Raw genomic sequence first — 72,089 nt, forward strand, 5'->3', positions numbered from 1 at the left:
CAGAGTACTTAGCTCTCACAGGTTAGCAAGCTGTGAATCAGGAACTACATTAATTTTGAGGTCCAGCTTTGGTGACCATTAGGTGTTTTTCTGATGCTATTAAATGATGAGAGACTAGTTTAATTCAGGGCAAATGCCACACAATGGATCAAGCCTTGAGTATGAGTCAATGGAGCAGGTTGCCCAGAGAAGTTATGGATGCCCCATCCCTGGAAGCGTTCAAGGCCAGGTTGAACAGATCTTGGAGCAATGTGGTGTAGCAGAAGGCATCCCTGCCCATGGAAGGGCTTTGGAACTGGATGGTTTTTAGGGTCGCTTCCAACCCACAGAATTCTGAGCCTATGCAGGGTTCTACTCAGTTCGTGTTTCTTTGGGCCTCCACCTGCAGTCAGTCAAGGCTTAGGCTGTATCTTCCTTAGCAAGGATCACCTGTACTAGGGGCAGACCTGGAGAGCAAAATGGTTGGTGCTGAGAATCTGACATACTGGAAGGTTTCATTTCAGCCTATATGTAAAGAAACTTTCCTATTCCATCCCCAGCCCTGGTCTGGGTCCAGGTGAATACTCATTAAAGAGAACAATGCCAGTTAAAGGCATTCTAAGAGCTATTTCTTTCTGGAGTTTTGCTGTAAGTGATTCCAGTTTGTGCACAAACAAGCCAGATCTTGGTAAATGCTCTGCTAGTTTGAAAAGCATAGAAGAGCTCTTTGTTAAATATTAAGGTAACAAAACCCCATTTTTTATATAGCTGGTGCAGCGCTCCTGTTGGGTTACATCTCAAAGCATTGATTCACAGAACATTTAGGATCAGTCAGTACATATAGTAACCCTGAAATAATTATTCTAGGTTCTGCCTTCCCCTGTTTCTCAGGTGCAGGAGTCTTCTTGATGTGATATCCAAGAGAGCCATCGCTAAAATTATTATGGTTGCATAGCAACCTCAATGTGATAAATAACTGGCTTAAATCAGTCCTATGCTGTCTATTTCTTTCCCAACAGGACCCAAACAGTTTTTTACCACTGCACCTAATAAAACTCTTGAAGAAAAACATATGCAATTTTTACCACTAAAGAAGTTTCTTTATTCAAATATCTCATTATTTCTAGGCACTATCACCAAATTACTGCACCAAGTTATCTTCAAGTACGCATTATTCCAGCACTGTAACTTCTCTGCAAACACCAAGCCCCATCTTGTCTCCCCTGCTTGGGTCATCAGCTGAAAGAACAACAGAAATAGTCTGAAGGCAGAAATTAACCAATATAATACCTGTAATCCAGCTGTAATTTCCAAAAGCATAAGGTTTTTTATGAAGCCAGATAAGTATTCCCTACAGAAACAAAACTAAACATGGACAAACTCAACATACAACTTATACATTCCCAGTTTGTTTTATTTTCATGGAATGCTAATTTACAATCTGGCAGTTCATAACTACTGAAATGTGACATTAATTCATCTCCAATGCTGTAGAACTGTCTTGATTTATATAGTTTTAAAACAATCTTATTTTACAATAGTTGAGGTCTCTGGTGGTTTTTAAGCTCTGATGCTTAAGCACACAGCAAGCTACAAACCTTAGGTTTTATATTTATACATATATTCTATCTATTCAGACAACTGCTGTAAGTTATCTATAATTTAATATTTATAAAAAGTGCATATACTGGTACGTATGCACGTCTAGAAACACACTTTTACTACTGCCTCCCTTTTTTATAAAAAGCTGCATAACATACAGCCATATTATTCTCACTCACTGCTATTAAAGTCTCTTACTATCTTTGTTACACAATTTTAACTATTCAATTACCTCAAACTGAATGTAGGTATTCCTATGTATATTTTCTCCTAAAGAAAAAAGTTCTCCCTATTCCTTTAAGAAGCTTTAAATCATGCATCCATTTAGTACACAGTCACTTTTAGCATGGATTTTAGAATCCTAGACAGTGTAAAATCTACTTCTGGAAAATGTCTGTATATTTAATTTCTTCTTTTAGTTACAAAAAATATATAGGATTGAAACATATGGAATACATGCATCTCTCAAAGCGGCTATATTCTAGCCTTATAGATAAATTAAAAAAGTACACCCCTGCTAACAGGATGCAAACATGGCCTCAAATAGGCCATTACCTGTATTTAATAGAGCTCATTACATTAAAAAGTTCAAGTCAGCTGTTCTCACAAGATGGTGTCAAAAGACTGAAGAGCATGATATATTTATAGTCAATATACAAAGGTGGGTGTACAGGCCTAGTGCCATTCCATTATTCAATACTTCCAAGGCTTCTAGGCTTTGCCTCTGGTGATACAAGTCCTGAAATGATCTGAATGAAAGCTTAAGTTGAAAACTGCTTTTTTAGTACACCATAAAAGCAAGTTGTGGTTAAAAGAAAAATGTACACTGAACAACCTGAAGTACTCACTGAAACAACTGTACAAAACTATTATAGATACAGAAAGAAATAATGGTGGACTTAACTGCTAACACAAGTAACACTTGTTAACAAATGTAAAAACCTGCTTTGTTTTAATTCTTCTACCAAGTAAGAATTTGCACCTGTTCAGAACAAGTAAAATTCAAACCACCTCACAATGTTTACATTTAAAGTTTTTATACAGTGCAAACGTTTAAGACAGAATAACTTCCCAGTGAAACAGCTGACACTACTTCATGCCAGTCTTTTGAAGATTCTTCTTTCAGCAAGTCTATTTACACATTAAGCTAAAGGTTCACTCTCTATGCTTTGAAGTTTGCTGAATATCAGCAGAAAAATATGTGAACTAGCAGCAGTTGTATTACAAATATGTGATGGTTACTTTAATGAATGCATAAAGTTTTCAAGACTGTATTCAGTGTCGTACTGCTCTTGATCCCATAGTTCTCCAAGGTTTTCGAGTACTGATTTCATTGATGCTTTCCCAGAAGAGGTAGAGGTATCTGCTTTTTCAGTTTTGCCATCCTTCATAAAAGAAAAAAAATCCTGTTAATATACAGAATAATGTTTTCAAGAATCTAACAAATTCTCCAAGTCTGGTAATTCTTCTGGGGAAATATCTCTTCCTCCTGTTGTTCAGAGAGCTGTCAACTATTCATCAGTCCAACTTAAGCATTTGTGTGATTAAATTTTACATTTCCCTAAGCTGACTCTATTTTTGGTAGGTATATGTAAAAGTGGTTCTTTACCTTGTCAAGAGTGAACAGATCAAGAAGCTGCTCTGTTCCCATGCTCTGCAGGCTTGCATTTTCTTGGCTGATCACTGTATTTGCAATATTCATTTTGAACTTTTGAAGACCCATGATCTTCTCTTCCAGAGTTCCCCGGGTGATCAGGCGATACACATTAACAACACGTTTCTGAAAGAAAAAAGCACACTTAGCTAGAAAGTATCATCCTAAGTATTCAGGAAAGCATAACTTTTTAGTGTTTATCATGGACATTCTACAAGCAGTTTGGCTTGGAGTTACCCTTCAGTAACTGTACTCAGTCTGATAGACATCAGATGGAAAGCACAAGACTACGCTGCTGTACAGTCGAGGCACCTTCAGTTGCCTCTGTACTCTGGAAGAATTCACTCATTTTTACAGCTCTAGGGGAAGACTCCCAGCAGTCATTCTTGCCCTGTCCAAGCACCAGAGAAGGACAACCCTGTGGGCTGTCCCTTCAGTTCCTTGTCTCAGTCCTCAGTCATGTCTTCCTCCACTGAAGGGTGATTCTTCTCTGCTCCCCCCCAGCAGCTCAGGGAGTACAGAAGAGAAGATTTACTAAGTTGAGGGCAGAATAAGGAGGTACACACTTCAGCAGCTGGCTTGCTTGCAAGAATAAGTATGAATAGAAGATTAGTAGAAACAGAGATGTCACTTTGTTACACATTACTAACTCTCCCAAGCAAGTTCAGCAAGAGAAAAGCCACCTTCTTATGGAACAAAGAGGTTTTCACCTGCCCAATGCGATGTGCTCGATCCATGGCTTGCAGGTCTCTCATTGGGTTCCAGTCATGTTCCACAAATACAACTGTGTCAGCTCCTGTCAAGTTAAGTCCCAGCCCACCAACATGAGTGGTGAGCAGAAGAACATCTATAGACGGGTCATTATTAAACCTGCATACAAGAAGATAAGTATGGTAAGTTTCATTTAAATAAAGAATTTATGAACCTCATCTGCTTTGAGGAAGACAAAAAGCCCAATTTTGCACCATATAAATAATACAGTTCATTAAAGTTTGCCTCATAGTTATGAGGGGTTAAGGCATACCGGGAAACAATGGAATGTCTCTGCCCAGCAGGAATGCTGCCATCGAGTCGTAAGTAAGTAACTGAAGGCAACTGAGGTCTGAGAAGGTCGTGCTCCACTATATCCAGCATACTCTTCAGCTGACAGAAGATAAGTACTCTGTGCTGGGCCACAACAGCTTCTGTACCACTTTCTGAAGATCCACCATTCCCCAAACCACAGTCTAGCAGCAGCTTTACATAAAAGAAGATTAAAGTGTCCCATTAAAATGACTGTAGATATCATGTAAACATTGACATCCATTGATTATCAAAAGTATAAATGAGAGAAACACACTGCAGAAGAAAATATCTAAATGACAGTCACTTAAATGACAAGAAGGCAAAGTCTGGCTTCCCTGTCAAACTATGAAAAATTTAAGAGTCATTAAAAAAACAAAACCCCACATTTTCTTCACTTACTTAAACTCTATTGTAAGTAAAGCTATGCAATGCAATCTAGCTTTATCAAGGAAGTAGTCTCCTGTGTAATAAAAATGTAAAAAAAATATCTGCAACAAGAGGGACAAGAATAAAACAGAAGTAAGCTTTTTCATATGTCAGCAAGTTATATAAACATCATCACCATGAAGATTGTTTCCCCTTGCCTCTTGAATTATCGGGGAAAGTAGGGCATATCCCTGAAACACCCTTGGCATTCTTTTTCATTTGCTACTTAATTTTATTAAGAAGAGTTTTCATATTGATGAAATCTTAAATATAACATCCTAAACTGTAACAGCAGTAGAGACATTTGGGGAATTTAAGGCACAACACATGTCCACTTACTTGTTTTAAAGCAGACAGCTTAGGTGCATGTTGGATATCCCGAAGGGATGAATTCTGAGCTGCAAGTTGCTCTGTAATTCTCTTGTATTCTGGATGTTGCGTTGTGAGCACTAAAGCTGGATGGTTGCAGAGCTTCCGTAAGTACTGCAATGCCTTTGATTGTTTAAGAAATGGAAGTTCAAAGAAATGATTAGCAAGAACAGTTACAGAAAAAGGATTAACAGAATCTATTCTGAGTACAGGGGTCACTCGGCCACATTCCACAATCTGGACTTTATGGTGTATTTTCATCAAAGTTGTACATTTAAAATCCGCATTTCAAATTGTGTCCAAATACTGTTACGCTCATTGTGATCTTGGTCCTTTCTCTCAGGAAAAAATGCAAGGATTACCATTTCTCATACTTTCATCTGAGTCTGCAATAGAGGAAATAGGCTTGGGAGCAGTTTGAGAATAATTATTTCAAATTAACCAAGAGTTAATCTGCAATTCTATAAGACCATGAACCTTCATAAATTCACATCTACCCTTAAGGAAACATTTTCTCCATGTTTTAGAATCTTAATATTGAAGTGTAGCAGCTGATGCAACCAGAATTACTTTCCTCATTCTGAGGTTTTGCTCTCTCAGTACTCAGTTTTTATAAGATCCGCAAAACAGCTCTACACCAACTGAGCAGATCACATTAAAAATATGAGGCAGTGTAATGCTTCATAAGACATAAACCTGTACTTTAAACATTATAACTATACATCACATTCCAGCCATAAATACTCTACTTAGATCATATGACCACATCTAAGTTTACCTTTCTGATTTTCATTTTTTACTAAATCTATAAATACCAGTTACCAAAAACATACACACTAGGTAATTAAAATTGCTGAAAAAATGTGTACCTGAAATACATGACCTGTAGATTTAAGCTTTGGTTTTTCAGTTTCTTCATTCAGTGAAATTGAAGAAACTGTTTCATCAATATCACATTTGGCACGAGACTTGGCAAAATCTTCATAAAGCTGAACCTGTAGACCAGACAAAAGAATTGAGTGTGTTTTTCCTGACAGAAGATAGACAGTCGTATTCAGAGTTTAGTTTCAAGTTCAAATTCTGATTTATCATGCATCAAGAAAGCTATTTCATATGTAAAACAAGGAAAACATTAACAACAGAATCTCCTGCCATTTATTTTCTTTCAGCTTGAAAAGTGTTATTGAAAAACAATCTGCAGATATCTACATGCTATTCCTGAACAATGTCTGAAATTAAGCTCAAGAAATGCTCTATTCCTATGGGACTGGAATTAGTGCTTTAAACACCTACTACAAAAATCTTTTAGTATCTCCAGAGAATGTCAGAGCTGGTATCAAACTGACACAGGAATACAGAATTCATGCCTTTGTGGTCTTAACTGTGCTGAAGAAGAAACTTTCAGCCACTTTTTAAGCATACCTGTAGAGGACTGAGAATACAGTAATAATCTTGAATAATTTTCGGTGGAAGATCTTGCAGCACATCCTCTTTCATTCTCCTCAGCAGGAACGGCAGGACTTGGCGGTGCAGAGCTTCCATTGCGAGTACCCCTAGTGAGGGGAACAGCACCAGCTTTAGAAGAAAATAATTTTCTTCAAAACATCCAGCTCCCCCTCAATCTCTGGTGTTAGAACTAACCACACTTTTTCTTTGCATTTGCAGTTCTCATTTAAAAGGCTAACACAAAAACCCCAGAGATTAAACATTTGATCCTCACCAGCCTCTTGTTCTCGACTGGAGCTTCGGGCATCTCTGCTAGCCAGGATTGGTTTGCCGTAACGAGCTGCAAACTGGCGTTCAGTGCCCAAGAATCCTGGCATTAGGAAGTCAAACAATGACCACAGCTCTAAGACGTTGTTCTGAACATAAAAGAAACATTTGAGAAATTATTTTCAGAAGTAGTAAGTTGCAAGGTATCAGAAAAAAACCTCTCATACATATTTAAAGCCCTACAAACCTCACACTACAACCCAATCCCAAGTTTCTGGAGCCTGGGAGCTCTTTGGTCCATCTGAGTTGCAGAAATACCTCTGCATGCACTTGACTGTATACATGCACCTCCCACTGTGTCCAGTGCCTTAAGCCACACCTAGAGTTGTTCTGGTTAACAAAACCCAGGACACACCAGTGGTCTTAGTCCTGGGTGAGACAGATATTGCACAGGCAAGTCATTAGGACAAAACTCCAAATGTGGAGATCTCAGAATTGAGTTCCCTGCTAATTTTACTTGAGGCACAAGGAAATGGTCTCCTTCCTGCCTGACACTTAAAGAGGAAGCGGTAGAGAAAGTCTTGCTGCCAACTTTTGAACGCCATTAATACCACAAAACCTGCATTCACTCCCCTATATACAAGAAAGGGAAAAGATGTCATTTTGCACATTTAGAAGTGAAAAGCTGTTTTACAATGTATACTTTGAATAAGGTGATTGTTAAAACCTACAATAAAACTGAGTACAAGATAGACCTATCTTGTTTGTTTTCTACTTTTCATCCAAAATGGAAAATCAGTTACCTGGATTGGTGTCCCAGAAAGAATGATCCTGTAATTAGCAGTCAGTTGTTTTACTGCTTTTGACAGCTTTGTTTTTCCATTTTTTATTACATGGCCTTCATCAAGAATGCAGTAATTAAACTTAATATTTCTAGAAAAGAAGAACACAGACTTAGGTAGCATTTAAAATGCTAAGCTACTAAAAACCTCAGAAAAGAAACCAATTCTTACCTGAAGAAGTCAATGTCATTTCTTACGACATCATATGAAGCCACTATGAGGTTATGTCTTTTCACCTGGTGTTGCAATCTTAAGGAAAAAAATGAGGAGTTAATTGAAGTGTTCTTTACACGTTATAATTTCAGCCTTTAAAGATACCATCACACATGTCCCCATGCCCACAAACTGTGCTTTAGTAGTAAAATGAAAAATTCCATGTAGGATATTTTACTCTAAACCAGTTATAAATGCAAGATGGGTTACCTTGCTCTCTCAGTAGGAGGTCCTGTATAGTGCAAGGGATTAAGATATTCTTTCGAGCAAAATTTGCCCACTTCATCCACCCAGTGTCCTGTGAGTGTAGGAGGACACACCACCAAGGAGGGAAGAGGAACACTGTCCACCAGTTTTGTTCTTGCATATTCCTGAGCCCTTTAAGAGTATAAAATATAGGTTTTAAAAAAAATGGTTTTTCACAGAAGAGTTGAGGTGGGAAAGGACCTGTGGAGGCCACCTGGTGCAAACCCCCTATCCAAGCACAGCCACAATTGCCCAGAACTATGTCCAGATTTATTACCACATATAAGACTGACCATTAAAGTCTAAGACAGAATGTTATTTGTTTAAGCTTACCTGAGGCAATGATCACCCGCAAGAATGCAAATGGATTGTAAAGTTTTTCCTAAGCCCATGTCATCACAAAGAATTCCATGAAGTTTGTATTTATTGAGAAATGCAAGCCAGTTCACTCCATCCTGAAATCAGAAAAGGAGGAGAGTGATGCAAGGACAAACTGGTTTTTTTGCTAGCAGAGGTTCAGTTCAAACATCCATATGTTCAATGACCCAGCACTGCCGAAACAGGTGCTGGCTCCCAAGCCCAAGTGCACCCACGACAGCCCATTCGCTACAAGTGGGAGGAATAAAGGGAGAAACAAACACCCAAATGTTACAGTGGGGCCTGGCTTTGCAGTGGTGGGCTGCCACAGCCAGTGTTAGCAAGGCACAGCCCACTGGCCATTCCCAGACAAAAGGCAAAATCCAGAAAGGGGAAAAACTATCATTAGAACAGTATAAGAAGCATGAATTACTTTATTAGTTCTTCCTTATCTAGAGTCCAAGATAAATACTGCACAACAAAACCCAAAACACTCAAAAAACACACAAGAAAAATGGCAGTACCTGAACAACTCCTACTATTCCATGAAATCATATTAGACTGAAACTTTCATTTTAAAAGTATAAGCTGTTACCTGTTGGTATTTTCTCAGCTCTGCTTTGATTGGTACTGGAATTTCATAGTTTTCCAGTTTTTTCCCATCCAGTAATTGTTCCAGAAAGTGACGTTCTTTAGCCTTCATTCTGATTAATTCTTCAGACATGTTTGGTGGGTCTGGTATACCAGCCTAAGGTAACATTTTTAATGCAGTCATGTAAAAGCAACAGGACTTAAATGCCGCACAGAGGAGAAGAATAAATTAAACCTCATAGTCACTCAGATATTTTAAACATACAGTGAAAATCTGCAATCTCCTCAACTGTATGAATCTAACCTCAGGATTTAAATACTATATTAAGCTACATTTGTTTGATTACTTGGAGGCCAAAATATGCAGGGTTGTACAGTGCAAAAGACAAATCTTGCCCCAAAAGGACACATTGAAAAGACTGATAGAAAATTCTGGTCATGCTGCTGAGATTCTTCAAAGACTGAGCTATTCTACCTCTAATCAGAGAGTTTATCTGGCTGGCTTGAGAATCCTCTGACACCCACTCCTCTTAAGCCACAAGCTATCATCCAAAGTTTGATGGATTTTTTTCCTACTTAGTAGGGTTAGATCTAAAGTGATACTGAAATCCATAGGATGAATTCAAGCAGTTTGAAACTGCTGGGGGAGAAAAAAAAACCTGAACCCCTCTGTTTGTAGCAGTAGACCTCTATTTCCTAGGTACTCTCCAAACCAGACCAGAAGCCCAAAGACATTTGGGAGCCAAATATGCTCCTTTTTGCTTGCTAACAACATACAGGAGCAGCAGAGGCACTGCTATTTCCCCACCGTCAAATCTGTCATCCCATTTTTCTGGGCCTTCTCCATCTTTAGTCAGCTTTACTTCAAAACCCAACTTAGTAATCCCTTACAGAGGGCTCTTGGCTAAAAAAAAAAAAAAAAAAAAAAAAAAAAAAAAAAAAATCAAATAATTCCACCACGTATGTGGTTAGTAAGGAAGGGGAATGTTGGCAGTGCCCCATACGATATTTAAGTACATACATACACAGAGACAGCAGCCTCCTTGTTCAATGCTCTGCCTACTCTCCCTTTTAGAAGAACTAGGCCAGGTAATTTGGTTCAAGTAGATTGTCAACTTGCAGCAGGATTGCTTATTAATACAAGTTTGATCAAGTTGAACCACTTATCTTACAATCTTTCTTTCAGTCATACTTTCATTTTTATGGTTGCACGAATAATCAGTTTGAGCATAAAGATGCAGGAAACAATAGTTAAGTTGCCCCAACTCACTTAATGCTTTTATTATTTATTGTTAAATAAAATACTGTTCCATGACAATACAAGTATTTTCTCTCATTATTAATCTGCTTCACTTTATCCTTACATATTTAATATAATTCAATATCTGATACTGAATTTTCTTAACCAGAAAGGGAAATTTTAAGGCAGTTCTTCCTTAACTATGGAAAAGAAATGTGATGTGATCATGCATATACATACAATTAATAAAACAAGTACAGTATGTTAAGAGAGTTTCACTAAATTTTATTAAAATAGCTTTAACCCCCTAAGCTATGTGTATTCCACAGGACTGTGTTTAAGAAGTGGATGAAGAAGGGCCCTGGTACAAATGGCACTGCAATGAACATGCTAGAAATTAAGTTCTTTGCTCACTTTCAACTTGTTCAACATCTCAGTGTAAGCACACAAAGTAAGTGCCCCTGTTAAGGCAGATTGCTAGTTATCAGATTCTAAGGTTCAATTACATAAATTAAAAAGTGAAATAATAAAAACCCATTAAGCTGACAACTGTTTTTAATTTCTGCTGTGGAAATCCTAAACTGTCTTCTATTACCATCTGGTGGTCACGTTAAGTTACTTAGAAGCATTGTAGTCCTTGATGCACAACATCAGAAGTTGTCTGAGGTAAGTAAGTTGTAGCAGGAGTGAAAGACTGAAGCAGATCTGTACTGGTTAGACATTACTGCATCATAATACACAGAGTTTTGCCTAAATATACAGAGCGCTGTTTTTTGATTTTAAAAGCTAGTAATAAGTGATCCTACTTATCCCCAGACTATTTCTATTAGTGTTATTTTTCTTTTAAACCAGTATTGCTTTTGTACATTTCTCTCGACAACATACTCAGCAATACACATATCTAAGTAGAGTACACACAGAACTCCTAAAAGTTTTAAATCCAAACTAAGAAAAGCAGCATTACACAGAAAATTAATAAATCTACCATGCAATTTTGCGTATACAGCTGAAATGAGCTTCTTATAAAAAGAAACTTTAACATTAAATTAGAAAATTGCTAACACAGAGTCCAATTTTGCTCATTTTACGTTTAAAGGGCCTGTCTTGTATTATCTGATATGGACTCAACACCTATGAAACCAGTTACTCATTCAGCATTTAATGAGCCAGAAGCCTGGACTTTGCAGCTGGTGAAAGAGTGGGTACAGGACAGCTGACATACTCCACTGACTTACAGCTCGAGCTTACCTCCAGGGGCATCAGTCTGATCAGCGTGGCAAAGCACTGAGTGGCCATAAAACGTACACTGTTGGTCTGATCACTCATTCTACCCAGAACTGGAACCACTAGAAGAACAATGTATGGAACAATTCCAACATCCAGCTGCTCCATTACACCTGGAGCGGTTATTAAGGAAATAGTTTTTAGCAGTTCAGGTTTGTCTGACAAATCTGATCTACCCAATTACATTTGGCCAGCAAAGTACATGGTTTGAGAGGCTGAATTACCTCCACCAAAACGTCACTTGGTCGATAAAATAAGGACAATGGAAATGAAAGTTTCTTCTGTTTCTTTCCACAGGAGAAAAAACAGCTTAATATTTTATTTCATTCCTCCTCCCATTTTGTCCAGGCAACTGTTTTTGTTCACCCAAAAAAAGCAGCAGCCAAGAAGTTTCTGTATTTTTGAATACACAGTCAAGGATACATGCAAGTGCTTCAATTGCACCCTCTTGTTTGGTGTTGTCATCTATTGCTCCCAGCCAGGGTAGGACTTTCTCTAGGAAGATATTCATTGTTTCCATGGTTGCTATTTTGCTCATAACACCCACACAACGGGAAGCCATGTGTCTCACAGCAGTGCTGGGATGTTGAAGGCACATGTAAAGATGAGGCAAATGCTGTATTAACTGAATAAAAGAAAAAGGTGTGGGGAGTAAAGGTTAATATGAATTATAAACAAATTAGTGATTTTTTGAACTACACTTTTGAAGTGATTTAAGAATGCTTAAAATGGCTCCTTCACAAGATATAATCTCTTAGAACTAAAAAATTATTTCAAAAGAAAAAGGCAATTTGAACATGGAACACATATTACTGCTCAATACAGATAAAATTCAGAGTAAAAAAGTATTTAGCATGTCAGTCAAAATCAAAATTAATAAAGCCCTTAGTTAGGTATGAAATGTTTCACAACAAAAATACAGTATCCAGAACTTCCTATGAAAAAAAAAAAATTCTTTAACACTGTTACACAGATTTAAGGACTCCTTCCAGCTAGCACATTTATCCTAGACTCATTCCCTTTGTGTTTAGGCAGATTAATTACTCATGTTGGGAATCTCAATTATTCTGTGTGACAAGGAGGACACTCTGAAGGAAATCTGCATCTCCCAGCTGGGTACACACATGTGTCTTTGGTGTATGTATGTGTCTTTTTAATCAGTGCAGATACACTTTTGAATCAGATACCTAAACAGACAGTCAGGTTTTCCCCAGTGTGAAAGTCCTTAACTATTAGCTTTGATGAACCAAGTTCAGCCTTTGACTTTCTATGAATTTTTTTTAAACTGCATACAGTATTAGCATGACCAAAATCAATCTACAGAATAACTACGTACCACATTTATGTCTATATATATAAAATGCACATATTAAAAAATCTTTCTGTGGCATACGCTAAATGTACTCAAAATCACTTCAGTATTTTATTAAAATATGTAAGAATATATTCCACATGATTCTTCTCCATCTGCTCAGAATTCTATCGCCCTTCATTACAGCCAGCCTTTCCAGACTTCTGGCCTACTTATTCCTTTCATGGGAGCCTTCTCATATATTTGTCATCCTGTTGCCCTTCTCTGTGTCTCTTCCAAAGCTACTATACCTATTCTGAAATAGAGTACTGCAGATAGGCTAGCCCTGAAAATTGTGTTAGATGCAGGCTTAAGGATGACTTTTGTTCTGTTTCTTCCTTACCATTTTTTTCTTAACTTTACTGATACTTTCACAGTTATCCCAACTCCAGGAGTCTCTCCCAAGCTGAGAGAAAGAAACCATTTTTGAAATGATCAAATCTAGTCTACTTGCAGGTTAACTGAGGTCTCTGTAATTTTGGCAGGCAGGCAGCTGTTCTGACAACCTCCAGCCTGGTACAGAGTAGCAATAAACTGACTTTAGTACTGCCATTTTGCCCCCACTCTGGCCACACAAACTGCATGTCAGTTTGTGCATTTAAGTCAAATCATTTCAGTCAGCCACAGAGTGCTGCATAACCACATCTTAGTCAGCCACACAGCACTGCATAACCACATTTTTATCTGTACTTTCGTAACAAACAGAAGGCATCATATTACCAGTCTGCTCTTCAGGTTTAGGAAATACAGAATTAGAATACAGCAGAGACGCTGATTCCTATGTAACAACAGTATAAATATTATCATAACTCAAATGCTGGACATAATGTTATTTGGGGTCTCATCCAAAAAAGGGTAGGCCTGGGCTAGACTTTTAGGTAGCTGTTTACTTTTGTGGTTTATTCTACAACCTGCATAAATGACAGGATTTAACATCTTACAGAATACAAGGGAAAAAGCAGCTTTAAAACAGGAGATCTTGACTGCTGAAGGCTATGCCTTCAGTTTATCAAGGACAGAGGACTTGGAGAACAGGCAGGCTAGTGAGAGACTAAAACAGCATTTGAGCAAAATCAGAAAAACATCTTAAAAAGTAGAGACTTAAACCACTAGCAATAAAGAAGAGACAGAAGTGTTTCATGGAAAAGCTGATTACCAGAGGATGTAGCTGAGTATCCATCGAAGCTGCTGTTGTTTCAAAAACCTGCAAGGAATTCACCAGCTCCTGAGCTGGAGCATCTCCTTTTTCCAGTAATGACTTTCGGTCTGGCAAAAAAAGAAAAGGTGTTCAGTTTAAGACTGACATATTGGCTCCAGCCTGCCACCCCTCCCAGCTTAAATCAGAAGTGTAATTACCAAAATTATTTATGTGAATGTTGGTCCTTAACGAACCAACCATAGCATCCCAGAGATGTGGCAATCCTGTTGCCATTTCAGCACCAAAATGTTTAGCTATAGTAGATAAGGCAAATTCAGCTCCTCTTCTCTGTACAACGTAAGGTTTCTGAGCCTAGAATTAAACAATTCAACAAAGTAGTAAGATTAGCTATGTTGACTAACAATTATTTTCTAGGGTGACCTATCATTACACAAGCATTCAATTCTGATTGTGTTTATATGTACCTACAACACATTCACCAATAAGTTTTCCCCAAGTTAATTACTTTATTCTTTACACATGTTAAAAAAACAAATCATCTTTTATAGCCTATTATTTAAAGTCTATAAATTCGAGATTTGGCCTTTGCTGATACCGGTCCACCATTTCAACAAGACATTTCCAAGTGGTTCTAGTTCCAGAACCTCAGCTATTGCCAATACAGCAACATCAAGAACAGCACCATAGTAGAAACTTAAAATACTTCATCTGTTATTTACCACCTCTCTTCCTCCCACCTTCTTTACAAGCAGATTTAATAAAAACCACTAATAATTAAGAACAAAATCCACAACACTGTTTAGGAGTTCACAGTCCTCCCTAGAATCTTATTAAAACATGCAGAGGTCTGAAATGAATAAAAGGGAAGAGTTTAGGACATCAGTTGTGGCAGTCACACAGACACGCTGGTTCACACAGCCATATTTCATATTTGGTTTTAATGCTTCAGAGGCATCTAGGAGGAACTGAGATGGACCAACACTAACATGGGCAGGACACAGTTCGTGTCCTCTTGTGTTTGTGCCACACTTATAGAAATCCATCTGCATGAACTTATATTGATATTCATATTCTATAGTAATAACAACATTTCAGGAATTATTAATGTTCTTAATGACAAACACTTAAAACATCAAACGTAAGTTGCTTGCATCACAACACCTCCTGTTTTGCGACGCAAAATCCTTGCCAAGCAATACAATACAATGGTATCACCTCCAGTGAATCAAAGAAATGGAAAGGAGGAGTGGGTGCGAAGCTGCAAATTCAAGCTTTTGAAAAGTACCTCATCGAGTTCTGTAGGAATGCTTCCACTGCTGCCTGTGGGGAGATCTGCAATAGGGGCTTTTGGAGCTTTTGGAGTAGGACCTCGCCGACTTGTGATGGCAAAAGCAGCTTTCTGATGTCTGTACAGTGTAATTATTCCCCTGTGCTTAGTAACTGTGTGCTGCATCCCATCTTTATCAGAGTTGGGCCCTACAGGAAAAGGGAGAACAGATGACAACAATATAAGCTGCAACATAGGAGGAAGCGAGAGCTACCTACAAATCATCTGCTGATTGTGCTGTAAAAAACCCATAGTTTTTTCCACCCTTGAGGACAATAACACTTCAGTACAGAGATGAGTTACTGTGCTAGGGACACTTTACAGACTTGGAACAAAAAGTTAAGTGTGCTAACTGCCAGAAATTGTAGTTCAGCAAGAAGAACAAGTAACACATCAATCAAATATAAAACATCTACACAATTTTGTTTTATAAAAAGCACATTATATTCTGAAGTTTCAACAAATTTATGTTCTGTGTCCTTTAAAACATGTCCTTCTGTCATGATACAATGAAAGATGCTATTACTATCTTCGGATTTGTTGATGTTTCTACTTATACTAAAGAGTTTCATTTTCTATCAGATATGAATGCTATTTTACTCTGAGATAAAAAAGGACACATTCATTTAGAAAGAGTAAAACACACTATAGTGAAACCTTAAAGCAGGTTAGAATCTTTGAGACTATTAATATCTTAATTGGGCTAATCTGGGTTGTTCATTCAAAACATACATTTTCAATAATGGACAGCCATTTTAAGAATCCACGACTCAATACCGTCTGTAAGTGAAATGTGATCATAACTGTATAGTACCTGAACAAGAGTCAATACCTAGAAATTGGAATTAAAGTATTTTATAGATATCTATACAGATATATAGATAGAAACCAATACACAATACTGTCAGTTGCAACACAGTTTAAAATACCTAAATGAAATCATTATTAATAAATACTCAGATGCTGGCATTTTAAAAATCAATGAAAACAAGCCTCATTCAAATACTCATTTCAACAGTTCAGAAATAAGCACAGACATATTAAGAATCCTGGCAGTCTTAGATGTCATACCTTTTGAGTTTTCATGGCTACTCTGAGGCTGTGCAGGACATGCTGCCAGTGGGGTAAGATGTGGATCCACACACAGAGAGTTGCAGAGGTTTTTTATAATCTTCGAGTTGGGACAAGGAGACCTTGTTGTACACTGCTGAAGTAACTTGGCTATACATGAAGCCACATAGTTTTGTACTAGTGTATTCTCTTCTTTTTTGATCGCTTCCATTAAGGGTTTTATAACGGGATTCAGTTTTTCTGGAAGTTGCTGCAAGTTCACCACTGCACAGGCAGCAAAGGTATGGACTCGCAGATGCAACACTTGCCATTCTTGATTTGTTTCTGTAACAGTCATTTGGACTTGTTGCCTTTTACTGTCCAACTGTTGCAGAACCTTAGGATTCAAAGTAAAGGATGATGTCACCTCATTGAAAACAGAAGTAACCTAGGAGAAAGGAAAGAAACAATTACAAATCTGTTTCACTTACTATAAAATGGGATATCCTCATGACAAAACATGAGTCACTTGACCACATATCACCATCCTTATTTTCCCACTGAGTAACAGGAAATGCTCCAAAATGTAATTTCTGGGAATCTTGAACTACAAGATCGATGAGAAAAATCAGGTATATCATAGACATCTAAAGTCTAGATTCCCAAAGATACAGGAGCAGCTTATGTACTCCTGCAAATTTAGACTGCCCCTGTCAGTTCTACCCAGATATTCTGGAAATATATAAGCACGTAACAGATTAGCAAAGCAGAATGTGAGTACAAGAATCCAGGAAGGATGTGCAAAGTCCCATGCATGAACAAGTTGTTTCTCAGCTGATTTCTTTTGAGGAAAGAGACTGGGATAAAAATCTAAGTAAAAAGCACAACAAAGTAGTTGCAGGACCTTCCATACCCTTTCCCACTCACAACTTGTTGACTATTGTTGCTTAAATCTTTCACTGGAAAAAGATTAAAAGCAGATTAAAAGGTCAGGGGCAAGAGGGAGAAGGTCTAGAATTTACATAGTCTATTTACAAGACTTCTGACAATGGTTTTGAAGCCTGCTTTGTCTTCTTGCATGTAGATTTCAATAGTGAATCCACACCTCGGATGAGAACACTCAGTTTTATTCTGCCATTACGTACCTTGCACTGCACTTGATTTTTGTCAGACTGTAAACACACCTCAGGGGAAACAGTAAGAATCTTTACACATGCTTTTTCATGAGATGTGCAAAGGTCACCACATTATTTCTACAAGTTCCTGTCTACGCAGTAATTATGCTGAAGGTGTATCTCAAGACACGAACAGATTGGGAGGAAAGGCAGGCATGCCTCTACTCACCAGCTCATTAGCTTGATCTATTGTAAATACACTGCAGTTTACTCTGTTTCCAACATCAATGTGTGCATCAGCTAGCAATGAGATGAGTTGTTTACACTCATTTTGCATTCGTGTAAAAGGAACGGCAATTTCATCGTAATAGAGATGTTCAGAAAGGACCCCAAGTAAACGAGGTTGAATACAAATAGCCACAGTTGTACACTCCTGTAATAGAAAAACAATTTGCATTTCTGAATAATCACAATTTCTTTTGTTCAGTCTTGGGCAGCTCAACCTAGCTACAAAAATCCAGTTTCCAGAGGGACTATTAACATTCATAACCAAGAATATTAAAGACAAAGGATTAGGAACAAAAATTCTGCCACTAGAAATGATAGTGAGTAGAGAAAAGACAGTGAATTTAAAAGGAATCACTGACCTTAGATAAAAGGCATCTTGGGAATAGATTTATTTGTAGAAAAAATGTGAGCATATTTACTGATTCACAGTTCTGACAGCTGGCATTTATCTACTGAGTCCTGTATTCCTCCACTGTCTAACGATCCACATTTTGGTATTTGGATGTATAAACACCATTTTAGCTTACCTACTGAAATCTTATTTCCAGCTAAGTACCGCACAACAAGCAAGGGATTGAGATAGTAAGTAAAATTTATTTTTGCTGCAGAAACATCCTACCTTTTGCAAGGCTGCCCACTCACAGATTACTAACGCAACACTAATCCTCTGCAAGGCAGATTTAGAATTCAAGTGGAAGAGCAGTAGCTGAGCTAATGATTCAGCTGGCTTTATTTCTTGAGTAACAGTATTTACACCTGGGTCACAAATGCAGCAACAAAGTGCTCCCAGCAACCTGACAAGACGAAAAAAGAACAGTGACTTCTATGTTATAATTAATCTGCAATCAATGATTCAAAATGAAGATGTCAAAACAGTAATTAGATTTTGGCAAACCCACTATATATTATGAAAAAATACATTGCTTTTAAGTATTTTTTTCGTATTTCCCATAAACTGACTTTGCTGCCATCATCCGAGCACGCATGACGACGTAATCCCTGGTTGCTGGATCTTCTGCAATGCTGTCTGCTCCAGCAATGTATTCCTGAATCACCTCCTTATTCTGGGTTTGACCTTGACGCAGTTTAGCGCCTGCTTTTTCCTACGGAATAAAGGAAAGGTTGAAAGCGTGTTTGCAATGAAAAGATGAATTTGTATTCCATAACAATACAAATAATCACTACCCCATGAACAAGCTGGACTAAGAACACTTCTTGGGTAACCGATTTCTTAAAGTAGTCAATACTTGTAAATCACCTCTCCACTGACAGCATTCTGTAGTCCAGTTAATTGTATGTCACATTCCTTCACTATAATATTAAGGTTAATACTCGACATACAGCTGATAAACACAGAGGAAAAAGGAAACGTGTCTCAGCATGTTTTCAGAAATAACACAATGCTTTTGGATTTAACTCAGTCCTGCAAACAGATGGCTTTAGAGCCATGTAAATAAAGACTTTATAAAGTATCCACGTAGAGAACGCTACATAAGCAGAACTTTAATTCTTGTGGATAACCAGACTTGAGGCTTGTAAAACAGTTTATATTTAGAACTGTAGAAAGGCACCACTCCTCCCCTCTAACATCCTTAGAATGTGTTTCATACAGCTAAGCAACTTCCTACTCTTCTCAGAACAGTCAGTGAGACCACGTATCACTTACTTTGGACCTGGTTTTTACTTCTAGCAACATGTTTAAGTCAATGGGCAAGTGAGATGGCTGCATCATTAAGCAGAGCCAGGCTCCCATCCATGGACAAGCAGCTGCAACAACATACTGTACAGATGCCTTGTTTAACAGTTCCAGCCACACCTTGGGAAAGAACAGTAGAAATCATGACAAATATGTACATGGTCTACATAAAACCATACACATGCTGACCAACTGCAGGAACACTCATTTGCTCTACAGTAAAGCATCACACATGGCAATTGCAAAGTATTTAACATGAACACACTTCATCTGCACAAAAGTACAGAGGATTTGAAAGAGCAGGAAACACAGGCACTGTATGTAGGTGGTAAGTCATGTAAATACCTTGTGAATAAGATCCAGAATTTCTTGGTTGCTTTCTAAGATACAAAACTGAAATATGTGCCTCAACATGTCTTGCAGAATTGGAGTCAGCCATGTTGAAGAACTCTGAAACAAAGAAATCATATTACCAAGCACATTCCAATATGCATCACAGTGAGACATTAATAACTCCAATTCTTACCTGGTCTTGGGTAGACAACAGTGTGAATAACGTTTCCAGAGCTGCTTTTCGCACAGATGATATCGTGTGATGCAAGAATGGCCACACACGTGGCACCAAAACTGTCAGGGACTGCTGAATGCTACAGGAAAGGGAGATGTAGAGGCAGTGTCAGGGATAAAAAAAAAAAAACCAAAACAAAAAAACCAAAAAACAACAAACAAACACCCCACAAAGCAAAGTTAATTTAGTTTATTCTCATTTTATCCAAAAGAAAGCTTTAAGAAAGGAAAGTACTGCACATACTTGGTGATTTTAAGTGAACGATCAAGTTACTACAGCTTATACATTTAAAATAGTTTCAGTTGACATCTTTTCAGGAAAACACTGGTTTGGGCTTTTTTAACTGGTATAGAGAACTAGTCAATTTTGGGTATTTTTACCATGTTTTCTTCCCAGATTATACTTTAGGCTTTGTTCAGCTGTTCAGAAAAAAGGAAGGGCTGTTTCTGTTCTGAAGTTGCTATTAGGCAGTTATGACTTTACAAATAATTAAAAACAATCTTGCATCTTTTTTGCATGAACTGGTATACCAACTGATGCAAGTAGTACATGCTGAATTAAAGACCACATTCTTTATTTCAGATTTGGGCAACCACCAGCTTCAGCAGTGCCAATCACACAGGATGAGAAAAATCAAGTGTGTACAACATCTACCTTAAGTACAGATACTGAGAGTTTACCATGTGTATTATGAAAAATTTAACATACCAAGATGCAGTTCCTTTAATCTGTCAGAATCCCAAAGAGATAGCAAGTAGGCAGCATCATCAACCAGTCCCAGAATTACTGGTTATACTATTGACGTGAATTTACGTTTGTAAATTATTTCAGAACTGTTCCAATAGCAAACTTTTACAGGTCCATGAATGTGTATTAATATGCACAGTTTGGTCTCGTTTGGAGTTTGTCTGTTCCTTGTTAACAAGCAAGATGTTTGTGGGCAGGACCACCATGTGAAAAAAAATCCTTTACTAAAACACCCAAGATGAACAGAGAGAGACAGAAGGGGGAAAAACATACAAACCATGTCTAGTACACTTCTTAATTCCTTCATTGCATTTCAATAACATAATGAAAATAGAAGCACTGTCATACCCTTCATTTCATGAAAAAACCAGAGCAGAAATAAAACAGAGTTAAATTAATCATCTCCTTGGAATGTGATTTGAAAGAAACTGGTGATTCCAATTTAACAAGAAGTGGACACTCAGACCTGTAATTCCAAAGCAATACTGATTGAAAAGTTACCTGCATTTGCGGACCTGAGGGTAAGTCAGAAGGGACGAAAGAAGGATCATGATACTGTTTGTGGAAGCTGTCAAGTCATCCAACTCCAGAAGTGCATCCCACAAGGTATTAAGAATAAAAGGCACCTACATAAATAAGCAGAGAAGGTTTATCATTTTTAAAAACCCAACAAAACCAGGGCTTCCTCTAAGTATTATTTTCTTCACTTAGACTAAAACTGAACTTAAAACAGTTCTGTCACCTTCTGAGATTGAAGTTGGACCAGGCTTTCCACTACTGGTACTAAAGATGCTGCAGCAACAGCTCTGACATCATCATCCAGATCTTGCAGACCTTCAATTATTGCAGGCAGCACTTTAGGCAATAAAGTGTTGATCATGTCCTGCCAAAAAGATCAAAAGCATTTTTAAACCAAAACAGCTTATAAAGATACAATAAACTAAGATATACTCTGTGTGTGAATGGACCTGATTGCTTCAAAGGGATGGTACAGGTCCAAGATGGTAATCTAAGTATTTTAAGTTAACATTCATTACATTAGACATAAGTTATAGATTTCATGAACTGTAAGTTACTTGGTTTTGGTATAAACAAAGCTCAGTGTCTGCAGAATACCATCACAGATAGCCTAAACTTCTTGTAACACTCTGCTCTGTTACCTCACGTACAAGAGTACCACCAAGACCAGGCAGGCATATCCTCTGTTTATGTTCTGTGCAAGCCCAGCTTGCTCTATATACTTGCCGCACGGATATAAAAGTACAGTCACACATCTCAACCTACAGGACTGCAGGACAAGCAAGCTTGCTTTATCACACTTATCTACTGTTCAGCCACATCCTCTGCTTTGAGCAGAGGCTTTAGATCCAAAGTTTTCTACAATTTGTCACGAGGGTTATTACCTGACGTACTGCCAAAGCATACTTTATTCCTAGGAGACCACCATGTCTCACTTCCCACTGTTCCTGTGTAAGCAGCTTCAGGAGAACATCCACAGTTTTATGAACACCAGTTTCGTTCATGTGTTTCAATACCACTCCCAAAGTCTGAGCACAGGTCTCACGTACTGGTGCCACTACCTAGGAAAAAGTAAACAATAAAACAGGTACTTCTGTAGGGAATTTAACTTAAAAAGAGTCTGATGACCAAGCTGCTATACAAACAAGGTGAAGTTTATGTATCAGCTACATTAAATAAGCACCTGTGAGCAGGTAACAGGCATATGCAGCAGCACTACACAAGGCACAGACAAGCTGCTGCAGTGTTATCGCCTACAGAAGCCTGATCTGTTCATGTAAAGGTAACAAACTTACTTCATCTGAAACAAAGTCTCCAAATCTGTCCAGTGCAAACACACAAAGAAGTCTAATAACCAAGTCTTCTAGCCACTCCTGATGCTGCTGAATCATCTGTAAGAAGAGAGAAGTTGAACACCTTAACTACATTTATTCGTAAAGCATTTCTGATATGCTTACTTTAGCTGAAGATCTGTAAAAGACACGACAACAAATGTTCACATTGACTCAATCTAGTTCTCTTGCAGAGACAGTCCAGGCCAAGTAGTAAGCACTAATTCAACTCATGCAGATTATTATAAACTTCATAACCTGGTTGTTTGCTTCTCTATAAACTCAGTACCTTTATCAAAAGGCTAGTGTCCTGCTTTCAGCTGGGACAGAGTTAGGTTTTTTTCTCAGTAGCTGGTACAGTGTTGTGTTCTGGAGTCAGTATAAGAATAATGGTGACACTACACTGTTTTGGTTGCTGCTATATCATGCTAGCCCTAAGTCAAAGACTTCTGAATGTCTCATGCTCTGTCAGTGAGGAGGTACACAAAAAGCAGAAAGCAAGCATAGCTGGGAGAGGTGACAAAGGGACATTCCACACCACAGAATGTCATGCCCAGTATATAAACTGAGGGAGGTATCCAGAAGGGGCTGAGTGGTGCTTGGAGCCAGGCTAGGCTTTGATCAGAGGGTGGTAAGCAATTATACTGTGCAGCACTTGTTTTTCTTGGGTTTTAATTCTCTCTCTTTTTCATTACTGTTACTACAATTAGTACTACTATTACAATATTTTACTTTGTTTCAATTATGAAACTGTTGTTTGCTCGACCCATGAATTTTACTTCTTTCCTGATGGCCCCCTAACCCTCCCCATACCGCCAGAGGGGGGAGTGAGAAAGAGGCTGTGTGATGCTTTGTTGCCTGCTGGAGCTGAAACACAACAGCCTGAGAGCATCTTGTAAGGTGGACAATTTATTCCTACACAGCACACAAAGTCAAGTCATTCAGATGATCTATACTGACTAACAGCAACACATCCTAGGCAAGTCAATTAATATGCTGGAAGCATATTTACAAGTAAACAAACCCTAAAGCAGTACCTCACTGTGGGAGACCCAGTGAAAGGAAATTTCTTTTCAGTCCCATCTCCTCCAGATTTATCAAAGCTCATCTTGAAGCTCTGGTCTCTGCTCGAGACCAATAACTAATTTTCTATCTCAGAGCAGAAGCCCCATAAAAACAACTGCTCAGGCATCATCCTTCTCATCTCCACTATGTGCATACTTCAGAACTTCAGAAGTTCCTTTGAGAACTACGCTTTTAATGAACAACACTTAAAACCTATCCTGGATTTCATATTCCCATACATGCCAAAGAATTATACCCAGCATAGGGCATACAAAGCAGACTTTGAAGCTAGCTAGAACACACATTTTCCATAAAGAAATGTTTTCAAGTACTTTATCTTTACAGATTGTGTTACAATTACCCAGCCATCTCCATGGAACAAATACTACTCTACAGGGAAGGCAAGGAGAGAGAGAAGTTTTTGCTTTCCCTATTTACAAAGTATGCTGAGGTAGTACACTGATGTACATCCCATTCTTCAACTCCCTAAGCCACAAGCTCTTCCAGCTGCTTCTACAGCAGGGGAGTCAGCAGGAATCTGGATGAAATTCACTATTAGTAAACAAGTTATTACTGTCAGGATCTTTAAAAAATAGTTTTCCTTTTAAAGACTATTTTAATTCATTTTCTCATAATAAAGAGAGCAGGTTGATAGAGTCCTCTTATTGTTTAAGCAAGCAGATGGTTTAGATGGTTTGAGACACTGCAAGAGTTACATCATCAACTTGTCAATTTTGTTTCAGCACAGCCTTAGCAGGACTTGAAAACAGTACATTCTAATATGGAAGCTAATGTTTAATAACTTTATACACAACCAACATATTAATAGCTAATTAACATATTAATGGCTAATTATACATTAGTATTGGGTTCTGCAAAAGCCTTCTAAACTCAATGTTTTCTCAGTGCATACAGTGATGTCATCCAGATAATTCTGAGCAGAAAAGTTTTTATATTCCTCCACATCACACACCTGTTGCAAAGTATTGCAAGAAGTCTCTTTTCTAAACTTCATTTAAGTAAAATATTAAGTCTACACACTGGAAACTTACCTCCTCTAAAGAGCTATCTCCCATTTTACCACCACTTTTACCATGAGCTTTAAGTATCTCTCTCAGTCCAGTACCTGCACCATGTCGAACCTAGAAAGTGAAATAAAAAGTCAGCTTTAGAACACTAGGGAACAGAAGACAAAACCCATGTTGGAAATTTGAAATAATACTAGTGTATTCTTAACAGAGGTATTTCAAGAGCTGCAGAATTAGCACTACTTAGACCTGTGGGAATTACTAGATCAAATCGCATACTAAAATATACACGTGTCCAAAACCAACCTCCTTTTTCCCAAGTATTTGCCAGCTTATGAACAGAAACAATTAAGAACTGCTTCTATTTTCTAACACATTATGATATTTGCACTAATGCAACCAACATTCATTTACTTTTACCTCACTATGCTATATGGCACTAGTTGTCAAAGAGAAATTTGAAGATATTACTGTTTTTATTAAGTCTATATGATAAAGCAAATTAATATTATAGTTTCAAGCACTTCATGTTTATTATTTTTCTATAACTCCCTGTATTTCTCAAACAGAGTTTGGATCCTCACTGAGTATTCTGGAGTCTGCAAAACAAATTTCTGGGAATTACTGCTCTGCCTAACTTACAAACCTGCCTTTACTTGACTGGATTTTAGAAATAAGCAAACAAGTAGATAGGAGAATCCAAGTTATAGGCACTTGCATGTTCTCACCAAACATGAACAGCTGAACACACTAGGAAGAGTTCTGGAAATAACAAGAGCCCAGTAGAAAGATCTGCTAAAGACACACTTGTTTCTGGTATTTCTGATACCTAACTGGACTAATAACAGGCTTATCAAGGAAAGCTCACTCAACAGATATGCAAAGTTACAAAAGCAGGGTTTTGGACCAGGTTCTCATTGAGAACCCTTACATAAGTTAGAAGATAATTAACTCTTTTGTTGCTAGCAGAAAACTGTTGCACTTAATTTCATGGCAGTAACAACTAGAACTGAGTACTTGGTAGCTCCTCCCTTCATCAGAATATCTTATATGAAACACAAACATACGTGTCCCCTGTGTACAGCTCAGTGGCTACTGCTCAAAGCTGTAAGCAAGCAAATAAAAACCAGCCAGTCTAATTTTAAAATCCTAATTGTTCATACACAACAATTTATTTGGTCTAAGATGGCTGATGAGCTAAGTTTCACAAGTCAAAAGGAGGAGACTTTGCTAGCTAATGTCTCAGCTTCTGCAAACACAAACCAGTGAGACACATATGTATAAAGGAAATACCAGTAGCTGGATTCATCCTGCCTGACTTCAGCTGCCTGTAACCATGGCAAGCGGTCTGAAGTAGGTGACCCAGGTGATCTCTTGACATTGCAAGATACTGCCAGAGAGCCACCTTAAACATACATTTTGAGGCAGGTTAACCAGTTATTCACCCAGAACACACTGTAATAATGATTCTGTATTGATCTACTTCTTTTATTAAGATGTATGTGCCTTATATCAAATGGACTAAGAATGCTGTAAGAATGTTGACATACCAGAAGACAAAGGGACCTGGCCTTCAACTGTAAGCAGCCTGCTTTCAAATAAAGTGAGGCTTTTTAGCTCAGATGCAGCAATGTGCCACACAAATACAATTATTCTTTTTCTGGGCCAAACATAAATCATATGCACCCAGCACAATTATCTCTGTTTCCAAGTTTGAGAGCAAGTTGGCTCTGCCAGCTCTGACATCACCAAGACTGTCCTACAGATACACAAGGATGTCAGAGATGCTGTTAATATTTAACTCTTCAAAAGATCAGCTTAAGAAAATGAAATTAGTTGACAACAGTTCTTTCCACCTTCTGCGCAAGGATATTAGATCATTATCAGCTACTTCATATTTTTTACCTGAAATTTCTACCAGTTTTAAAAATTGTATAAGACCTGAATAAAGAGGTAAGAACCATTTTTAATCTTGAAAAAAAGCAGTCTAAGCAACCAGATAGCTTTTGTAGTTACTAAAGGATTGATTCCCCTTCCTTTTCTACTAACTTTGCATTAGACAAACATGCCACTGTTGACAGCAACAAATTCACATACTATTCCTCAAAAACTTGAAGAATCCAAGCTTGTTTTAATTGCTTAATCTTTTTAACCATAGATTGATGCAATTTCATTTTGCTTGAATTTCAATACTCGCATAATTCTCACTTCTATAATGACTGCTTTTCATATCTTTCCCATTCTCCACAAGTATACATTACCCATCTGTTTTCCATTCCCCTTTAAACAAGTCTTAAAAAACATTTAAGTTGGCTAAAAGAAAATTTATGTAATCTATATGCACAAATGATTTAAGTTTCGATATCCGGCAAAATTCTACATACAGTGTTTGCATTTCTGTTGAAGCCGTTTTTAAAGCCTTATAGTTCCACCTTAAATAGTGCATGTGTCTTACCTCCCATGAAGGGTTAAAGAGATCATTGCACACCTCTTCACAAAAGCTTTCCAGAGGCCATTCATTTGCCTAAATCCATAAAAAAAAATAAGTATCAGATTTAATTAAAAAAAAAAAAAGAATAATGAACACATTTTATCTTGTTGTCTTTGCGTACTTAAATGGCATACAAAAAACTCTAAAGGCTTAAGTACTTTTCTTCATTACTGGACAGAATTAAAAAATCTTCTTCCCCAGTTCAGAAACTTTGCTGATTAGCACTGGATCTCTTAAGAAGTTTATGAAGCTTCTGTTAACAGTGTAACCTCTTCTCCATGGGAATTAATTTTGATGTTCTGGAATTCACCTTTCCTTTAGAAACCACACTGAGGAAGAAAATTAAGCAAAATCTCTTTTTGTACCCAGTGATCCTTTTAAATTTACGAACTTCGCCTTTGAAGGACGTAATAGACAAGTCTCAGTTTGAAAACACACTACATAACAAAATTGGGTCAAGGAATCCAGCAATAAACAGCATCCTTTTCTAAACACATTCCACTTTATGAAAACCAAGGTATATCCACTATCCCAAAATTTCCTACATGGAAGCTGACATGGCTGTGGAAAGGAATTTTTACTACCATTAGTAAGTTCACATCAGCACATACAGAGAGCAACTGAAAGATAGCTAGCCACCAGCAGCTATTTAGCCTGTAGCTGTAATTAATACTTCAGATTACTTTTCCAATCATTTTTATGCAAATAAAAAATTAATTACTGAACTATGTCTGGAAAACTATTTTTGTAGGATGCAGACTTCTCTAGATAAAGTCTTCTTAAATAAGCTTCTATGAACCACTTATAATCTAGTTTACCATTTCTTAATTTTTAGCTTTTCAGTCTATTGAAACTAACACAGTTTTTTCCAAGACTAAGGTAATTGTCTTAATCTTCAACTATTATATTCAACTAAGACAGAACTTAATTCTAAATTAAGCCACATTAAAGTACAGCAAAGATTAAATAAAGATTAAATAAGCATTTAGATCAAATTATTTGTGGCTCGCTGTAATCCTACCATGTAAGTGTTTAGCAGAGTTTTCCAGTTTAAACCCAGGTCTGATACCTGTAGCCACCCACTTGTGTTAATTTGGGTCACAAACTGCTACCAAAGGATTAAATGCTCTCCTCAATGCTGTAACACAGTTAGTAGCTCACTTGTATAAAATAAGATGGCCATGACATTCTTCATTCCATTTCCCTGAATGCTAAAATGACTAAAGAATGTGGGCACATGAAGGAATTTTGTTCCAAATTACTCTGCTAAAAAACTGAATGAACATTCCTGCTAACAGCAAACCAATACCGTCATACCTCTTCCTGAGCATTTTCTACCCATGTTTTTGAGTCTGTGGCAGGCTGGTTGATGACAACATTTGCAACTTTTCTTCTTTTTTCTTCTGGTTCCCCATCAGTGCTATCATTGCTGAGAAGGAGCAAAGTACACGTTTATGAACTGGAAGTATGCTTCAAGGGAAGTAATTACATCTACAATTGGAGTCTTCAGATACAATAAAGTATGGCAAGAACACAAAACAAAGAGGTTTAATACTGTGAAACATGCAAGATGGGTAAATCTACATGTAAAAACAGAAAATGCAGTGAGGAGACAGGATGCTGTCCCAAATTCACAATCCATCTCAGATTTGTCCAAGAAACGCAGCAATTCCTAAATAAGATCAAGAATTTTGTTCACCACTTATTATGAACACAGTAGATACAATAATATGGCACTATAAACTACAGTGAAGAACACAACACACATCAGAAAATTCTATCCTAAATTTTTAGTTGCTCAAGCCGTATTTAATAACAGGGACAAACCACACATTTCAGCCGTAGCATCCCATTAAGCTAAGATGCCTCTGGAGCTGGGTCCTCAACAAAGCTCTCCTGGGAACAAGCACTGCACACAAGCTTTCCACCATCAGCACAATTAGCACATAAGAGATTTAAGATGCAAAGACTGTAGGAAGTTTCTCAACAGATAAATCAAATTTCAATCCCAGCTTAACTGAAATAAAAGGAAACTAGTTCACTATTATACCTCTTCTCATTAGCTTCCACTGCATCTCTGGATCTTTGCTTTGCAAATAGCTTAGCCATTCTTTTGGCTTTATTCTTTTGTCTACTGCTCATACCAGCTCGAAATTCTGAGTCAATTAACTCAGCAGCCTGAAGAGTCTGAAAGAGAAGTCATTCATTGTCAATTCTCTTATGATGGAAGTCCTGAAAAACTCTCAAACCCACAATGCTCTCAACTTTTCCAACCCTTCATTTCAAACATTTCAGCAGTTTGACATCAAATAATACTAACAAGCAACTATGAGACGTAAGAACTCAGGAGGCCAAAGCATACTGCATTAGCTGCCAATCATCTTACTTAAAATATAAACATTATAACCACAAAAGCTTAAATAAAGCAAACCCACTGTATTATTCCTTGCAGTCAAATAGCCCAAGGTTTTACCTACAGGTTGTTTGTTTACTAGTAAAACTGAAGAAGGAGAATAGTCCAAATCTTCATCATTGAACAGATCCTCAGTATTCATTCCAATTGCAGCACCCATATCTAAGCCAAGTTTCTTTTGCAGCAGTTTCCTTTGTCGTGCTATCCTCTCTTTAGGATCAATTTCACCTTGAAAAAGGGTTTTAAAAGAAGATGTGTCTGATTTACAACCAGATATTTTACTGACAACTTGCTCAATGTACATAACAAAGCCAAAATTTACAGGATTAAGTTGTACTTGGCTAATACAATCTTCTAAAACAAATCACACTGATACTCAGGACGACCTTTTCTGCTACTGTACCCACACAAGTACTTCAACGGTGATCAAGCAAATTAACAGATACCACCTCAAGAATGTGTGGTTTCAACACAAACTATAGAACACCTAGACTTTGGGAGCATCTACATTTACATAAAAAATATAAGATTTTCGCACCCAAGAAGAATAAACCCTCCAAACAGCCCAAAACTTGTAGCTGGTAGGGCTGTCAGACTTCACTTTTTACACGCACAGTACAGAAAGCAGTCAGGAGGAGCTGGTTTGTTGTTTTGGTTTGTTGGTGTTGTGGTGGTGGTTTTTTTTTCTTTAGTTACCAGCACAAACTTGTAAGTAGATGACCAATAGAAGCATGATTTTGGGGTGCACAGCAGGTTAGGTAGTAACTAGTAGTTAATATTATCTGTACCAGTAAGCTTTTTTAAACTGCATTTAACTGACAAGCAAATACAAGCAACTTTCATTCTTTATAAAATATTTTTCCTTTCTAACATCATCTTGGGAATAATTGTCAAAGACTAACTCTAAAAGTTATTTCAGTTACATTATGTCCATTCATGTTCTCTACTTAGTTGAAAGAGGAAACTGCTATAAAACATGGAAGAAAAAGCACACTGCATATTTTCCCATGAGTTAAAAAAAGCAGCAACAAAAGCTTTTTGTTTCATTTTCTTATTTTTTGATATTATATTGTATTTACTTTCATTCTTGGGAGTTTTTTATGTGAAATCACGGGACACTGGGTTAAATATCAGGCTTCTATGAACTGAAGTGTTGGGTTTCATTAGACAAGGTGAAACTTGTACACCATTTTATTAATCTAGCTAAAAAAAATGGCAAGCAAAATTAGCAACCAGGCTGAAGAGACAGGACACTGCTCAAGTTTCAGTAGCCATGGGATCTGCTCCTTGCTGAGCTACTGATCTTCTGTGTACCCAGCACAGAACCCATCACATACAAGGGACAAAGAAATCAGGGCTACAGTCAGATTCTTATCAACAGTATCACTCAATTTGTCGCAGAAGCTGGTAGATAGCCTGGAATTGAGAGCAGGGAAGTACAGTAATAGTAAAAAATATCTTAGATTAAAATAATTGAGTGCCATTACACTGACAAACCAACTCTCAGCTAAAAAGTTATAAAAAAAATTAGACAAGTCACTCGAAACAAAGAAACATTACATAGGCACTGATATTTGATCTTCCAGCTTTGACAATCTTACCACAGTATTTTTCATGCAATCTTTCTATACTTGAAACCTTCAACCTTTTAAATAAGACACATTTCCAAGTGTATGTGGGAACAAGCATGAACTAGGTGAAGAACAAGCAGTGATAGTGCCTGCCCCTTTTAAAAAAGTCCACAGAAATCTTTGATGCTTTTTCAGGCTTCCACCCCTTCTCCTCCACTGTTCACACAGTATTACTGTTATGACAAAAACCCAAACAAACAATGCATTCCCTCTAAAAACCTGTGTTACTTGAGGAAGAAAATGCAAACCACTTATGTTGGGGAATATTTTCTGTCATTATTTCCTAACATTCTGAGAATCCATGGATGGCTAGATTCAAAATGCTGCCCCAACAAACTTTTTCAAATCAGTAAGTTTTCTTGTCTGCAAGTAAATTATAGATACCTGATTTATCATCTTGGACTTCAAATTCTGCACCAGCAGATCCAAGAAGAGACGCCCCATGTTTTAACAACCGACATATATCGAATCTGTCAAAACGCAACCGATCTGTTGAAGGTGAATCTTCATTAGGACTTTCTGAGCCTGGTTCTAGGTAGGAAATAAAAATAACATGAAGGGCAACGTGATGAAATTTTTGTTCAAAATTCTGGCAGAAGATTAAGGAGAAGCAAGAAATAATAACTCTTCGCCAAAGAATCATCAGACATACAGGATTTTGATTCACAAAGTATAAAGGCTCCATTTTCACAAAGAGAGACTGAAATAGGTCACTAAATATACCTGAATAGGAAAAAAAAAATGTTTTTCCCTTGATAAATTTAGCTTTTAAAAATCTTGGACAGTGACCTACCACCAGGCCTTCTCTGTACACACAGGGCCAGCTCACAGTTTTGAGCTGCATATGGCTCACAAATAGTATCACACCAACACTGCTGTGTGTCCCTACCAGCCAAGCAGCCAAAGCAGGGAAGCTGGAGAGTGGCCTAAACTGCTGTGGGAGAAAGGGCTGCTCACACCTAGCTGTGAGCTCTTCTCAAATACACAATTATCTTTTCAATTTCGTTAACAATCTGACAGGCAGATGTGGACGATGCATTTAAAAGGGTGCTGTACTCTAAGACTAACAGGTTACCCAATTTCCATGTACAACAGGCATGCTAGAAGTAATACTTGAACTAGACAAGTGAAATGAACTTCTATCCTTGGTAAAGACAGTATACAATAGCAGAGTCCCCAGCTGCGGTAGAAGGGGTTGAAACTAGATGACCTTTAAGGCTCTTTCCAATCCAAACTATTCTGTGATTCTGTAACTAATTATTTAGTATATGGATAAATATGATTTACTGGGAAAGAGAACTGCTCTGGAAAAAACCATCTTTCAATAATATGATTGTCAACATCCTTAAAGAGCTGCAGCAAATGGATAGAGGTCATCCAGTGAACATAATGCATTTAAAAGCTTTTGGCAAGGATTCATATGAAAAAATAAACCAGAAGAACCAGGTTAGCACAGAGCTGGGAAGAACATCCTTCTGCAAACTGAAAGGTAGAAGTTAGTTCTGGAGTCCCTTAGGGATCAGTGTTGGTACCAATTCTTTAATCAATGGAAAAGACATTCACTAATGCACTCTCCTCCAAGCAGGCAGGTGACACTAAACTCTTTTAGGTAGCCCAAAGTCACAATGGCACCAAGGAATCCAAAGAGGACTTCCAGAACAGACTAATGGATAAATAACTACATAAGGTGTAAAATGAATAACCTAAACCATGCCTACACAACACTGCATTCAATAAAAATCTTGGAGGCATTTCTGACAGTTTTCTGCATTCATCTGTTTACTGAGCACTGGAAGCAGTCAACAAAGTACTGAGTCTCACCAGGAAGGACACTGATGACAGGACAAAGCACATAATTTTGTCACTATGTGTAAATTTCAGCACTCTAGAGATGTAGGTAGACTGTATGGAGTTCTGTGCATCTGAAGGAGGACACAAGTAAGAGAGAGCACAGAGAAAAACAAAGTTATTTAAGAGACAAAGCAGCTGTCTCATGAGGAAAGACTGAAGAGACTGCAAATCTTCAATATGAAGAGAAGTTGTTGGACGAGAGTAAATATGATGCTTTAAAAAACTAAAGACAATGGACAAGGAAAATGCAGAGCTTGGCTCCTCCAATTTGAAGCCAACAGAACTGGGAGGCACCAAGTGAAACAAATATGAGCTCATCTCAGACAGATGTGAGTTTCATTGTTGCTGTTTTAGCAAGTGTGTGTCTGTTTTTAAACGAGTCAGTGAATTTCTGGAACGTGGGCCACAAAGTTGTGAACACAGACAGTACCAATGGGTTTGGACAAAATCACTTAGGCCATAACTCAACAATTAAGGAAACTAACATTCCTAACATGATGATTTTATATGAAAAGAAACAGAACAGACTTGAGCAAGCTGCCATTCCACCTCCCTCAGAAAGGTGCTTGGATTAAGGGAACAGTGAAGAAAAGAGTTTCTGCAAACTATCATGACAAAGTTGATTGGCTAAACATTTTACCATTTTACTAGTTATTCCTTTTCTTTATAAAAGCCTTATGAGGGTACAAAGCACAAGCACAGGAATTCTGGAAGAAATAAAGTTCAGGAACATCTAAGGCCGAAGAGGTTTACTTACAGTCCTACTTCACAGAATAGTCTGAGCTGGAAGTGACCCAGAAGGATCATCAGGTCTAGCTCTTAAGTGAGTGGCCCACACAGTGACTGGAACCCACGACTTTGGCATTACCAGCACCCTGCTCCAAACAACTTACATGTAAATAAAAGTCTATGCTCATAAAAAAATCAAATGACAGATGCCTTGAAAAGTCTCATATCACAGTCTGTATAAGATAAGCAATGAGTTATACACAATTAATTGAAGGAGCACCTTGTTTTGATCTAGGAGTTGGATTCCACTCAGGTACGTTTTTCACTATTGCTTCGACAGCCTGGCCAGCCGCAATCCGAGTATCCCAATTCGTACTTCTCAAATACACTAACACCTTCAAGGAGAGATGAATAGGTAAATAAGTATTTGCTTGAAAAGTACTTCCAAAAACATCCATCAGCTGTTATGCTCTATTAAAACACAGTTACTTTAATGCTGTGGATTAATACAACACTCAAAACAAAAAAGCAAACAACAAGAAAACAAACCAAGAAATGCCAGCAGCCTTCTCTGTATTGCTCACTGCTCAGCAGAATACTTGCCAGAGCCAGATCTTAAGACTATAAGATATATTTAGTCCAATCAGTTAAACCGAAGCTTGATTTCCTCCACATACTGAACAAGGCTTGAGAGACTTTATTTTTTTTGGTTGGTTGGTTTGTTGCTGGCTTTTTTTTCTACAAGGAAGCGTTCAAAATTGATTAACAGACCTTAAAACCCTGAAGTCATTTAACCCAAGAAGAGATACAACATGGGTCACTTGAAGCAATACATGCCCTTCTAAACTAATTCATCACTATGTCACACATCTGGAAAAACTATTTCTTTCTCTGAAAGCAGTTTGATATTCATGATTTCTTCGCCACTCTGTTGATAGCATCAATTGTGATGAGAGCACCTGTTCAATAAGAACAGAACTGAGGTCACTGAGCCATCTCCACCTGTCAGATATGGACTATTTTTGGTGGTTTTACTAGACTTGGTCAGATTGAAGTCTCTAACGGAAAACTCTTCCCAATTTCCAGCCCTTTTTAAGACAAATAGCCTCTGACATTTTTGTGCTTTATCACACAAGTAATAATCTTTGAAGGCAAGAGCAGAAATCTTTGTAAGGCAGTAGAGCTTCTTATAGAAGAAAGTCTGACCTTACAGCAAATGCTGAATATCAATACTGAATGCTAAGTGAAACTTAAGTAGTCATTTCAGAAGCTGACAGAACAGCACCTTTAACACAAGCAGCCCCTCATCTTCTTCATTCTCTTACTTTTGAAAAACATAAGACCACAATGCATTTTTTTTTCTTCCCACACCCCATTAAACTAGTTTTATTCTCACCATTAAAGTACGAGGGAAAAAATTATGCTTACTTTAGATAAGAGATTATTCAGTTCATGAGGATGCAGTTTCACTACTTCCCCAAGTTGCTGTGCAGCTGCTTTTCTTGTTACTGGTGTTGTACCGGTGTCCAGTAAAATAAAGAGACGATCAAGCCTAAATGTGATTGACAAAAACCAAGAAGTTATGCTATTCATAGTTCAGTTGCCCATTTCTATTAATATTCCCCCACATTTTTTAGTTTATATAACTGAAAGATGTCTGCCTGAAGACTGTCCGTTGGCAGGGTGAATAATATACTATTTTTCTAGTGGTAAGCATAGCTGTTCTAAAACCACATTTAATTTAGTAACAACAACAAAAAAGGGCAATTTTAAGACGTGCTCTTTTAAAAAATCTACAGTTACAAGAAAAAAATTAACCATCCCCATCTTTGTTCTGTGATAGAACATTTTTCAGTCTTGAAACATAAATATGCCATAAGTGATCATCAAATTTTATTTGACAGAAAAAGCAGAGGGCTCAGCTGTTCCTATTGTGCATTATCACTTCTAGTGACAACAGTCTGTTATCTATAACACCAAACTCTGCTTCTCCAGGATGACAAAGTTTTACTTTTCACACTTTTGCCCCCTAATTACCTGGAATACATAAAACCAAACCTCTTGCTGTATTTACAGTCTGGAAATCATCTGATGCTTCTGCCCTTCCCACAAAATACAGGGATTTAACCAGCAGATCTGTTTCTACAGTAACTCTGTATTTAGTGAAAGACTCCAATCACGTATTTGTAGAACAATTCATTTATTTCTTGTTTAGTTACTGAATGAGAAATAGTCTGTCTCTATGCATATATTCACATAACTATCTAGATACTCAAATCCATTACTGAAGTCACAAGTGTTCATTATTCCCTCCCCTATCAGTGCGTTGATCAGAGCTCTCTAATGAGTGCCAAGTTTATGCATTAGTTATTGGGCAGTATGAGGTTATTACTGAGTATGAATCTAGAACCTGTTCAAACAGTGCAATCAAAATTGTTTCTTCCAGCCTTATCATAAAAATACTACTCCAAGAACTGCAACAATACAAAACCGGACCTTACCCAGCATGGCAGAATAAAGATATCTTTATAAAATAAAGGTATCCTGTCTTCATAAACACACATCCTTGGTTTGAGCACACACAGGAAAAGACAAATGCCTCGTCTCTGTTTGTCTGTTGCTACTAATTACATTTCACGTAAATTGCCTTTGATATTAGTTCCAATAATTTAAAAAGAAGAAAAAGACAACACCAAAACCTCTTTCCAACATCACTCGATTTCGTATTTTCTCTGGCATGCTTAAACTGCACTTAATCCTGAGTATACCTTAATATGTCATAACACAATAGGAACTGCAGTGCAGGGCCAAGGCGATACCAAAACCCAAATGATCTCATAAGTGGAGGTATTAGATTCAGTATTCATTAGATTTAAAAACTTCTAGCTCAAAGTATTTAAAGTAATTTTAATTTTTTAGACACAATTCTGCTATCACCCTAGGAATAATTCTCTTCCTACTACTAAAAGAGGTGAGCTTATTTCAATTTCTGTAGATAAAACTAGAGTTTCAATTGCTATGATTTACTAGTTAGTAAGTTGTTTTAAAGTCACAAAAACTAAGCCCCAGATGTATCTAATCCAGTAGTTGTGTGATTAGACAGCCAAGGAGAAAAAAGTTTTACAGACCCAACACCTCTGAATCCCTGATAGTGGACTAGTAATGAGAAACATACCAGGTACCTCATTAGTTGCCAGTATTTTTTCTTCAGTACTTTTGATAGTAATAACCCAACCTGATTCGCAGCAGTCATTATCATTCAATACAAAACACTGTGGCTTTCAGAAGAACCACTGCTTGCTCCAATTTGCTGGGTCTCACCCCTTTCATTCTTCAGCTCTGTGTAGCTCCAGTGTTCCATGCTCAAGTTTGCCATCTAGTACCACACACTCCTTTAACTATCAAATTATCTTTTTTTCATCTGAAAGTCAAGCACAATGTGTAACTTTGACCACTTCCTCAGCTAGAACTCTTCGTGTGTCAAAACAGGAGGAAACAACTAAGTCAGCCTACCCACAAAAACTCAACTTGAATTCCAGACTTAGTTATAACACTACATCTTCACTCCTAAAACCCACAACTCTCTAAAGCTGTGTTACCTACAAAATACAGTTTGTTTTGTTTGGTTTTTCTTTTAACCCACAGTGTGCTTGGTTTGGAATTTGTTATTTTAAATTGTAATCTGCTTAACTTGCACACAAACAAAAAAAAATCACTTGTCTGACATCACTACAGGAAGGTTTCAGCTTTCAACTACAGCAAAATACATGGAAACATGATTAACACATACAGCCAACAACATCTGACTTACAGTAGTCCTGGTCACATTAATCATTCTCTTTTCCTCCCACAGGAGGATGTAAAATTCCCAAACTAATAATATTTTGGAGCTATTAAGATTTTCAACTTAAGTGTTGGCATTGCTGCAGCAGAGTATGGTAGAGCCTGAACTGGAAGGGTAGCATTGAAAAAGTTGGCCATGATCAGCAGTGCTAGTTGGTTTGTTTTTTAAATTAAAGCTTTCAGTCCAAGTTTCATTAAGAATGAGGGAAAAAAAAAATTAATAAATATATATATATATATATAATCTCCAAACAAATTAGTTTTGAGTACCTGCAGTTCAAAAAGTTTCCAAAGTTCTGACAAGGTTTTCATTCTCAGAACAAACTAGCAGCCTATAAACAAGTTATTAAAGCCAAAGAGACTAAGCTTTCTGGTGGCACCGGGTTCTCTGCTTCTCATGCTAGACAGTGCTGTGGGCAGGGCAACAAGTGCCTTACATTCCCAGAAGTGTGCAGCAATGTGGTACAGCGAGATGCTCTACCATCCAGATAAAATTTTGAATGATTTTATGAAATACTTCAACTCTGTTAAGAAAATTGTTCTAAGCCTATAGAAGACACAACTAAACAAAAGAAATACAAGGAGTACTTTGGGGAAGAAAAATACTAAAACCAGAAAGATTTATAAATTATTATGAAAAATCATTGTAAATTACTAAGAAAATTTGAATACCAATGCGTGCTAAAAATTAATTACCTCTCTAAAACTACTTCTGCACTTAACTGCTGAAATCAGAACTTAAAAATACAACATTCTTTGCTTTTAACTCATAAACAGTGGCTTAGATCCTTCCGTCACCTTCCAATCCTGTGTCAACCACATCTCATCAACAGGACAGCAACCACACACAACTTCAATATGAATTCATGCTGTGTGAGCTCAGCACAAAGCACTACCTTGCTCAAAGAGGTAGATAATTTCTCCCTATCATTTCAAAATTTGAGATTTTTCTAGTCCCTGTTGAAGTATATCAGAAAGACACGACCGAGAGCAACAATTCAAAGTTCTTATGAACTTTTACTCAACAATTTTTTCTTCTAAGAAACACCTTTTACACTGACATTCGAGATGCTTCACTACAGAGGAGCCACTGTAGCTAAGTGGTGCATTCTCCAGGTTCCACAGTGATTCCATCTTTTGGTTTTCTTCCACCAGTTTTGCACATTCAGCATTAAACCAAGTTAGACGTGACCCCCACCCAGGCACAGGAGGCAAATGCTGCAAAAATGACCTGTTCTGTTCTTCATGATAATCTGTAGTTCTTGCTGCTGCCCCCAAACAGAGGGCTGATCTCCATTTGAAAGGACAGTTGTCATACTATTTACAGTGAACCTTATGGCACTCCTGTGGAAACAGGACCTGGATTTGAAAGCCCTTCAGCTCCAGAGACATTAGAAAGCTAGCAGCTGGATAACTAATGTCAAGATACAGGTGTAAGCAACAGCTTCTTCAAAATGTTTGCAAAAGAACACATGTGCAGCTGCATTGTATCCAGATCCCAACTGTCCCAGTGTAAGTGTTGCAACTGGGCTGGGTCCCCACAGGACTTCATATTATGAAACTTCCAATTTGCTGCTTTCAATGAGTGGAGGGAGGCCTAAAAGGGACAGTGAACTGATCACTGCTCTCCATGAAACTATGTTTGGACTTTACATCTCTGTGCCCCAGCATGTTAAACTCTCCTGAGAGCAATCTCTAATAGTAAAGGCCATCTGGTATGAACACCTTGTAACTACCTCAGCATATCCTCCAACTCATTAAAATTGTGTGACTGAACAAAAAATCCTTAGTGGCATAGTCCCTGGAACAGTAATGTCAAGCTCTGCCTAGAGCTCTTTGAAAAGCTGCTAGCTAGCACCCATCAGAAAGCAAGGGAATCCTCTTAGGACTTGCTATTTTCAACATCCAGAAAACTTCCTCCCAGGCACTATTTCTTAATACAGAAATAGCCCAGACACTTTGAAAACATCCCTAAATTAAACTTTAGACTTGACAAGGGTGAAATTCAACCTAAGTTTTGATGGAGTCTGAGCTTTTCTTGTTGACCTGACAGTCCTCTGCTGTCGCTTCATAATTTGGTCGAATCCCAGCTTGGTCAGCTCTAAACACTCAGTCACATGAACAGTTAAGTAATCAAATAAGCAACTTTCAAATACACAATCAGACAGTAAGAGAAAAAAACCCCACTCAACAGAATTCTGAACAAAACCCAGAAGTGTGATCATACACAAAGAATGGATTGGGATTTTACTTCTCCTAGGTGTGTAAACAGTTACGAAGGTGGAACTGTGGGCAGTGAAGAAATCTTGTTTCCGACACAGCAGCTGAAGGAACATTGGAATGAAACAACAGCTCCATGAGTACACCAGATCACAGTATTATACACCATACATGGAAGCCAAACAAATGCTAAAATTAATCCCATATGGATTGTATATTTCATGGGTGACCTACAACTTTATGCAGTACAAGCTTTACTTGTAAACTATTATATGTTTCTACAAGTAGCAATGCACCCCAAAATGTGACCAATTACATTACAAAACCTGTGAGTAAGAATTGCAAGTTGAAGCAGCTGTCAGGACAGATTAATACAACACGTGTATTGGTAAGTGACAAAGTGAGCACCTCGGTGACTAATCAAATTCCATCTACTGGAGCAGGCTGGCATTCTTATCAGCACGCCATCCTGGCTTTCAATTTTCACTTCAGTCCATTAGAAAAGTGTGTCTGAGAAACTGAGAGCTCTATCTCTTTTGGGCAGCAGTGCACATGCTAGCTCTGCTTCCTCCCTTCCCATGACCGTATCAGCCCACCCACAAAGAGCAGCACAGAAGGCAGTCCACTGTTCTGGTCTTCAAGTTAATCTCCACCAACAAGGGAAGAGTTACATTATTCTTCCCCCCTTTTGAGTCTGAACTCCCATAGGCACATTGGTTGTAGAACATCTATTCTAATGTTTTGGGCACAGGCCTTTAAGCAGTAGTGAACACATACTTTCTCAGGTTAACGCCTGCTTTTTATGCAAGAGCAGCCATGAAGTAATAGCTTCCACAGAAGCTAAAAGCTGAATTCTGTACAGAGGAAGTCTGTGATAACATAAAAAAAAATCTGAAATATATACAGTTCACATAGGAGATTTTTTTATGCAGTATTCAATTTAAAATGTTACATAAGTAATGATGCCAGCCAGCGCAGCCACTTGTTCTTGGGAAGTCACAGCCCTACAATTCAAAAGCTGAGAGCAATGCATGAGGCATCCTTAGTTCACAGGAACTTTAGTCTCACATCCTTCTGACACTATTTAAAAATAAAAACTAGGTTCCTAATCTACATATTACCAGTCATACACAAATGCAAGTAAACAAACTCACTGAAAACTCTAGAAAACAGTTTAAAGTTTAGAAATCAAATTAATCTTATACAGATCGAATCAAGAATGGGCTGCAAGAGCAGCAAATGATGCTCTCTATATTTCTGTAAGCAACTGTCTTGAACATACCCTGAAGAGGCTGTCTTTTAAGATAGTTCAGGGAGAACTTAAAGGATGTATCAACTAAAATGAAAAGTTTACTCTTAATGCACCTTACCAGCTTCCTAGTCTGGTTACATTTTAAAATGTAATCAAATCAGTTCTCCTTCATACTGCAAAGGCACTCACAAACAGGACAAAGGCATTAACACCTGGGTGCTGGACTAACACACAGCGCCTTTGAGCACATTAAAGAAACTGTAAAGAAGTTTTATTAGATACTGAAGGACTATCATCATTTTATTACCTACTGAAACTCTACCATCCTCAGTAACCTATGAGTTGTCATCCACTTGGAAGTGTTACTTTTCCTTCTGAAGTATCCCAAAAGATCACTAGTGAGCCACTGCAATTGTTCACTTGGATCATGCACTTTGCAGGAATGAAGCTGAAGCAAAACATTTCACTTCCTTTTTTCCTTCTCAGTTCCACTATCAAAAGCATTGGTTACTTTAATTGGCTATGCAAACATTATACTACTTCATTCGTACTAAGATTGGTGACAGAAGCTAGGGCCTACCAAATCAGTTTGCACATTCACAGAAGGAATATCAACCCTCCAACCCAGCCATCCCTACTTCTGGAGGATGGCATTCATCAGTCTCTTCAGCATAAAACTACCAAAGAGATGAACATTCATCAGTCTCTTCAGCATAAAACTACCAAAGAGATGAACACAGACCATGCAGATACTCTGCAACATCTTTTGGCATGAGGTATCTACTGTTTCGCTTTATGACTGTTTTCTAGAGCATCAACACAGGAATGTTTTATGGAAGGAGGTTTTCAATCCATGTAACATAAACCGCAGATTTAAATATCAGACTTTTATGTCAATAGGTTACAACTAGTTTCAATTTTTTAAAGATGACCTTACTAATAACAAAGCTGCAAATTCCCAATCTAATTTGGAGGTATTTCAAAGCATTCCCTATGTTTGCTTGGATCTCCTTGAACAGACCAAAGTTTTGAGAAGGGCTTTCAGTTGGCCAAAGAGCAAAAACTAAACTTTCCTGGGAAAACAACCACCTGATAATTTACTGTTTTGAGAATGTATAACTACTCTAACCCCCATTTCCAAAAGAATTGCTCCAATATAGAACTACTCCTAATGAAATTATTGTTAATATTAATGCTTGGTATGTACTCCACAATGACTGTGGGCTTTGGAGAAAGATTCATTTGAGTCAGCTTCTTCCTCACTCTCCAAGCTTGTATATGTAGGAGGCATTCAACAATGAAATATTATGATAGTCCATAAAAAGAGTAACTGTAACTACCTTGAGGAAAAGTGGAATTAGAACAGAAGCTGAACCAACTAAGCCTTACAAAAATATCTACATGGTTGTATACACAAGTGCACAAACAATTATCTGTAATATGTCTCAAAGGAAAGAACCTTTTAAGTTCAATGTTCTGAAGTAAAAGGTGAAGAAAGGTATCTTTATTTACAAAAGCAGCAGTGACACTGTATCAGTGTTCCTATGGTCCAGCAACAGAAAGGAAACTCCATTTATCAGGAGCTGCTGTCTAACTTCAAAGGGACACAGACAGGCTTTGCTCTATTAAAAAGAAGCACAATGCCAAATTTACGCATTATCACTTCTTACAATTATAAAACATTGGTGTTCACCAGGAATAGTCAAGATGTTACAGCACTCCAAAATGAGTATACTTTTATCTAAGTTACATGTGAAGCTGAAACAATTCTGCACCAACTCACCAGTATTACCTTTACTGAAGTTGTACACCTTGTGTTCAATTGTATAACATTCAGATACTAAAACTATAATCTCAACCAATATAGAACACCATTATTAACACACCAACTTTTAACGTTTCACACTGAATCTTAGAATGAGCCATACCTAGTTTTCTTTTCAGTTCCCAAAAGGTGTTAACTAAATCTTTGCACTGCTGCTTTCCACTAAAGCAGCTTTGGTAACTGAAATGGAAACCAGCCTCTAGAGCAGACACAGCCCCAGCACACAGCTGAAAAGCTCTATCTTGATATTCCAGTTAGCCCCCATATCACATGTACATTAGCAAAGTTGGTTAAGCAGACTGACCAGACCTAATGTAATTAGAGGACTCCCCTACTTCACACGACGACTTATTTTAATGTACAAAGTAATCTTGTTACAGCAATCCTTACTACTTCCATGTTCTTCTGGACAGATTCGGGGGACAAGAAAAAGCCCCAACACACATTTAACAAGTTGATTAAAAAAAAAAAAAAAAAAAAAAAAGTGGAATAAAACAAAGGGATATTTTGTAGAAACTGCCAATCTTAAAATAAAACACCTGCTACTAGAATTCTTAAAAGGTGCACTGCTGCCATTAATTTTGATGAAGAATGGATTTCCATTATAAATGTACACACCTTTGCTTTGCTACATAGATTTGTAAACTATTCACACACACCTACTGAAACAGAATTTACTTCTGTGATAGCACTTTGGAAGTAGAGCTACTACCAACACGTGACTTGGAGCTAATCTAGCATAAGCTTAATTTGGATTTATGGTTTCCTTTCAATTATCCTGTTAGGAAGCTTAACCTGCCCATTTCACACACATTAAAAAAAAAAAAAAAAAAAATCAGGAATTTGTGCTCAGCATTTTTTATAAAACAGCTGTGTTAAGACACACCTCTGTATCAGTGAACGCTTTAAACGCAGGCACACCCCAGAGCACATGTGTGCAAGCAGATACTGCCCAACATTTTGAGGCAGAGCCAGAATACAGTGATCACTTTTCTCCATGAAAGCCTGTTTTATTTTGGTTACTTTACAACTAAGGGTTCTGAAAAGCAAAAACGGTTTCTCGTCAGTTTTGGGTACTCAATACCCTAACTTCCTATTCCCTAGCAGTTTAACCACCCTAGGAAACACTGGCCAGCAAAACGAAGGTGTCGAATTCAGGAAGAAGTCCGAGACGCCCCGGGCAGAGCCCCTGCGGCCCGAGGAAGGGGGGGGGCACTCCAGGCCAGGAAGCAAACCCAGGCGCCAGAGCACGCAGCCACCCCCAGACCCCAGCGGGGCGGCCGCGACGAGGTCTCCGCAGGCTCCCGAAGCAAAAGGAGATGGAAAGCGGGCACCCCTCCTCCCCCCCGCACCCAGGCCACACGGGAGCGCCGGGTCGCCGCTGTCGGCCCTACTTCCCCCATTCTTCCCAGCTCCCACCGACCTGGAGACGGCCATGGCCGCCCGGAGCCGGGCCTGGCTGACGGCGGGCGGCGGGACGGGGGGGCCGGGGTGCTGGCCGGGCGGAGGGCGCTGGGCCTCGCTCGGGCCTGGGGCGCCGCACCCGGCCTCGGCCCCACCGGCGATCCGCGGGCAGCGCCGGAGCGCGGCAGAGGCCGGCGGCGGTCGGAGTGTCGCTCCCCCAGGCGGGGCGGCGGCGGCGTGGACGGGAGCGGCGAAGGACCCTCAGAGTGCGGGTTAAAGCCTCGATTCCCCCATCACCGGGGCGAAGCCCAATGCCTGGTTTTATATGAGCAGCCATCTTGTATTTATTCCCTTCCTCCATGAGAGCCGCTTCCTGATTGGCAAGAGCGCCCAGCCGCAGCCAATAGCGGGAGGGCTTCTAAGAGCAAGGAGGGCGGGAGCGCGCAGCGCCCGCACTGAGCAGGATCGGCCATGGAGCCCGCCGGGGCGGCTGGGGGGGCGCCGGCCTCTGCCGGGACCTTCCATCTGCAGGGCGATGGTGGGGGCGAACTCAAAGAAGAGCGCCCCGATCCCGCACCCCGAGGGGAGAAGAGGAACACGAGAACGCGGAATAAAGCCTTTTCCTTCCACGTCCACTGGGTGGTCGCCCTTCTGCCCCGCCACCACCGCGGGAGAGGGCTGTCGGTATTCGCCGAACCAACGCCGCATCCCCCTCTTGCCGAGATCCGCCGCCCATCGGCCATGCCTGGCGCTGCGGCGCGAAGCCGCTGCCCGTGGGACTACAGCTCCCGGCATGCCCCACGGTGTCGCCGGGCCCGGTCGGGCGGCCCCGCCGTCCTTGCAGGCGAGCCATCTCCGGAGCCCCCGCTCTGAGGGGTGGTTGTAGCACACCAGGGTGGTACCGCAGAGGGCTTATGGCACACGAGGGTGGGAATACACAAGGGTTTATAGCCATCGTCAGCCCCACCAGGCAGCGACGGGGCGACTGGCCCGGCCCTTTCACGGCGCCTCCGTGAGGGGCCACATTCTTTCCCGCTCTCTGTCCCGCCTGGGACAGCGGCCCGTCCTCCCAGCCCGGCGGGCCCCGGGCGATTCTGAAAGATCCCTGGAATGCGGCCCGGCAGTGCCCCTTTTTCCGGGCGGGCACACCAGGCTCCCAAGTGCTCGTTATCAGTTTCCATCAGATCCAGATTAAGAAATTAGCCTTCGACTAATCATTTAAATTAATGGTCCCAGACTGGTACATAAAGTTAGCTGACGTACGTAACCTTTCATGTGACAATTTGGAAACAAAAGAATAGATTTTTCTTTCCTGTGATGGCATAAACTTGGATAAACACATGAATTTGCATAACGCTGTATGATAAAGTTTTCCTCTGAAGCCCATTGTCGTGAAAGCGTTCCCATACCCAACCCTTCTAGAGGGAGTTCTGCTCACCCCAGAGAGTTAACTCTTCATGTATGGACTCATTTATTCTGTCCCCACGAGCACATATTCCAAACAAACATTCTAATGCTGTCTGCATTAGACGGTTCTATAAAGACACCGGGATATAATGCTTCAATCTATCCTTATCCATGCAGGTCCAGCCTATACGTCAGCCTTTCACAAAGTGTGACCAGGGTCCCACCCACAGGTGCCTGTCTCTGCTCCTGCCCTGTGGTGGGAGCACTGTGGCAGCTGGAAACTGGCATTAAAGTGGCCCCAAACACTGTCAGTGTGAGTCAGCCTGAGGCCTCTGAGCACAGAGTGTGGCCAGAGCAAACCACAGACCTGTTTCTCGGTGGCAGACATGGTTTTGTCACAGTGCAACACTCAACGATCCAGGTAATGCCTTCTATCTGTCATGGCTCTGGTGCAGTAACTACCTTTAAATAGCTCTGTATACCTGCTCTGGCTGAATACACACGAAAAGTACAGTGGGTTTAGCTGGAAGCCAAGAGCCTCTTACCACAGTACTCCAAAAACTCCCCACGCGTTCCCTTCTGCCATCCCATGCCCTCGTGTTGCAGGTGCACCTGCCTGGGTCCTTGACCACGATCCCAGGTACATGCCTGCTCCTGTCCCGTGTTTGACTTAGCTGGGCATGGGGAGGGAAGCAGGGAATTGGGGCAGGGAGAGGCAAGGAGCAGGCTGAGGGCGGGGATATTTTTTCTTGTATGTTTGATGCTGTTGACATGGATGTATAGCAAACATCCCTGATAGTATTTCCGTGTTTGTTCAGCCAGGAATCAGCAGTCATCCTGTCCTGCTGTGGGGATTATTGAAGTGATCTTCAGGTGATATTTCCAATTCTAACATCCTGTTTCCTCTTAGGTTCTTTAAAAACAGTTTAAGTAGCAGTCAAGGCAGAGGGCGCATCAAACATCCAGTAAAATTTGTTTTGAACAGCTCCTACCTGATAAAAGTAAGTGCAGAGAAAATATTGGTGGTGGGTCATATGCACTGAGTACTTGCTGAAATTACGATAAACCGCACTTCCAGCAAAACAATCTGCAAAAGAGAATGATCTGTTATAGTAGGCATTCAAACACAATTCATTCAAGTATCACACCATATATATTTGTATTTTGATGTGAGACTATCATTACTTAACTATCCACTTGTATCTTCTGCTCAATCCTTTGCCTACACCCTATGAAAACTAATTCTTTGTCCATGCATCTGTTCAGTGGCTCTGTAAGCCACACCAACTTTGTTTGCTTTTTTTTTTTGTTTGACCTATTTTTCAAGGAGTACCTATATACTTTCTTCCTTCTTCTCCTGTTAAAAGAATCCCCCCTGAAAATCTGTTGTATGCTAGTATATGCTCTCCAACCTGCTCCTAAATTAAATAAAACTCAGTAATTTCACTCCTTTGCTATGTCTTAGTGCAGTACTTTCTGCATTCATCTCCACTGTTTTTATTTTGATTTCTTCCTCCTGCCAACTGCGTTCACCTGTGAACTCTTGTTGCTCGGGCTGCAGATTCACGGCTACAGCGGCTCGGGTACATGCCCTATTGGCTGCCAGAGCCCAGGCAAAAAGTGCAGCCTCCAAGTGCTCCAGCTGTGCAAATAGCAGATGACAGAGGCACTGTTTTCCTGGTGGAATCCCTCCTGATTAGACCTGACATAGCATCATCTTTTACATGTTCTGGACTTTTAGAAGACTAGCTTCCAGTTAGCTTTTTGTGTCCTGAAGCTTTGTAGATTTGTATTGCTCAGGATCCCATCAGCCTCTCTGTAGTGATAGGTATAACATTTGCTGTCTTCAAATCTGACAAAAAAAGATTATTTTCATAATAACTTGCACGTATTTTAGTGTCTATATTATTTGATTTCCAAATTCCCTTGGAAATCTTGTCTGAAGACAAGCTAATCTTAGAAGCTTGCCCCTGCTTAGCAGTTTGCTTAGACAGATTCTCTGCTGGTGTCTTAATCACTATCATTATTTTGATAATCTGGGGAAAAGTTTCTCTGAGATATATTTATGCAGTACAAACTTATGCAGGTAAATCGTGCAGCTTCTCTGCAACGTGTATTTCTTAATAATGATTTCTGCTCTGAGGTCTGCAAACTAACTAGATGTCTTGTAGACTATTTCTAGCATTTCAACTTTAAAAGTTTTATTGTTTTTATATATTTAACTGTTTCTTCTTCAGGTATTATTGAATCTTCCTTGTTTTTATTTGACATCTCTGTAGGTTAGGCCCCTCTCTACTAGTGTTGTTAAAATCAGAGTTCTGGTTGCTGAAGGACTTTTTCCTTGAGTAATCTCTTGTTTCTTGCTGTCTCTTGCTCTTCTGCTTGATTTTTATTTATAGGTATATTTATTTTTAATCGTCTAAGCTTCACTAGTTTCCATGCCAACTGTCATGGCTTTTAAACATCCTATTTTTACTCCAAGGAGGTTTTTTTAGTAGCTGCACAACCTTCTCAAAAGCCTCTTAATAAAAAGTCAGCTTGTTCATGGCCTTCCTTTTAAGTTCTTCACAATAAGTGCTGGTGGCTGGAGGCTGGATGCTGGCTGATAGCTCTTGTAGTTTAAAAACACTCCAGAGATACCAATGAAGTGCTGGATTCTGAGAGACAAATCAGGGCAAAGCATTGCCACCCACAACATGCAGCAGCAACATTTTTTAAAAATGTTTGATGGGCTTCAATTTCTCAACATCAAACAGGATTGCAATAACCACTAGGTAGCGAAAACCACCACCATCTAAAAGATTACCAATGTCACCAAAGCTGTGTAATTATATCATTAGAGTTCATTACCTCTGAACATATTTAACATTGTCAATTTGAGACAATTTTCCTGAATGAGAGGCTCATGATATGACAAATAGAGAGGAAAAACTTGTGATTCTCTTCTTGTGATTTTCTCCTCTCTGATTTTACCTCATGAGATGACACAGACTTGTTCAGAAGCGTTGCTTCTTGCCCATCTCCATTTTAAACATATTCTGATCAATCTTGTTGTACGAGGTTGTACAAGGTTGTACAACCACCTTGTTTTTGTTAGCTATGGGCTCTTAATTTCTTCAGCATTTAGTTCCGTGATCCTGGAATTCTCATTTTCTAACTCAGCTCTACTTTCCACCCTATCTTCTAACACAGGAAGACAAAATTACTGATATCCTTTGGAAACCTTTTATGTACAAAAAACTGTAAGTTTCTTAGTTTTGTCTAGCAGTTATCCATGCTATCCCAAGTTAAAGAAATATTTTATAGTTTGGGTAGTTTATTGTTCCTGTGGCATTTTTAGGAAATGGTATTATCTATCCATTTCATACAGTTAGTCTTTTTTTTCCAAACAAACTGTTATGTTTACATTTAAGGACTCCCTCATTTGACCTCTCTGTGCATGGAATGACACCACTTTCTATGTCAAGAAAGTAACTAAAGTAAATTTACATTCAGTAAATAAACTTTATACTGAAGTATTAAGGGATTAACAGTCATAACTTCCATAGACAATTGCATTTATAATAATACCTGCTCTCTCACTAACATTTAAAATAGCAGAGATCTCCACTTATACATAGAAATATATATATGTTTATAAAGACATATACCTACATTTATACATAGATATACATACATATATAAAAATTAATTTAGTATTTCATATCCAGAAAGAAAACTGAAGGGGAGAAAAGCTCATGTCAAGCGTATAATTGGGCTTGTTGCGATCAAGGTAACAGACACAAATGAGCCAGTCAGAGTTAAAGGGAAAGGGAAATAATGAGGTCAAACTCTTCCTATAATTCTGCAGGTCTTTCCACATAGGTCTGTGGAAAAATCTAGCATGAAAATAACATCAGAGAAACTACTAGAGACCTTCTACAGAGTTTTTCTATTATCTAAAGTTGTGTGGTTTTAAGGGCTTTTTTCTTTATTTAATTTCAGGAATCTGATTGTTCTTTATTTTTTCATGACCGAATGCAAGAGGGACATTAGTCTGTGCAGTTAAAAAAAAAAAAAAAAAAGTGCATATAATTCCAGTGTGCACAAACTGAATACAAAGAGCATAAATAGAAAAGTACCTCTGTCATCAGGGACATAAGGATTCAGAAACACTATAATGCTGAGTAAACAAGGCCAGAGGTTTCACATCTAGTCCAGCTCTTTCCAAAAGCTGTTGCTTTTCAAAGATAAAAAAGAAAGCTAATCTGTGGCCATCGTCACAAGTTTTGCAGCAGTTAATGAAGTTTCAATTTGATTTAAAAACAAGTCTGGTGCACGCACCCTTTGCTCTCTATATATTTTAACCCCTATATTTAAGAGCTGGAAAGCAATAACAGTTTTTCTTTTACTTTAATTTGCAAATATTGTTTCTCAGAATGTATTTTAGGCCTATGAACGATTTCCAGCATTTAGTGTGAATATCAGAATTGCCCATTTACTGCATACCAGAATTGCTATTGAATATTTACAACATGATGTTGATACCAGGATGTGATGGTCCCAGTTTTCATCTGAAGTGTGCAGACAAGGATCAATCAGCCCTAGCATTTGGATATACCAGTTTTTATATATATATATATATATATATATATATTCAAATTTACTTTGTGCTTCTCAAAGATGGACTGAGATGATTAGCTGTTAACAATAGTTTGATTTCTGTTTTCTTCTCCTAAAAGAGTTAATTTTGTTTTATGGACTTTTGTTTGGTAGTATAACTCTGAAAGTAAAAACTTCTTTCTGTTTATGTTAGAAGAGGCCCTTTGAAGAACTACATGGGGAACATCCTCATCTGTAACAACTTTATCAGGTTTATCTGTGTTGAGGGGTTCTTTCATCTTCCTTTGTGGAACATTCAGTCCTGAGTGTTCCTCATAAAGGAATAGATGTCTCCTGCTTTGAGTGTGACTCTGTATTGACTTGCTTGCTGTACTTCTTAGAGAGTTACTTCAGATTTGTTTGTTACACTTTAACTAATTTATAACTGGAAGTTTTGTGTGATGGGTACAGCAATAGCAACATGATAGAGTGTTTTAATGCTGCCCTGAAAGTGTGAAATAAGACAGGTATGTAGTTGTAATAGACAAATTGAATTTTATTCTTGGGTTCCTCAAATGATGGGATTCTTGATACCCAGTAAAAACTGAGCTTGTTTTCATTGTGGAATGGGTTTGTGGAGTAGTTTCTTACTTGATTGTCTGAAATTCTAATTGGATTCTACACGGACTATCTTCAGGATATTATACTACACATAGACTAGATTTAAAGCTTAGAGAGAAGCCTTAATTAGGTTTAAGATCCCACATGACTTTTCTGTAGGATTAGAGGTCTGAGTGCTCCTGTATTTTTTTGATAACTGTTATTTACATCAGCTCACACAAAGCCACAGGCACAGCTTAGAAGACCCAGATAAGAAGTTGCCAGGAACTCCTCCTCCAGCATGTGCCCTCTTTATACCCAGTAATCTTTCACCAGCTTTTTACACATGCACCTTTTGCACGTTTCTTCCCTCACACTGGTGACTCTCCACCTGACCCTTGAATTTTCATTGTCCCTCCCTCTTCATTTTTTTAAAAAAACGTTTCTTTTCATGTCCTTCCCCCGCAACCCCTGCATTGTCTTCTTAGGACAAAGAATCAAGTTGCTTCCTCACCTGGTTCCTTTTTGTTGTCTGTTTTTCTGGCTCCCCGGAAGAGGAAGAAAGGGAGTTGCTGGTTCGGTAATTGCTGTCCACTGGAACCAGTAAGGTGCAATCTGGCGACAACTGGAGCAAGTAAGAGTCAGCCTGGAGAGGAAACAAGCTCTAGAGGTTGGTGACAGCATGGAAGCTATTTGCTTTTTTTGTTTGCACATGCATTTTAAATAAATTGCACTTCACAGCAGCCAGGGATTCATATCCCCTTGCTAAACCCCAGACAGGGAATACCTTCCTTCTTTTCTCAGCACTGAGCAGGTTCTTAGGCCACAAATGACCTTTGGGTGCCTGCATTTCTGGATGCTTCACATAAAACATTATAAGAAAGAATTGATCTTCTTTGAGAAGATGCTGCTCAGGACACTGAACTCCTGCTCCCAGCACACTGGTTGTAGAAGTGCACCCCAAAAATTTGAAGGGTAACACATCACTGATCATTTCTGCGCATGCAAAGAGAAAGCTTGCAGCTTGGTAGCAGTTACTGCAGAGGCAAATAAACAGAGAAGGATCCAAATTACACTTGTGACTCCTTGTAGGTAATTTATACTTTTTGCCTCATCTGAAAGAAAAAACAGATGCAAACCTTTCTAGCCCTTTTATAGGTAACTTCTTCACACAGAAAACTAAAAGTTGTACATTGCAGATTTCTACATCTAAATTTAGTTGTATCCTTGTGTTCTGGTTTTCTGTTGGAGCTGACCTGTCATTTTCCCAAGCCATTCTTGGGAATAAGCCTTCTGCACAGAGCTCATGTGAACTTTCAGTGTTTCTCAGGAATCCCCTGAACATCTCCTAACTCAGGATGATCATAGCTCAGGGCAAGCAGGTGAAGGCTTCACCATCTGATAAAAACCCAATGAAAACATGACTTCAGGGCAGCAACAGAAAAGAAGATTCCTGAGACCTGAGTTCAACAGTTTTATGTTACAACTTCATTAAATAATTTTGTGCTCAATCTGAATTTTCTGTATTCTTGTGTTTTTCTTCAAAATTTCACACTCACAACAGCAGGAAACCAATGCTATTTGACTTTTTATGCTCTGTGACACAACAACAGCTAGTTCTAGGTTTGCTAAGAACATACACAAAAGAGACCAGCAAAGTTTTATTACCTTTTTGTACAACTGTGAAATAAATAAATAAATAAATAAATAAATGTATTGTGTTTTGAGTGCTGCTGTAATATATTATTCCCTTAAAAAACAAGAAATATTTAATTTCATTCTCCACCATGTGAATTTAATTAGCAATTAAACAGTACAGATGTGAATACACAGTGATGAATCAACCATGGAATTTGAGATGAATGTCAGCTGGAGTTCATAACGTACTATGTGGGCTTAGTTCTGCCTAATTCCATTAGGAACAATAGGGTGGAAAGCCTTATCCTAAATCATAAACAAACAAACAAACAAAACTATGTCTATTTCCATATAGTCCTCTCATGTCTAACAATATTCCCTGAAGAGAGACATTCAACATAGGTAGGAAAGTGACGCTTATTTTGTCAGGTAACAGGAATTGCACCACCTGGTTGTTTGCATCTGAACCCTCAAAGGGTCCTGCAGGAACTCACAAGGGCTGGTAAGCGCTGCTGCTGGTCCTAACTTCTTATACCACATTTCTGCTTCACTGAGCTTTCCAGTGCACCAGCTTTTCAGTCTGAAGTAGCAAAGGATTGACTGTAGGGTCACTGCAATCTTAAATAACAAACCCCAAAACAAAAATACAAAGGCCAAATCTCTGCTGCTCTTTATTTACTTTATGAATACCATGAATACATAGTAGAAAAAAACCTCAAATAAATGTTTGTACTATCAGTCTGTAATTCTTGGGTCCCTGTTGGAGAAGGCTTTTTTTTGTTGATTTTTAAAGGATCTAGCACTATAGTAGTCCATGTTGCAGATCTTTCTTGCTTCCAAATAAAGAAGTTTAGATAAAGGTTCTCATCTTACAGCTCAATTAAGGGGAAAAAAAAAAAAAAAAAGGCAAGTGAAGGAACAAATGCCTTTTCTTAACATTTAGTGTTCAGTTCCACAACCAGTTTATATACACAGAGCTTCATTCCTGAGACCACATGAATGAAGCTCACCATCAGATTTGATGGCAAATACAATTTAATGGGAAACACAAAGCTACTGTGAAAATGAGAAAACTATTTACTTTGTACAATGAACAAAGCCAAAGTTGTTCTACCAGTTGCACAGGCAATGAAGCATTTGCAGCATGAATTTATATCCATGGAGTCTTTTGACTAGGGAATCTGTTTGCATGTGTTACAAAACAACAGGAGTTAAAAGATATTCCAATCTAGTTCTTATTTAGTATAGAACCACGAATTCAGAAATCTGGGGTTTGTGCTGCCACTAAAAGGCAAAAAGACCTTTCTGGGTTTTGGCTACAAATGCTTCCCCCCCCCCCCCCCCCCCCCCCCAGTTTTCTAGTGTATAGCTACACCCTCTTGCTCTCTTGCTTGATGCTTTAAAGCTTTGCTTTTAAGGCAGTGTCTTAACTGTATGACTTAGGTAGCTTGCATTCAATTGTTTATTTTAATATAATGGTCTACCTTTATCCTTATTTATTGTGATGCCTTTTAAAGTATTACTTCATTAAAATGTAGTAATAATGAAAAATGTAGCTATTTTAATTTACCTAAGTATTACAGTAATACTGTTTTCCATCCTATGAAATGATTTCTTTAGCCATAGCAGGAGCTGTGGGTGCTCCTGAGCAGCTGCTGGCATGAATTCAGTTACTATTTGTTGCACTACTTTTGTGAGAGCCACAGGCAGTTCAGGAGACTGTTCAACACAAGACTCTTACAGGGAGCTCACCTGAAGAAGTAAGCCTTCTGTTCTGTGAGAAGAAACCAGCGAAAGACACAACTGTGGGGTAGGACAGATATGCCTGACAAGTGAGGAGGTGTAAGTACATAGGCACCAGTGCCCTTGGCCAGTCGAGACAGCTAAGGTGACATACATGACCTACTTTCCTTAGGATTTGTTGCTGAGAAACAGTGACATTTACCTGCAGTGGGCTATTCTGAAACATAGATAACCTAAGGGATCAGGAAAAAAATACACAATCAGGATGAGATAGTCCAATTACTGAAAAGCAGGTTTGACATTTAGAATATTCAAACTCCACTTGCTTACATGTTCTTAGCAATCTGGGAAAAATTCTGCTGTGAAAAAGAAAGCAACTAGGTCAGTTCAGTGGGTGGTACAGATAACATGGAAGTAAATTGTGATGCTGCAGTGATTGGTAGCAATAATTCAAACTTCTGTTTTCAAATTAAAGGATGAACTGAACATAACTTGGCTTCGTTCATTTCTAACTATTTTCCCTATAATTTCAATGATAGTCTACCTGACAGTGCAGTGTTTTATTATGCATCTGGAAACCACATATATTTTAAAGAACTGTAAAACAAAAAACAAACACAATCACTCAAAGTTGTTTATCTTAAGGGGTTGTTTGTTTCAGGGTTGCAATTTCACTAAAGGAAGGACTGCTTGAATTCCATGTGTATAGAGACATTGTCTCCAACGACACTTAACAAATACAGCCTAATAAATTTAAAGAACCAAACATCAGTAGAAGCTAATCTTACAATAGAGACCTGTTCTTTACTACTGAAATTTTCATTTAACTAATTTGCTTTAAAAAAAAATTGGTCCACATACAAAATAAAATGGGTAAAAGCAATTCTAAGTGGAGCAAACACTGTCCTTTCCATTCAGTTCCAGGTGTAGTGGTCTCTTGGCGGTAAATCATAATGTGATCTTTCTTCATCTTCAGGTCCACAATCTAGTGGCAGACCATAATTGTAATCAATTGTTACAACTGGTAATCTTTTACTTTGTTCCATGCTTCTGGTAGTTTCACCCTGAAAAGGCTTTCTTTCATAGCCTATTAAACTATCTTCGTGGTGTATGGATGAAGATGGGTGCATTGTTCGTGAAGAGTATGGTGCAAATCTGTTTTTTCCTCTATTAAATTCCTCTGAGGGATGCACTCTCCTATTGTCTTCAGGACAATGTGGTCGATTACTGCAAGAACAGATATGAACAGTGAAATTCTTAGAAATAAACCAGTTGATTTATTGTTGATGGCCACCACTAGAAATTAACTGTGTCTAACTCTGAAAGAACAATTCAAACCCTCATTCTTGTTTTTACCCCCTGGAATTAAAATCCTCTCTATGGATATTGCAAACTTGTTTGTATTAATTTTCCAATCCTAGTGATTAAAATTACAGCTCTTTACAGTAAGTAATTCTACTAGAGGAAGATTTGTTTCAAGTGCTGTTTACAATTAAAAGTATCTGTTTACTGAGTAAATCTTTACCTAGGGGATGTTTTTTTCCTAAGTCCATGTTTTCATTTTGTGTACAATACGTAACAATAGCTCTCTAGTACATAGTCCCAACAGGCAATAATATACTTAGGAAAATATTTTAATTATTAATTCTTCTGCAACAGAAGGCTCTCCTATAAAATACATATGGAACAATCTAAAAATGCATAGACTATTTTTATATATATGTTTTAATTCTCTTTACTCTCAAATACCTTTCTTACTTGGTAAAGTAAGTGGTGTATAAAGCCAATTCAAAACAATCTTTAAAATTTTAAAATCTTCTCCCTTACTGAACCATAGATTCACTTAGGCTGGAAAGGATCTCTAGGAGTACCTAGGGTCACCTCAAACGAAGTCTCATTAGATGAGTTTGTACAGGGGCTATGTCCATTCTTAAAGGATGTGGAACAGTGGCTCTGGGCAACCCAGTCCAGTGTCTGACCATCCTGCACAGTAAAACTCCTTACCTCATTGTGCTGAAGAGTTAAATACAGCATCTGTGTTTTGCTTTTTTGCTTACTCATACTGATTTTCATATTACGTAGTTCATTAGCTTAAACTGTGCTCATCACGTCAATGATTATGTCAGGGCTTCAAACAATAATCACACTCAAAACTCAGTACCAATGGACCACAAATTAGTCACATTAGTGCTCAGATCCAATTGGTTAAACTGCATTTAAGCAAAAATATTAACACAGATTTTTACACTGTGCAGTTAATTTGTATTTTTTAGCTGAGGAACATGGGGAGGAATAATACAAAGGTAAGTCACAAAACAATGTATGATATGTGATACTCACCTGTAATTTCTATTAAAGTCATCATTATCAGACCCATAATCTCTGTGAAGTGGAGGAGATGAGGAGTAGCGAGGTTCTGGTACATTTTCATGGGAAGAAAACGACTGACTTCTGCAAATAACAAAAAGAATTGCATGTTAAGATGACTGCCAACAGTTTTAAGATTTGGGAAAAAAATACACATCAAATGAAATAAAATATTTCTTCTTTTAATAGAGATTACTTAAAATTTTAATAAAAACTGTTAATAGCTGTAATAATTAATTTAATACCTGGAAAACATATGCTTCACTGTAATAACATCCTCTGTTTTAGCTGTACAATGGAACAAATTCAATCAAACTTAAATAGTCCAATAAATCTGAAATACATTCTGCAATATTAAAAGTATTTTGAAATATGTCAGAACCCAACAGGTTTACCAGTAAGTGATATATGCATTTGAGAGAATATAATGGAAGTTCTGAAGCAGATTTCTAACAAATTATTAACTCATTAAATAAACAAAGGCAATTTGAACTTCCCTGTAGCTGTGTTTGGCTGAGGGCATAAATAAAATTTCATATCCTTTTCTGTCCACAGGACTTCTTTTAAAGTATAAGTTTCTGTACAAAACAAAGTGGGACAAGAGTTTTGTTTCAATCTGACTACAAGGTGAAGGAAACACAAATTTTAAAGAAGAACAACCTTCTAATTAAGAAAACCCTGGCTTTTAAAGCCGCAAAACTCCAGTTACATCAAACCCGTCTGTTAGTTCCAACAAGAAAAGTTAATGAACTGATTATTTACACATTAAAAGGTTGATTAATTGATTATAAAATAATTTATTTTAAAAAATACTAAATTTGAAATTTAAGTTAAAACTGCTGAGGTTTACACTTTTATTCTCTAATTCTGTTCTTACAGCTCAAGGATGCTTTACCTGTCTGAACACCATTCACGTGGCAAGTCATTGTGACCTGGACGATCATGAAAATGTCTTGGCCTCTGTCCATGCCCTTTATTATCATAATCAAAATCTTTTGATTTAGTCTGTTCCTGTAAGCTATCATAAGGCTGAGGGTCATGAAAAGGTCTGCACCTATGTCCAGGACCTTTATTATCATAATCTTTCAGATGCATCTCTGTTTTTAAGTCATTGCGAGACTGGTGATCATTAAAAGGTCTCGACCTCTGCGCACGACCCCTCTTGACAAATTCAAAATCTCCCAATTGCATCTGTGTCTGCAAGTCATCATGTGACTCGTAGTCATGGAAGGATCTCAGTCTTCGACCAGGACCTCTGCTGGCAGAATCCAATTCTTTTAACTGCATTTGAGTCTGAAATTCATCACGAGATTGGTGGTCGTGGAACAGTTTTCGCCTCTGGCCATGGCCCCTGTCACCAAAATCGAAATCCTTTGACTGCCTGTCTTCCTGCAAATCATTAGGAGATGGATGGTCAGGAAAAGGTCTGTGCCTTTGTTCCCGGCCTCTGGTGAAGTCAAAAAACTGTCTTTCTGCTTGCAAATCTTCATGAAACTGTCCATGAAAAGGTCTCGAACTCTGTCCACGTCCCTTGTTACTGAAGTCTAAGTCCTTCGGCTGCGTGTCTTCTTGATAATCATCATAAAATTTGTGATCAGTAAAGGCTCTTTGTCTTTGTTCTGGTCCCCTATTGTAGTCCCAATTTCTCATCTGTACTGATGCTCTTAATTCATCCTGAGTTTGATGGTCATGAAAAGGTCTTCGTCTTTGTCCAGACCCCTTATTAATGTAGTCAAAATCTCGCAACTGCATCTGTCCTTGCAAATCATGGTGAGAGTGGTCATCATAAATTCTTAATCTTTTCCCAGATCTGTTGAGAAGTATTGAATATCATATTTAAAAGTGCTACAAGTCATTAATGAAAACAATTCCTTTTTAACCAAGAATTTACATGAGAGATGCTGCAAATATGAAGGTGTCAAAATTACTAATAATGAAAACTGTATGTAAGATCATAAAACCTTCAGTGTTAAAGCAGAAGCTGTGAAAAACATTAAATTGTAATTCTACAGTACTTGTTAAACAGGCAAAACCAGTGATTCAAAATTAATTAAAAATAACTGCAGATTATTGTAGAATAATAAAGAAGGACAAGCAAAGTAAAACTGAATTTTCCTAAGTGAACTAATTACTTACAGATTTCTACCAGCATACATTCCCTTTCTTTCCCTTATCTTGTCGCTGTTTTGTCAAATTCTATAAATACATTTTACATGAGTAGGCTACATTAATAAAATCTCTTTTGGGTATCTATGGTATTTTCAATAAGAAACATTTCTTTTCCCTTGTGCAAGTTTGTTTTTTGTGGGTTTTTTTGGTTGGTTGTTTTTTGTTTTGAATTCTATTTTTCAGCCTATTACCCCTGAAAATCTTCATTTGGGAACCGCTCTACAGATCCTTCCATTGCATGTGGTGGTGGGATAATGTCTTCATCTGCATCCCATACATCCATTCCAAGGTTACTAGGAGGGAAAAAAAAAAATCCCACATAAATTTCCTTTTTTAAAGCATACTACTGACAGAGAAAAAACCCACTACCATGAAATTCTTCAGTTCTGAATGACAGAAATTTTACATTAAGTAAAACTTGCAGAAAATTTAGAAAATATTAATCTTGTAAACTTATTTTAAAAATCTGACCTGAGTCCATCTTAATCCTGCACAGATTATGAAAACAACGATAGAAGCACAACAAAGGACCTTTAATTAATCTAAAAAGAAACAAATCACTCAGGTGTTAATTTTAAAATCAATTTACTGCTTCTGCATCATTGGCACAAATACCTTAAGAAGACAGAGGTTGTATGTTCTTAGGAGAAGATGGTAAGCATAACATTCTTAAACATCAGAATACAACTACTATGAACCAAGGTGATGAGAACAATGTTCCACTTTAATGTGCTTTTTATTCTTAAAACTGTTCTACTTTTTTTTTTTGTACTATCTTGTTCTACAGTGCCAACAACAGCGGGCAGATCACAGAGCTTACAAAGCCATCTTTGCAGCAGCTCCTTTCAGCTTCTGAGAGAACACAGACTCAATACACTTGTCACAGTATGATAAAAGCACAAGTGTTCAGTAGTAGTTGTCAGATTAAAAACGCTTTCAAACCATATATATTCAAAAGATGAACGAAGTACACTGCACTTCATGTTATTCATCTGAGAATACACAAACAATATATATACGCATATATTTTACATCTGTGTGTAGCTTCATATTAAAGGTATAAGACGGAATTAATTTTGGCTTAGGACTGGATGTGAGCTTTTAAAAACGCCAGGAGACATACTGGAAAATCCTAAGCATGCGACTAAACGCTTTTGTTTACCTTCGCATGGGCTGTGTCCTGAGATCTGCAAGATACACAAGGCCATCCATGCGATGACCTCTGGCATCGCCAAAAGCTGAAGAGACAAAAATACAGCCTAATGAAATGTGCTCAAACTGAGCCACGAAAATGCAAAAGGCGAGTTTCTGTTGCCATGAGATGTTGAATTTGAAACAATTCTAACTTGGTTAGAATTTCAGCGAGCTGGTGTCATCGCAGCATTTTTAAAGACAAAACCTGAAGCTAGTAGTGGTAGCAAACTATCACTGAAAATTTTTCCAAGTTAAAAAAAAAAAAAATTAAGCATCTAAAATATACTCCTCCTAGGCTGTCAATTTGCTATTGCTCAAGTCCTGCCTGAACAGAATCAACAGTCAGATATATAATCTTCTACATATGCCAGCTTCTGAAAAGATACTAAAATAGAACTGTAGTATTTGTGAGTTCTTAGTAATTGTGAAGTACAACATGACATGTACCTCAGTTCAAACTATATACCTACCCTGAATTGCTGCCTCTGGATCCCAGCCTTCAACATCTATAAGATACCTGGAGAAAAATATAACTATGTTATTGTCCCAAAGGGAATATAGAGTAATATAAGGATGTTAATTTTTGTGAAGAATAATTTCTGCTTTCATACAGCCTTACCTACATATAAGGTAGCCAGTTCTATTAATTCCATTAGTACAGTGCACGCCAATGAGTTTCTCTATCAAAAAAGGAAAGAGCCTTTAATAGTTCAGAAAGTGAAATTAATAGAAAGTTAGCACAATACAAAAAAAAAAAATCTCTGCTTTTCTAGAAAAGTAATGATAAATAATGCTTGTTATTTACAAACTCTACTGTCACGCCTGTAAAACAAGAGACACGTCCAGACAGGACCCATGTCCTCTCCATGCTGGAGCTCTAGCAGCTGTTAGCTCACTACTTCCAAATTTGTGATGGCTGAGATTGACTCTGCAGAATGTAGAAAAAAAGAAAGAGTGATGATAGGTAAAGCACTTAGCCTCAGCCACCGCATTAACAGGAGAAAAAGAATAAAATATGGGTTTGAAAGCAAATCTCAACAAGTAAATGTAGAACTGACGAACTTAACTTACACATAATGCACCTGGAAGTATGAAATGCTTAGGAGTATAAAATACGTGATGAAAAAAAGGACCAGATCTCTACAGAAATATTTTCTTTTAAAAAAAAAGATTATGGTAATCAGCCAAAGGCTAAAAAGCAGAAGAACTTACTATTGCTAGGGTGTTTTAAATGAGACACTTCCAACAGTAACAGGGAAACTCTAATATGATCATGCAAGGCACTGGTAAAACCCCATGCAGACTATTTATATTGAAATGTAATGAAAAACACGTGAGTACAATATATAAACAAAGGGCTAGTATGATGGTCATAAAGGAAGGAAACTTGTCTTAGTCTGTAAAGCCAAATCTGAGATGCTGAATGCAATAGTGGGGACAGAGAACAACAATACCTAAATGGTAAAGCTGGTATAAGAATAAATGTGTAACTAATGAAGAGTTTTAGGCTAGATTTTAGAAGAAAAACGATCATCATCAGAAGAACAAAGTTCTGGCAGAGGCAGTACTGACAGGTGGTCTTTGAAACAGGACATTGATAGACTTGAATGATAAAATATAACTGAGACAAAATACAAGTGTTTGCCACAGATCACACCAGTCAAATTGTCACATAAGTTCATTACAAGTTGATGTCCTAACAACTCAAACACTAAAAAAGCCCCACCTTCTCAAAAAGTATTATTTGTAAAAAGAATCCTGATATTTTAGGGATTATCTAAAACAGAGGCCAAATTACGAGGAGGAAAGTTCTCCCAAGTCAGAAGTTACATAAGTTCTGCCAAAATGCCTTTACAAGCTGTAACTGCAGGTCAACATCCAGTAACAAATCAAGAACTGATACTCTCAATATCAGATTCAGATACACACTATTCTTTGTCATACAAAAAAAGCACCAGATCCAAATCAAAAGAAAACTAATTATCACCAGGTAATTTCCTGAAGCCAAAAAAGAGCAAAGGAAGAATGTACAAACTAACTTCCTGAGCAAGGACAAAGGCTTTTTCTTGTACTTTTTCATTTTCCAAGTACTTCTAATTCCAGCTCTCATACCTGAAATTTAGGTCAGAACTTTTTCACAAAACAGTTGATTGCCCACAGCAAGACCCTGGCTATGATTTACAGTAAAAATATATGCACTTGGGCAGTTAATATCTCCACTTTCTCAAAGAGAATGCCAAAGGAGCCACAGCAAATACCGTGAAAAGGCCTGAAAGAATGATCCACCATTATTGGATAAACAAACAGGTAAAATCTGCCTACAAAGAATCACAACCAAAAGAAGTGAGAAGTTTAAAGCTACAAAGTGAGAAGTTTAAAGCTACACTGTGGCAAAATACACAGTAATTAATATTCACAGACTGCACCTTAGCCAATCTCAGCAAGAACCGTCCTGTTGCACAGACACTGAAACAGCAGCACAGCCACAATGACAAAACACTGACACTGGGTCTACAATCACATTTTCAAGAACTGTTCAGATCTGTGGGCAATAACGGACAATAAGTCAAAAACCCACTACATCAGACTAAATGGACTGAAGCTGCTCACACATATCTGTGCCCAGTGCCACCAGAGACCCAGTGATATTTAAAACATCTATCAAGGGCTGGCAGCTACTACACTCAACTGATGGTAAACAATTTGGCTTAGACAGAGGAAGGCCTTGCTGCAGTTACTTTGACACACAACACAAACGTAACAAGATTAGGAAGGGCATTTAAGTTACCAGTCATTTTCGAAAAAAATACATGATTTGATTGAAAAAAAAAGGACATGTAGTGGTTTGCATAATGGACCTTATTATGATATAAAGTGGAAAGTGCTGTAGAAAGCCTGAGATCCCCGGTGTCATAAATTTTATTGAAGATTGAAAATAGTAAATGACACAGTTAGTACTGACATAAAATTTTGGTGAGATTTTATTTTTACAGCATAGGATGCTGATATTTACCATTTCCTGCATTTTCCCAAAGGAATTTTCTGACCCACTTTTTGAACTGTAGGATAGTAGCATTATCAGGGACCTCAAATCCAACAGTATAAAGTTTCTTATACTGCACACTTTTAGGTAAATCCTAACAACGAAAGAAAAAAGCAATGGTAAAAATTACTTTAGTCTTGCAACAATTAGAAACCTTAAGCAGTATCTAACATAAAGACAATGTAAACCTGTTGTTCAAATCCTGAATAGAAACTGAAAACAATCTTGACACAATTGTACAGAGATACACTCAGAGGAACTACCAGTAACATTTCTATATTAAAGACCATCTCAGACAAGAAACAGGTCCTACATAAGATTTATTTATCCCTGCTAATAAGGCTGCACATTAACTAAGGGAGCAGATTCTCGGCATTTCATTCTAACCCATTTTACAGTTATTAGCAGTATTTGTCCCTCCTACCCACAATCATGTACATACTCATAAATTCACTCCCTTAATGCCTAGAGACCCTGCGCATTCAAAGATTTGCATTCTGCTATAAAGCTACCATTTATTCTCATTTTCAACAGGATTAATGACAATTGTTTGACCCATACAGTAGATGGTAGAAATTTTTAAATTGATAAAGTAGTTTAAAAATGTACACTTTCTTAGTGGATTCCACTCCACTAAGAAAAAGGGATCAGCAAAAAGAACCACCTAGGAATAAATGAGAATATCTTCAGGACAAAGGGTGTAACTCTTTTGCACTTTCTGTGCAGTGCCTGACACTGAAGTCTTCATCCATTACTGAGTCACCATAACACTAATAGCCATAAATGCAATTAGCTGGGAGAATGAGCTATCTCCTCTGCGATAAAAATTTGTTTTCTACTGGAGACAGAAAATTAGTCTAGATGCCTTGTCTGTTCCAATTCAAAGTAAGCAAATGTGCAAACACTTTAAAACAAAAGTTGCATTAATTATTCTACATTTTTATTAGACTTTCATTACCTTAACTTCATAGTATCGTGTGGTATATGTTAAATCAATAATTAATCCAAGCTCCACGTTTAGGGCTTTCATTGCAGCAATTAAGTCTTTTGGTGTAAATTTTTGGGTTGGGGTAAGCCTCTGGTTAATTGCCTAGAAAGAAAATGGAAAAGAAGTATTTTCTTTTTATGTTCTAATAAGAAGACATTTGTAATACTCATCTGTTTTAATCAGTACTAGGAAACATCAATGTTTAAAAGAGTGTTTAACTATCAGAACCACATCCATGTATTATACAGGTAAGAGGAACCAAAAAGAAGGCAAAAAATTATGTCTTCCTATTTAGATGAAAATGCAAGACAATATGACCATTTCTGCTTGCACAATGTTAACAAACATTAAGATTAGTTCTAATTTGATAGACACAAAATTTCTGAAAAATGCAGCATGTATATATTGATTTTTATGTAACTAAACACACTAAAAAGCAAAACACTACAGTCTACTTCCCCTAAACCAATTTTGTCCTGTACAGTAACTCAAAACTAAAAGTGTATTTTACATAAAACAAGAAATTGTGATACAAGAGTTCATTTCTAAAGGCTTAACTTTCTTCCCACAGATGTTGTGACATTTTTATCCCTGCTTCATCTCTTGTCAGAGTGTACTTGCATGTCATTTAGCACTGGGGAATATTAAATAAGACTAAATATCGTGACTAAGAAAGCTGTGTGTTGGTGGATAATGAATAATTAATTTCATTTGACAAACAGTGAGAAAAATGTTTACTCACCCTATTGTAGCTGTGTTTTTTGAAATGTTTTCTTCACTTTAGGTAAGAAAATGCCTCATATACACAAGACTGGACTTTCTCTGAACAGTGCACTTGTCCATTGTGAGAGCCTTTTGACAGGCTCAGCCAGAACCAATAAAGACAGTGGCAAAAGATGCAGCAGCCTTAACAACCTGTCAGTTCCTTCATCAGCAAGAAATTCAAGTAGACTAGACTCAGAGCGATTGGAAAGAAGGCAGCCACAGACCACATACTTCTTAGAACCACGGATGCTATAGGGTAACTAACCATTCCTTGTTTTGACTGTACAGATTGTAACGTAAAATGCTAGCAAGCACTTGTCTTGAGTCTCGAAGCAGAGACAGGAAAGCACAGTAAAGAATAAAAGCAGGGCAGTCAGTCATATCGGTATGTGATTAGGAAGCTTGAGCTGAAAGGGGGAGGATAGAAAGGATGTAATAAAGTATTCAGTCCTGTGTATTTCAGACGCCAGTGCACTGTTGAAAAAAGGGGAGGTTGCAGAAGTTTAAACAAAATGAAGTCAGTTATGTCACTGCTACTCAGCAGGGACTCTCAGTAGAATCTGAAACTGAAATGAACAACTTTGAGGTGACAAAGGTGAATCTGCAAAAGGTGTATGGTAGAACATTAAAAATTTTTACTGTATGACATGACACGAACTGAGGAGGAATTTACAAAAATAAGGTATCTCCAAACATACTGATTGAGTAGACAGTTAAATATGTTAGGAAACACTATGTTTTGAAAGGCTCACTGGAAATGTCTGAAAAACTCCTGCTGAGTGTTTCAGAAAATGGCATGGGAAAGAAGTTGCCCAATTCTTACTACTTTACAATGTTGCTATTAGCATTATAAAGGTGATCTGAAAGGAAGGACAGAAAATCCTTCCAAGTGAACACATGATCTTTACTAACAGCACATCTTCTAAGACAACAACCCTACATCTTCAAATACTGAAAATATGTTGTCTCTCTTTGGGCGAAATCACCAATCATCAATTTCTTAATACACAGCAAAGAAGCTAACTGCTGCAAATTTAAGAGGTCTGTTCCACCAATTTAATAAATAACAGGACTTCTGACAAACTATAACCAGTCAGGTCTTCAGCATTTTCAGACAGATTTACTGACCACCTCTGCAAAGACATCACAGTCTAGCCAGTTACACACTTTAGGTGTATTCTACCACAAACTCCTTGACCATCAAGCTCACGGTCTCTGGCAGACTTGTCATTTCTGTCTTGCATAGCTGAGACTGAACAAACTGAAGGGACAGAACGTTACAGATTTTGCATCCTCGGGTACAGCTTCCCAGAACAGAGATCTACGCCCCAGTGAGATCAGTAGGACAGGAAATGAGTAACACACTGATGCGGAGTGGCCCTTGTGACAAGAGCAAAGAAGCCAATCTAACTCTACTGGATTTTATATTCACGGCTTGATTTGTTGACTGGCAGTCTTGGTGGAAAATCACACGTCTGCTGTACAATTCATCCACATCTTGGAGACCGTGACATTTAAAGTATGAGATCCTTGGTGTCCAATGAACCAAACCATCATCCTAAAGTTGTAAAAGCAGCTGCAGGAGGCAAATCCTGCATTTTACTTCAGTCATTCCTAATAAAACTGAACTGAATGTTGACTGAAAACATAATGGGTAGTAATAACCCAAAGAACCAAAATTTTTGTGTAAGAATACCACAGAGCAATCCGTAGACAAAAGCTTAGGCACAACACTTCCCTTTAGCTGCCACTGTACTTTCTTTAAAAGTGCTTAAAAACTTTTATTTCCTCTGTATCTAAAGCAAGGACTTGTAAAAGTTAATTTATGCAACACTTGTCCTATTTGTCCTTCTGTATTAATTAACACTACTTTGCCCTATGCCTCCAAAAAGGAACAGGCACTAAAGAACTGAACCGTCTCAAGACAACCTCCACATATTTTAGAATCAAAGAATTTAAAGATTTAATAGTTTATTTAATAGCTTAGGATGGCACTTCATGTTAGTAAGACTCTAAAAGAAATACTAATAAAAGTACTTTTTAATTAATTAATTAGTAAAATAGAAGAAATCTATGAAGACTTCTTTTTCAGCTATAATACATTCCACCAGATCACTGAAGCTTTTCACTTATGAAATTACCAATCTGGATCTATAATTTTAAAATGACAGATTTTTGCAGTGGTGGGTATCCTTCAGTGAGTGCTTAATTTCCATAAAATTATATTTTAGCTTATACTGCTTAGATTGTTACTCATATCATAAGCTATTCCATATGATTTTCTTACAAAAGCCATGAAAAGATATTAAGTAAGATTTGGAATTTAGGCCACTTAATAGTGATCAAATGAATTATGCTGATTGATTTAGAAGCTTGATTATTTTTAAAAGACAAATAAAAAGAATAATGTCAGATATCAAGAAAAATAAGAAAAAAATTAGATTATTATTTTAAAAAGCCAGATGGCTGAAAGGCCTAAATCTGAATAAACTGTTTTTTTTTAAAAAAATCCTTGAAATTTGCATGTACAGTCGTGCTACTCTTCATTACTTTTGCAGTTTATCTAATACAGCCAATTTGCAGTTTTATACATACCCCTTTTAAAGGTACTTTGAATGCAATAAATCTTGTTCCTGGTATAGGTTGTCCAACTGGTGTCAAACTCCGCCATCTGTAAGGAAAGAAATATTAATTTTTAAATATTTTCAAGTTGCATCATTCAACAGAAGACACCCGCAGCACAAAGCCAATAAAAATTGCTATTATCATATGGTACAATTAGGTCCCCAAATCTGCAATTATTCCATTAAGCAATTTCAAAGTATCACCAGGACATTTGAAAAGAGTCTTTTTCCTTCCTTCCTTCTTCTTCAGCTTCCAAGAAATTCCTCTCCTCAAAATGGCAGGACAACATTTACCCAACAAGTACCACCAATACAAAGCAAAGCAGATGTGTAAGGTTCAACAGGTAAAAATGTATTCTTGTAGTTGGTGAACATTTTTCAACCCGTCTGAATCAAACATCTTAAAAAAGTTGCCATAGCCAGACATTAATCATTTAATTGACAATGAAATGCGAATTTTATTTTCATTAACAATACAAATCATCTGTATTTTCCAAAAATGTTTCCTTTGTAATATGCTTCTTTTTCAAAGAAACACTCGATTGAACTTTCTCTCACCATTTTGAAAAACACAGAGGATATTGCATCACACCAAAACCTACCACAAATCACCAGTAGGAAGACTTGTTACAACACTCAAAACACTTGTAATTCCAAACGCACGAAGAACTGTATGCACAGGTTCTACACTGTACTGAAAAAGCTCTCCATATATAACATTTAAGAGATTTCAATTTTAAAAAAAGGATGAAAAGCATTATCTGAAGAGGAAAACAAGTTAATCAGCAGATCAATTTTACCTTCAATGAGGTTACTTACTAAATTTAGAACTATTACTTCTTCCTCTTCTGCAAGTGCAAATTATCTCTATAACCTAACGAGGTGCAGCTGGATGACTTAATATCTACACAGGCTTTTTGCATTTTTGGCTAATGCCTCAACTATTAAAATACAAAACATTTCCACTAGAATCTTTACCACTGGTGTCCATTCCCCTGAAATTTTCTGAATTGATGCTTAAATTAATCTCTCCCTTTGAAGGAAGTGTCCAACAGCTCCTAGATTCCTTTCTGACGTTCATTAAACTAAACCATTTGATGAGACAAACTGAATACTTAATTTTAAAATATTCTAACCACTGAGTACTTTGCTTTGCTCACAATTCCTGTATCTGACCATAAAAAACCTGGAAGCTGGCTGGAAAAATTCTCAATGAAATATCTATAATTATGTTTCTCATAGTATATAAATAACAACATCACCATTCAGAGATGCTTGGAAGTAACGAAGGAAACATAAATCAGGGTGGCCGAAGTGTAATTGATATTAAGCAGTCACATAATGTCCTACAGCTGTGTCTTTAGCACTAACTTCTCTCTGGAATCTTCATCATGAGGCAAAGAACAGATCAAGGCTCACAGTGCAGACATACAGGTGCTTAGTTTAATGGTCAACAAATGAAGCAACAAAGGAGTAATAACAACTCATCATTAGGAAGGCTGGTGCAAACAGCTGCTCTGTAGAAGACATACAAGGTGAGAAAGTGTAAGGGCAAGCTAGAGATGAGATCACTGAGAGCTGTTTCAAATGAAATCTTTTACTAAATTCTAAATTTTTTGCAGGATAAGTCTTCCTAATTGAATTTTCAGGTTTGTAAATGCTGGAGTCTGGTAGCTTCATACTTGCTATAAAATATGAAAACAAAAATCTGAGACTATGTTCCATTTACTTCTTTCTAAGAGAGGTAAATTGTACATGAATCAATTAAGATGAGAAATTCAGTGCTGTTTTAACCTGCTTTCTCTTGGAAATCTGTGAGTGGAAATAAACCATAATTATCATAGATAGGAGCATTCAGAAGTCAAAAAGAAAGTATCAAAAAAGGGCTTTAAAATCTTATTTTCTTTAATTAACAATGTAAAAAAGGCTTTGTAAAAATTCTGAACTTTTTTCATATTAGGGGATTTACAGAACAATACCCCAGGATTACCCACTTTGTTGTCAGACCTTAATAAACTTGTGGTTTTATTCTCTTGTATTTAAAGCCATTTAAATCCTCCCAGGAAAAAAAAAAAAAAATCTGCACAATCAGCAAGAAATTCAAAAGCTGCTGACAGCTCTATGGCAGAAAATGAGCTGAGGGCACTTTTCATCAACAAAGGAACATGGCTGGGAATTAAAAGTGGCCTGGGCTAAAGAAAGTATAAGAAAGTATATTTAAGAAAGTATAAGAAAGTATACTATACAGAAAAAGTACAGACAAAGGCAGAAATGATCAAAGATGAGCTGCAGGTAGTCACATAAACAGGAAATACAGGAGCAAAGACTAAAGAAAGCATTTTAGCAAGTATGAATGAGACTTGTGACACGTCATTTGTGTCCTGCTTGAACAGGAGTGGAAGGAAGAAAGGCAGGACTCAGAGGTGTTATCACAAGACTTGGCACCATCATCATCCCTGTACCAGTGACTAAGAACTAACAGAGGCTTGAATGAAAAACAAGCTGGACATGAAGAAACTGATTATGGACTACATCCAGCTGCATATTTTATCTGCTTTGGTTTTAAGGTTTTAATAGAGCCAGATGTGGAACAAATTTTTTTCTGTAATTTATTTTAACATTAACACTGTTAAGGTCATATGGAAGCTTTACTTTCCAGTAAAATTTTCTAGTTTAGAACTGATTCATAGTACGATTTACTTTAACAGCTACTGAAATGCTGTCACCTCTAGCAAGATCATTTAGAAAATATTACTTGAAACCTCTTTTCCCTTTTCCTGGCTGCTGATACTGCATGATATACATGCAGACTTATTTTCCAAGTGACTTCCATACCTCTATAGACACCAGATTCAAAACTGATGATATGAAATACTTTTACAAATAAAAAATCATCCTTCTCTCCCACCCACTGTTGAACATGCACAATCCATTATGCCACTGTATTTAATATTCCTGTCTGAATGAAAATGCTGATGCTTTAAGTCTGGACAGGAAAAATTCAGTTAAAGAAGCGTATTTATAGTGCATAGGCAAAAATAATTCAGCTTTGCTCTTCTAACTAAAAGATCCCACTCAGTATTTTTTATATTATTCAAGAGAAATGCCAGAAGGTGACATTTCTGCAGATGTTCTTCAGAACTGAATTGGAGTTTATGTAATTATACCCACAGCAGGATTTTGGATGCTGAAGTACAAATGAGTAAAAATCTGTAAAAACATCATAGTACTTTATGACTTGTTGTGCAGCTTGGACTGTCTGGTTCTCCACTAAAACATCAAAGTGTATACCTATAGGATAAAACCACTTCTGTGAAGAACCAAAACTTGACTCCTCGTGAAAACTGCAGTGCAAGGGGTCACTTGAACCCCTCTTTTACAATGATGTCTCATTTTGCTACAAAATTACTTCACCAGCACTACTCTGTCAGTTTGAGACTGCAGTGGACACTACACCATAGCTCCGTTCCAAGACTTTACTGGTAAAAAAGAGAAGTATTTTTCTTTATTATAAAATGACTTGGGTTGGAATAAGCCTTAAACATCATCTAGTTCCAACTCTTCTGCCACAGGCAGGGACACCTTCCACTAGACCAGGTTGCTCAAAGACCCAATCAGCCTTGAAAACACTCACAGGGAAGAGCACCCAGAACTTCTCTCAGCAACCCATTCCTGTGCATCATCATCCTTACAGTGAAAAGTTTCTTCTTTACATCTGATGTAAACCTCTTCAACTTTTAAGTCATTACCCCTTGTCCTAAAAAAAGGTTCACCATTTCTTGTTTAGTTGCACTATTCCTACCTACTACCTTAAGTGAAACCTCCGATTTACTGTATTGTTTTAACCAGCATACTGAAATTTGGAATTGAGTAACAGGAAGACAATCTTAAAAGATGCCACAATGTAGTGTCACTTTCCAATCTCTTGCAGTACCATTAAACCAAAAGAGTTACTGTTAGAGTACTGCTATTACAACATGGTGATTGAGGTTGTACTTCCACAGTCTGCACCATCTAGACTTGTCCTTATGCTCCAGGGTACCACAGTCTCACTTCTGCCCAATTTCTAGGGCCAGTAAATTGCATGTGCAGGATCACCCAGACTCAAATTAGCTTCCTTAAGTCCCTTCCAGGGTTCACTTCTATGTCTTCCTGGCTTACTAAATTGACAGTGAAGAACAACATGCTGTGCTAGCACAAGGGTGACATCCATATCTTGCTGCATGAGACTGAGGGGCTGACAAGGTCTTCAACTTCTTTACTGCCAAACCCCTTTTACTGTGGATGTCTAGCTTCATTTCTTAGCAGTATAAAAACTACCTGGAGAGGCTGAAAGCACTTCAGTACCAGGCACTTTGTCAGAAAGTAATACTACCTTTATAACCAAATACTTGACAGTAGCTGTTTCTCTCCCTGAAAGTTATTAGTTTCCAATTGTAGAAGTCAAAAGTACAATCCACTGATTCTTCCATACTTAAGAAATCCA

General features: G+C 37.9%; 2 protein-coding genes across 7 annotated transcripts in view; both read right to left on the minus strand.

The window, feature by feature from the left end:
* Nucleotides 1-1,084: 1,084 nt before the first annotated feature.
* Nucleotides 1,085-44,796, minus strand: BTAF1 (B-TFIID TATA-box binding protein associated factor 1). 2 transcript variants are annotated; one of them, XM_058421536.1, is made up of 38 exons: nt 44,504-44,796; nt 35,369-35,492; nt 34,221-34,335; nt 31,745-31,885; nt 29,794-29,957; nt 29,367-29,503; nt 28,634-28,745; nt 27,281-27,349; nt 24,850-24,939; nt 22,697-22,792; nt 22,286-22,462; nt 21,625-21,765; nt 21,384-21,508; nt 20,094-20,214; nt 19,913-20,017; nt 19,538-19,687; nt 18,832-18,974; nt 18,491-18,665; nt 17,813-18,016; nt 16,490-16,916; nt 15,377-15,567; nt 14,289-14,442; nt 14,089-14,198; nt 12,005-12,206; nt 11,546-11,694; nt 9,062-9,214; nt 8,443-8,564; nt 8,074-8,241; nt 7,822-7,899; nt 7,612-7,741; nt 6,816-6,957; nt 6,518-6,648; nt 5,965-6,090; nt 5,066-5,218; nt 4,260-4,471; nt 3,946-4,105; nt 3,191-3,361; nt 1,085-2,966 (listed from the first exon to the last, which is right to left on the minus strand). In XM_058421536.1, exons 1-38 carry the CDS (start codon nt 44,515-44,517, stop codon nt 2,820-2,822), a joined length of 5,529 nt encoding a protein of 1,842 aa, XP_058277519.1. In that variant the 5' UTR covers nt 44,518-44,796; the 3' UTR covers nt 1,085-2,819. The 2 variants fall into 2 exon arrangements, with proteins under 2 accessions (XP_058277519.1, XP_039927047.1); XM_040071113.2 differs by having other exon boundaries at nt 31,745-31,891.
* A 9,264-nt stretch (nt 44,797-54,060) lies between these two features.
* The window catches only part of LOC120755675 (uncharacterized), a 20,142-nt gene continuing 2,113 nt past the window's right edge, over nt 54,061-72,089 (minus strand). For 3 of the 5 annotated variants that reach the window (XM_040070997.1, XM_040070998.1, XM_058421514.1), the window contains 11 exons: nt 67,575-67,650; nt 64,185-64,316; nt 63,197-63,320; nt 60,803-60,863; nt 60,654-60,700; nt 60,152-60,227; nt 59,181-59,282; nt 57,716-58,630; nt 57,318-57,398; nt 56,794-56,904; nt 54,061-55,680 (listed from right to left, as the gene is read on the minus strand). In XM_040070997.1, coding sequence (XP_039926931.1) covers nt 55,368-55,680; nt 56,794-56,904; nt 57,318-57,398; nt 57,716-58,630; nt 59,181-59,282; nt 60,152-60,227; nt 60,654-60,700; nt 60,803-60,863; nt 63,197-63,320; nt 64,185-64,316; nt 67,575-67,650 — 2,038 coding nt within the window. In that variant the 3' untranslated portion in view covers nt 54,061-55,367. Of the gene's footprint in view, nt 55,681-56,793; nt 56,905-57,317; nt 57,399-57,715; nt 58,631-59,180; nt 59,283-60,151; nt 60,228-60,653; nt 60,701-60,802; nt 60,864-63,196; nt 63,321-64,184; nt 64,317-67,574; nt 67,651-68,205; nt 69,445-72,089 lie in introns of those variants that run through there. The other 2 variants (XM_040071002.2, XM_040070999.2) reach the window with 2 other exon arrangements.

The sequence above is a fragment of the Hirundo rustica genome, chromosome 8 (genome assembly GCF_015227805.2).
Source record: "Hirundo rustica isolate bHirRus1 chromosome 8, bHirRus1.pri.v3, whole genome shotgun sequence".
NCBI classification, from domain to species: Eukaryota; Metazoa; Chordata; class Aves; order Passeriformes; family Hirundinidae; genus Hirundo; species Hirundo rustica.

Bases quoted from the DNA above. Each gene is read 5' to 3' on its own strand.
- BTAF1 (XM_040071113.2), bottom strand. The intron at 18,017-18,490 runs GTAGGATGTTTC...TTTCTATTACAG, and splicing joins AGTGGGCAGCCTTGCAAAAG to GAGTGTACAACTGTGGCTAT. The intron at 14,443-15,376 runs GTACTTTTCAAA...GTTTAATTCTAG, and splicing joins TTCCTACAGAACTCGATGAG to GCTCAGAAACCTTACGTTGT.